We start from the raw sequence: 68,375 nt of genomic DNA, 5'->3' as shown, positions 1-68,375 counted from the left end.
ACCCTCTTGCAGAAGGCCACCAAATTTGTCAGCCACACTGAGACCTTCTTGAAGCCATGCTGCTTGTCACTCAGCACCTCTCTGTTCTCTGCTCATCTTGCCACAGTCTCCAGCAAGATCTTCTCCATGGTCTTGCTGGGCACAGGGGTGACACCATCAGGCCTGTAGTCAAGCTCTCTCTTCCTCTTTAGCCTCCTCACATGGCCATCACCTGCCGCCACCTGCCTGCTGGGCACCCTTTCACCTTACCCCAGGGATGGATGAGGATGGCCAACACTGGGCCCCACGGATACGAGTTCTGGGCTCCACCACTTGAGACTTGCCCCAGCCAGATTTTGGGGCACTCATCAGAAGCCTCTGGGACTAGAGCTTAAGCACTTTGCAGTGCACCACACTGGCCACTTACAGAGCAGGCTGCTGGCCAGCTTCTGTAGCAGCATGCACTGCAGAACCTCTCTCAGCTTTACAGAGGGCAATATCAGCCACAGCTCTCTGTGCCTCCACAAAGCCACTCAGTTCAATGGAGAACACATGGAGGATGGCCAAGGACAGTTTCCCTTCTAGAACCCAGGCTGACAACTCCCCATCCCCTTCTTGGCTTTCAGGAGCCTGGCAGAGCTTGCCAGGAGGAGTTTCTGGAGAACCTGCCCTAGAGACAACGTCAGGCTCACCAGGGTCTAATATCTCAGATCTTCCTACTGAAGCCTCAAACACAGGAGGGCTCTGAGATTTCTCACACTCCTCAAGAACAGCTCCAAGGCACCATGGCCATCCCAAGCTAAGGCACAGTGGCCTCCCAAGGTCAGCAGTCAGCTCCCTCAGCATTCCTGCCCACACCCAGTCCCGCACCACTCCTTCCCACCTCCCTTCATCTTCCTCAGCATCCAGCACTGCTTGTCTGAAAAACAGCCTGGAAATGCTCACCTGGGCTCATAGCCATTGCCCAACCCTTGGCAGGAAGCCCCAGCACCTAGGCCTGGACTCTGCAGCTGCATGCTGCATGCAGCACTCTGGGGACAAACACCAGGCCTACACACAGGCTCAGCTGCACCTGAGCCAGGCTAAGTCACATTTTCTCTGTTCAGCTAGGCTGCCCTTATTCAGAACCTGCTTCTCTTTAGGAGCATGGGGACAGTCTGCAATTGAATCCACATGACTTCCAATGTAAAGGCTCTTGCCGTCCTGGGTCCAAGGAAGGTCCAAGGGAGGCTGTTCCTGGGGCCAGAAGAGGCAGAAGGGAGCAGCCCCCCGCGGCTCAACTTAACCATTCTGCTGCCAGCCCAGCAGCTCTCCCTGCTGATGGATGGAGAAAAGAGAGGGAGGGGGCAGGGAAGAGCACCAAAAAAAGGTAGGTTTGGGCTTTTGGTTGCCTCCCTTGTTGGTTTTTTTTAAAGGCTCTTGCCCTTGTATGGGCAGCGCCAGGGATTATTTTCTGACGTCCCCCTGGGCGGAAGGATCCCTCAGGGCTGAAGTCAGAGGGCTTTATAAGGAGGCTGCCCCGCACCCCAGCACCCAAACAGCCCCAAAAACGGCCAGGATCTGGGTCTGGGCAGCGAGTTCCTTGCAGGAAGACCTGGGGCTGGTCAGAAAAACTCCTAAAGCAGCTTTGTTTGCCAGGAGAGAGAGAAAAAAGCTCTTAAAATCGCTTTATGTTCGAGAGAAAGCTCTGAAATTGTTTAATTTTGGAGAGAAAGCTCTTAAATTGATTTATTTTGGACAAAAAGCTCTTAAAATTGCTTTATTTTGGAGAGAAAGCTCTGAAATTGCTTTATTTTGGAGAGAAAGCTCTGAAATTGCTTTATTTTGGACAAAAAGCTCTTAAAATTGCTTTATTTTGGAGAGAAAGCTCTTAAGATTGCTTTAATTTTGGAGAGAAAGCTCTGAAATTGCTTTATTTTGGAGAGAAAGCTCTGAAATTGCTTTAATTTTCACCAGAACAAGGGGACACAGTCTCAAGCTGTGCCAGGGGAGCTTTAGACTCGAGGTGAGGAAAAAGTTCTTCATTGAGTGAGTCGTTTGTCATTGGAATGTGCTACTCAGGGAGGTGGTGGAGTCCCCATCCCTGGAGGTGTTCAAGGGGAGATTGGACGTGGCACTTGGTGTCATGGTCTAGTTGTGAGGTCTGTTGGAACAGGTTGGACTTGATCCTTGGGGTCTCTTCCAACCTTAGTTACTGTGATACTGTGTGATACTTTTGACCTTCATGGCTGATTGCAAAGGGACTCTTATGCACCAGGCACCTCAAGAGGCCATAATCTGTGTTTGGAATGTGCAGGGTGGCAGAGCTGTTGACCTCACTGCTTACTGCTCTCAGAACAGAAGATTCCACCACTGAGGAACTGCTGTGCCCTGCTGAAAACCACCCAAAGCTTCTCCCTCATCCACCACGTGGGGCACTTGGCATCGAAGGAGACCTGCTCAGGCAGGCAGCACCTGCCTTTCAAACCCCTTGCTGACTGGGCCTCATGGCCCAGTTCTCCACCATGTGCTGTGGGATGGCACTCAAGATCATCTGCTCCATCACCTTCCCTGGCACCAAACTCACACCAACAGCCCTGCAGCGTCCAACATTCTTCTTCTGGCTCTTTGGTGCCATAGGCAGCACCTTGACAAATATCCATTCAGCTGGGCCAAGCAGGACTGCTGGGAAACAATGGAAAGTGTCTTGCTGAGCTCCTCCACCAGCTCCCTCAGTAGCCTTGCCTGCCTCCCTCCAGCCCCACAGACCTGGGTGTGTCTCACTGGAGCTCCTTACTGACCATTTCCCCTTGGAGAAGACAAAGGCACTTCTGCTGTGCAGAAGCAGCAGCAATCCTACTTGGCTTTGCCCTCTCTCATTTGCTCCCTTCAGAAGCTCACAAAGCCCTTGGAGTCCTCCTGGGTTCCCTGCTTTGGCATCCACAGGTCAGGAACTCTTCTCTTGTGGAGCTCCAGCCCAAGCTCTCTGTGCAGCCAGCCTGCCCTACCCCAGGGCCTTCTCTTTCTCCAGGAAGTCTTCAAGAAACCTGTGCACATGGCACTTTGGCACGTGCTTTAATGCCCATGGTGGGGCTAGGGCAATGCTTGCACTTGATGCTCTTAGAGGTCCTCTACAATCCAAACAATTCTCTGATTCTGGCACTCTATGACCTGCTGCTGAGCCACCAAGAGGTCCTGCTTGAAGACTGTCTGGTCAGGCCTGCTCATCCTGGACTCCTGTGCCCTTCAGGACGGCCTCCCAAGATACTTTGTCAAGCAGGTTACTAAACAAGGCCAAGTGTGTCCTCTGACACTCCAAGGTGGCAGAGCTGCTGACCTCACTGCTTACTCCTCTCAGAACAGAAGGCTCCAGCATAGAGGAACTGCTGTGCCCAAGAGGGCCTCCAGGCTCCAGCTCACACCCAGCTCCCTCTTTGCTCACAGACAACAGGGCCAGAGGAGCTGTTGCTGGGCCACAGGAAATGAGACCCCCAGCCACAGGGCAGCCACAAACCACAGCAGCCCAGAGCCACGCCGTGACCTCACTGCTGACACCCCACCTCTGCTGGGCTGGGCTCACCTCTGCTGCCAGCCCTGCCAGCATAAAGCCGGCCCAGCGCCTCTCTCCCTCACAGACGCCTCCTGACGCCTTCTCCTGCGCTCTGCTCCCTCCACCAGGTCAGCCTCCAGCCCCTCACCCTCCTTCTGCTGCCCCAAAGGCCATCTCTCTCACAGCCCTGCGCTCCCTCCACACCCTCTCTCTCTTCCAGGGCCCCTCCACCCCACACCCATGGCCTGCTACGACCGCTGCCGCCCCTGCGGACCCACCCCGCTGGCCAACAGCTGCAACGAGCCCTGCGTCCTTGCAGTGCCAGGACTCCCGCGTCTTCATCCAGCCTTCCCCCGTGCTGGTCACCCTGCCAGGACCCATCCTCACCTCCTTCCCCCAGAGCACCGCCGTCGGATCCTCCTCAGGGGCTGCCCTGGGCACCGAGCTCAACGCCCAGGGACAGCCCATCTCCTCCGGCGCCTTCGGCAACGGCTACGGCTACGGCTTGGCTGGCCTGGGCTATGGCTGCGGCGCCGCAAGAGGCTGCTACCCCTGCTGAGGGCCCTGCACACCCCCCCTGACACCACACACAGCCTGCAACAGCTCCTGCAGCACAAGCCCCTGGCCTGATGCTCGCCATGCTTGCCCCTCACACCGCCTCCCTTCCCCTTGCTGCTCCTGCCTCTGCCCTCTGCTTTGCCCTCAATAAACTTCTCCTGCACACCAGACCCACATGCCTCCTCTCAATTTCTTCTCAAGGCCAGGGCTGCCCTGGCCTTTGCAGTCACTCAAAAAGGTCCACAAGAGCTCTCCTCAGAAATATGCCACCAGCAACACCTCACAGCGGCACCTTGGGAGGGTTTGGATTGTGACACAGCCCCAGCAGCGCCTCACACAAAGGCTCCAACACCACAATATTGCTCTGTGATGCCTCTGCCCAAGTCCCTCAACAGGCTGCCCAGCTGACCGCCAGCCTTGCTGTGGAACCCGCACTTGGTGTAGTGCTGGGTCCTTGGTGGACCATCTGCCTGGCCAGTGTCCTCATTCCACCCAGGTGGATGTCCCCAGGCCATGCTCTTACCTTCCTATGGCATCCTCAACGTACCCCCTGGGGAGCAGCCTCAGGACACAATCCATATGCAGTACGCAAAACAAGCAAAACCAACAAGACAATACCAAGCCAGCCTAAACCTTCTTTAAGTAGGCCCAACAGCCAAGGAGACATATTACCAAACCAAGATTGAAGCCATTGATCAAAAGGAGTAACATCTTTAACAGTTGATTGAGTGTGATCCTCTAGTCAAACAAGATTTATATGAATTGACTGTGATCAGGCAAATTAAAGCAACACTTGCCTTCAAACTCTTCACAGCTATGACCGTGAGCTAAGAGCAAAAAATCAATAGCAGCTCGATCGATTATCATCGATATTCAAAATGCTGCTTCCTCATAGTCTTGATTCTTCTGCACATTAGCTAAAGAATACCTTTAAAAATGAATACCTGTTCACTCCAAACCTTAACTATATTACAGGGAGCTCCTTTGAAACGCCTAGGCACACAACTAAGAAGGTTCGAACCAAAAGAGAATCTGACCATTTGAACTCATCACTGAGTAGGCCTACCTTGCTACAATTACTATGTACTACGTACCTGTAAACACCAAGTGCTTACTATTCGTTATGCTTATTAGGAAAACTTAGCAAAACTCTGAATAACAAACCTCTGAAAGACATTACAACCAGAAATGATAAAATTAGCACTGCTGCTTTAAATCTGAGCAGAGTAGCGCAGCTGAAGCCACTGGGGGAGTGGGGGCGCTGCTGCGGCCGCCGCTACTGTCGGTGCTGCCGGTGTCGGTGGTGCGTCAGCCGGTACCGCCTTGGTCGGAGCCGTCGGTATCCGTGGGGGCCGGCAGGGCTCGCGGGCGGGGTGCGGTCGCAAGAATGCCATAACCGCAAGCCTCCAAGCGCACCGTTGTTTCTAAGGGGCTGTAAAGGAAAGTCGGCGCTGTGTGAATTTCTCAGCATCGGTGTTGTCGTCTTCCGAATCCGAGCCCTCGCTGGCGATATCAGAGGAAGATGTTGATGAATGGGTTGAACACACTGAGGCACAGGTTTCGCTGCCCTTTTTCGGCTTTTTCTCTGCTTGAGGCTGACTTGGAGAAAGATACACAAGAGACTCAGCAAGTGTCTTGTATTATGCTTCTATTTCAGCGCCGGACACAGGTAGAATCATTTCAAAAGGCCTGTGTGTCTTCAGACAGTTTTGGGCAAACCTTTATACAAAAAGTTGCCTATTTGTCATGACAGAGGTATGTCAGTATTTTGCAGAAAAGTCCAGGTGTCCATTATCTAATACAAAAACTATCTTGTCTAGGACTACCAGAAGTAAATGACTAAAAACCCTGCTATTCCTTACCTATGCAGAGGCTGTCTGCCAACTCCTCTCCCCCTCCCTGCATTCCAGCATTCAGCTAACGAGGAAAATTCTTATCTACTTGGTTATTCTGTTAATGAGAATTTTCTGTTCATCAAGGCGAACGCCAGTGGTGGCGGCTGCTAAACGCAGTGTGGTCACCGTACGATGTGCCGGGGGCGGCCCTGGTGATACTCTTCAAACGCAGCGTTCGGCTGCAACTCAGATAGAACTGGGGCTGCATCTCGTCCTGACAAAGTTCCTGTCACTGTGGCAGCCATCCGCTGTTCCAGCTTATATTTCTTAATACAGCTTATGCATTCTCGACACGGCTTTTGCAGCTTGATAGCAGTTTTATCGCCATCTATAACCAAGTCCCACAGTTTGTTCCCATATTCTGTCCAACAAAAACAACTATCTCCACTAGGGAAAAATCTCAAGGCGGATCCATGAGCTACAAGCCCAGGAATTACCTTAGACGATACGTCTGCCTTTCGTTGTTCTGAAAAACAATGAGGCAATGAGGACGCTACCTCTTTTTCCATAATCACCGGTACTCGTCTCCTTCCACGCCGGTCTCCTTAGGGCTCTTCCGTGCCGCAAGCTCCCCTAATTGGTCTGCTCGCTGGCTGCCGTTTTGACCCACCGGTGCGGTCTTGCACTGTCGTCCCCATCGACATGGCTCGTTTCTGAAGGAAACATCTAAATAATTTAAGGGCTTCTTCGCTCTCCTTGGCCGGGGGATTTCCTTAGTGCAGCCCTGAACCTAGAGTCTGCAGCCCTTACCCGGACGGCGAGCAGAATTCCTGCCCAGGCACGGTACGAGCTCCTTACGCCAGCATCAAGTCGTACTTTGCCAGTCGATCGCTGCACAAGCAGGGAATACCCTATTGACGCTTCTCGGGGCTCGCCCTTCACCTCAGTAGCCATAGGGTCTCTGACAGTTCTTCCTTCTGTCCCTGTTAACCCTTTACATCCCTGTTCGAGGCGCCACTTCTGGGTGAATGACAAGGGAAGACTCGTGGCAAATCAATATGATTGATAAGCAAGCTCCAACTTTAGTGTTCGAAAGCACGGCTTATAAAGCATCTCAGCTAACTATGCACAGATGTCATTATTCCATTGGCTAGTAGTCCAGGGTTACATTATAATACCCAGCCTCCTCGCGGTTCCGTCCACGAGCAACTTCACAAGCTCCTTTCTCACAGTTCTTTGTTTCACAGACATTTTGTTTCACATGCTGTTATCTTCTAACACAGCTGAAAGCAAAGCCACAAGGCTATGGTGACATTGCTGCATCAGCACACCAGCTAACTGTGAGCAGTAAACAAGAAGATGCAGTCCGGCCTACACACTTTGTTCAAGCAGCTGTTCCACAGAACCATGTCCCTGTAATTCGAACCATTCCTCAACACCTGCCTTTCAAACCCCTTGCTGACTGGGCCTCATGGCCTTCTTCTCCACCATCTGCTGTGGGATGGCACTCAAGATCATCTGCTCCATCACGTTCCCTGGCACCAAACTCACACCAACAGCCCTGAGGAATCCATCATTCTTCTGGCTCTTTGGTGCCATGGGCAACACCTTGACAAATGTCCATTCAGCTGGGCCAAGCAGGACTGCTGGGAAACAATGGAAAGTGTCTTGCTGAGCTCCTCCACCAGCTCCCTCAGTAGCCTTGCCTGCCTCCCTCCAGCAGCACAGACCTGGGTGTGTCTCACTGGAGCACCTTCCTGACCATTTCCCCTTGGAGAAGAGAAAGGCACTTCTGCTGTGCAGAAGCAGCAGCAATCCTACTTGGCTTTGCCCTCTCTCATTTGCTCCCTTCAGAAGCTCACAAAGCCCTTGGAGTCCTCCTGGGTTCCCTGCTTTGGCATCAACAGGTCAGGAACTCTTCTCTTGAGGAGCTCCAGCCCAAGCTCTCTGTGCAGCCAGCCTACCCTACCCCAATGACTTCTCTTTCTCCAGGAAGTCTTCAAGACACCTGTGCACATGGCACTTTGGCACGTGCTTTAATGCCCATGGTGGAGCTAGGGCAATGCTTGCACTTGATCCTCTTTGAGGTCCTCTCCAATCCAAACAGTTCTCTGATTCTGGCACTCTATGACCTGCTGCTGAGCCACCAAGAGGTCCTGCTTGAAGACTGTCTGGTCAGGCCTGCTCATCCTGGACTCCTGTGCCCTTCAGGACGGCCTCCCAAGATACTTTGTCAAGCAGGTTACTAAACAAGGCCAAGTGTGTCCTCTGCAAGTCCAGGGTGGCAGAGCTGCTGACCTCACTGCTTCCTCCTCTCAGAACAGAAGGCTCCAGCATAGAGGAACTGCTGTGCCCAAGAGGGCCTCCAGGCTCCAGCTCACACCCAGCTCCCTCTTTGCTCACAACCAACAGGGCCAGGGGAGCCGTTGCAGGGCCACCAGGAAATGAGACCCCCGGCCACAAGGCAGCCACAAACCACAGCAGCCCAGGGTCACGCCGTGACCTCACTGCTGACACCCCACCTCTGCTGGGCTGGGCTCACCTCTGCTGCCAGCCCTGCCAGCATAAAGCCTGCCCAGCGCCTCTCTCCCTCACAGACGCCTCCTGACGCCTTCTCCTGCGCTCTGCTCCCACCACCAGGTCAGCCTCCAGCCCCTCACCCTCCTTCTGCTGCCCCAAAGGCCATCTCTCTCATAGCCCCGTGCTCCCTCCACACCCTCTCTCTCTTCCAGGGCCCCTCCACCCCACACCCATGGCCTGCTACGACCGCTGCCGCCCCTGCGGACCCACCCCGCTGGCCAACAGCTGCAACGAGCCCTGCGTCAGGCAGTGCCAGGACTCCCGCGTCTTCATCCAGCCTTCCCCCGTGCTGGTCACCCTGCCAGGACCCATCCTCACCTCCTTCCCCCAGAGCACCGCCGTCGGATCCTCCTCAGGGGCTGCCCTGGGCACCGAGCTCAACGCCCAGGGACAGCCCATCTCCTCCGGCGCCTTCGGCAACGGCTACGGCTACGGCTTGGCTGGCCTGGGCTATGGCTGCGGCGCCGTGAGAGGCTGCTACCCCTGCTGAGGGCGCTGCACACCCCCCCTGACACCACACACAGCCTGCAACAGCTCCTGCAGCACAAGCCCCTGGCCTGATGTTCGCCCTGCTTGCCCCTCACACCGCCTCCCTTCCTGGCCCTTGCTGCTCCTGCCTCTGCCCTCTGCTTTGCCCTCAATAAACTTCTCCTGCACACCAGACCCACATGCCTCCTCTGCCTTTCTTCTCCCAGGCCTCTGCCAGCCTCACAGGGGAAAAGGTCTGAGCTCAAGTGGCCGTGGTGGTGGGTTGGAAAGGGGCCAGAAGTCCTCTCTTCAAAACAAAAGACCCAGCCAGAGCACCAGAGAGTAGCACAAGGAGACTTCCAGAATGTAACTCAAACCATTCTCATTGCCAAATTCAGGCGTGGACACACCAAGGCACTTCTGCCCACACCTCTCTCGCCATCTCTCCCTGGCAACACACTCCTCAAGCACAGAGTCACGAGTTGGAAAGGTCCCTCAGTACAACTCAGTCCAACCTTTAACCAACACTACCAATCCAACTGCAAACCATTGCCCTAAGCACCACAGATAGAACAGAGTTTTGGTGACCCTCATCCCATTGTCCTTAGCCATCGATCCCCCCTGGCCAGAGCCCTCTCTACAATATTCCTACCCTCAAGCACATCAGGCTTCCTGTGGATCTTGGTGTCATCTGCAAGCTTATTGAGTGTGCCCTCCATCCCTTGCCCACATCAGGGATAGAAGATCCTAAAGAGAACAGGCCCCAGCAGAGCCCTGCAGAACAGCACTGCTGAGCAGCCACCAACTGGATTGGCCTCCATCCACCACCACTCTAGGGGCACAGCCATGCTGCCAGTTTGGTGCCCAGGGCAGAGTCTGCAGCTCCCAGCTGTCAGCAGCCACTTTCTGCAGGAGCAGCCTGTGGGGCACACTGGCAAAGAGCTTCCTAAAGCCCTGCTGAAAACCACCCAAAGCTGCTCCCTCATCCACCACGTGGGGCCCTTGGTATGGAAGGAGATCTGCTCAGGCAGGCAGCACCTGCCTTTCAAACCCCTTGCTGACTGGGCCTCATGGCCCAGTTCTCCACCATGACTTGTGGGATGGCACTCAAGATCACCTGCTCCATCACCTTCCCTGGCACCAAACTCACACTGTTATAGATGACTCCTGGTAAAAGGTTTTGGTAACAGTTTTATTGGCACTAAAAGATCTTAAAAAGGTAATAAAAGGTAATAAAAGGCAAGAAAAGCAAAGCAACCGGTTGGGCATGCGAGGGTACAAAACTTCACCCCACAGCACCTTTACAATAGCTTTCTTCATCTTCTATGGTTACATCATCTACAGAAACAAGCTTATGCTAAATAGAAGGCAGGCATATGATAATGAGTCTTCAGAATAGGTGATCAAATCCCTTCTCCCTACATTCTGTGTGGTAGGGGTCAAAGCATCCACTTGCCCGCGTGCTCAGTCGTCCAGGCTTCTTATCTAAAGAAAACAAATTCTCAGCGCTTCTCCTCAGCCTTGGGGTCTCCAATTAGCCAAACACACTGTCTCTGTTTAAGTCTGTAAAATATGCAGCTCCCCCATGGCCCTCAAAACAGGCTCCTGCAAGCTCCTCACCCCCAGTCCCAGAGCACTCGGAATTGTCTAACACAGATCACAGAATCACCAGTATATTCATAGCACACACCAACAGCCCTGCAGCGTCCAACATGCTTCTTCTGGCTCTTTGGTGCCATGGGCAACACCTTGACAAATGTCCATTCAGCTGGGCCAAGCAGGACTGCTGGGAAACAATGGAAAGTGTCTTGCTGAGCTCCTCCACCAGCTCCCTCAGTAGCCTTGCCTGCCTCCCTCCAGCCCCACAGACCTGGGTGTGTCTCACTGAAGCTCCTTCCTGACCATTTCCCCTTGGAGAAGACAAAGGCACTTCTGCTGTGCAGAAGCAGCAGCAATCCTACTTGGCTTTGCCCTCTCTCATTTGCTCCCTTCAGAAGCTCACAAAGCCCTTGGAGTCCTCCTGGGTTCCCTGCTTTGGCATCCACAGGTCAGGAACTCTTCTCTTGTGGAGCTCCAGCCCCAGCTCTCTGTGCAGCCAGCCTGCCCTACCCCAGGGCCTTCTCTTTCTCCAGGAAGTCTTCAAGACACCTGTGCACATGGCACTTTGGCACGTGCTTTAATGCCCATGGTGGGGCTAGGGCAATGCTTGCACTTGATCCTATTAGAGGTCCTCTCCAATCCAAACAATATTCTGATTCTGGCACTCTATGACCTGCTGCTGAGCCACCAAGAGGTCCTGCTTGAAGACTGTCTGGTCAGGCCTGCTCATCCTGGACTCCTGTGTCCTTCAGGACGGTCTCCCAAGATACTTTTGTCAAGCAGGTTACTAAACAAGGCCAAGTGTGTCCTCTGCAAGTCCAAGGTGGCAGAGCTGCTGACCTCACTGCTTACTCCTCTCAGAACAGAAGGCTCCAGCATAGAGGAACTGCTGTGCCCAAGAGGGCCTCCAGGCTCCAGCTCACACACAGCTCCCTCTTTGCTCACAGACAACAGGGCCAGAGGAGCTGTTGCTGGGCCGCAGGAAATGAGACCCCCGGCCACAGGGCAGCCACAAACCACAGCAGCCCAGAGCCACGCCGTGACCTCACTGCTGACACCCCACCTCTGCTGGGCTGGGCTCACCTCTGCTGCCAGCCCTGCCAGCATAAAGCCGGCCCAGCGCCTCTCTCCCTCACAGACGCCTCCTGACGCCTTCTCCTGCGCTCTGCTCCCTCCACCAGGTCAGCCTCCAGCCCCTCACCCTCCTTCTGCTGCCCCAAAGGCCATCTCTCTCACAGCCCTGTGCTCCCTCCACACCCTCTCTCTCTTCCAGGGCCCCTCCACCCCACACCCATGGCCTGCTACGACCGCTGCCGCCCCTGCGGACCCACCCCGCTGGCCAACAGCTGCAACGAGCCCTGCGTCAGGCAGTGCCAGGACTCCCGCGTCTTCATCCAGCCTTCCCCCGTGCTGGTCACCCTGCCAGGACCCATCCTCACCTCCTTCCCCCAGAGCACCGCCGTCGGATCCTCCTCAGGGGCTGCCCTGGGCACCGAGCTCAACGCCCAGGGACAGCCCATCTCCTCCGGCGCCTTCGGCAACGGCTACGGCTACGGCTACGGCTTGGCTGGCCTGGGCTATGGCTGCGGCGCCGTGAGAGGCTGCTACCCCTGCTGAGGGCGCTGCACACCCCCCCTGACACCACACACAGCCTGCAACAGCTCCTGCAGCACGAGCCCCTGGCCTGATGCGCGCCCTGCTTGCCCCTCACACCTCCTCCCTTCCCCTTGCTGCTCCTGCCTCTGCCCTCTGCTTTGCCCTCAATAAACTTCTCCTGCACACCAGACTCACATGCCTCCTCTCAATTTCTTCTCAAGGCCAGGGCTGCCCTGGCCTTTGCAGTCACTCAAAAAGGTCCACAAGAGCTCTCCTCAGAAATATGCCACCAGCAACACCTCACAGCGGCACCTTGGGAGGGTTTGGATTGTGACACAGCCCCAGCAGCACCTCGCACAAAGGCTCCAACACCACAACGTTCCTCTGTGATGCCTCTGCCCAAGTCCCTCAACAGGCTGCCCAGCTGACCGCCAGCCTTGCTGTGGAACCCTCAGTGTGTGTAGTGCTGGGTCCTTGGTGCACCATCTGCCTGGCCAGTGTCCCCATTCCACCCAGCTGGCTGTCCCCAGGCCACGCTCTTACCTTCCTATGGCATCCACAACTCGCCCCCTGGGCAGTAGCCTCAGGACACCATTTCCTCTTCACTGCAGGCTCTGGACTAGCATCCTCCTAGCTGCACGCTCCCTAGACCACCTGTGAGGGGTCTTGTGACCGTTTGAGGCTGTGCCTTTAAGAAAGGGACAGTGCTGGGACACTCTGGCTGAATATTTTGACAAACAAAGATAGGTCTAAATGAATTTCATTGCTAGATTGGCAGACTGTAGCTTTAACTTTTAGTGCAGTTGGAATGTTCCTCAGTTCCACTCTGTTCTCCCTTTCCAGCCTGTCTGCTTCTGAGCAACTAGCCAGAATGCCCTTCAATGCCAGGTGATCATTAATCCCGCATGCGCTTGTGTATTGGGTTGGGGCAGATCCCCTCCCCACCACAGGCAGAAATAACCACTCAGACAAACGGATTGCAAAAAGTGATGGAAAGATTAAATAGGAAAACTATAAAAACAACAATGAAAGTTTTTACAGAGGACCACAAGCACCATGAGAAAAGAGAGAGATCCCAGAACATACCCAAGAACGTCCCATCCCCTCCTGGGTGTACACCCAAAACCCCCAGGGCTCCTTCCTCCCCACTCCCCCAAACCCAGCCTTGGGCCTGTGCAGGCCCGAGGGAGGCAGCTCATGCCATTTTACCTAGGCAGCAGCAGGGAATGAAAGAGGAAGTGAAGACCCCGCATGGACATTTTAAAGGGGAGCAGGGCATTATGGGAATGGAATACCTGGTTCCCTGTGACCACCCCCTGGGCTGGGGCTACCCCTTGGGACCTCCCAGGTGTGGCCTGTGCAGTGGCATCTGGGCCAGCACCCAGATGCTTGTAAATACAGCATTCCTTTGCTTCTCCGACTGAGCTAGCTGTGCTTTCTTTCTCTGTGGGGGAGGGAGAGCTGGGCCTTCTCTCAACCTACCACAGGTCTCCAAGCAACCATCTCTCTGACCTGAGGTCACACAGAAAGCTCCCTCTGTGAGGTCAGCTGCCTGCTCAGGGTGGGCTCCCTGAGGTCCTGAGGACCAGAAGCAGGAGCAGGCCCTTGGCCCTGCTTGGCTGGGCTGCTGAGGCTCCTGTGGGGCGGCGTGGCCAAGAAGGTGGCACTTTGGGCACATTCCCCTCTGCTACCCTTTTACCTCTCTGCCTTCTGAGCCTGGGCACTTAAACCTTGACCTCTGGCCACTGAAGATCTTTGCTCGCCCCCCACTTGCTTATCACCAAGGAAAAGGACCTAGAGATGTTGGTCAATATCCAGCTGGAGATCAGCCAGCTTGTGCTCAGGTTGCCAAGGCAGCCTCCAGCCTCCTGGCTTGGATCAGCAAGAGTGTGAGCAGCAGGAGCAGAAGGTGACCATGCCCCCTGCACTGTGGGGCACTGTGGAGGCCACAGCTCCCATCCTGTGCTCACTTTTCAGGCCTCTCACTCCCAGAAGGACATTGAGGTGCTGCAGCAGGTTCAGAGAAGGGCAATGAAGCTGGTGAGGGGTTTGGAGCACAGGGCTGGTGAGGAGCAGCTGGGGGACCTGGGCTTCTTCAGCCTGGAAAATGGGAGGCTGAGGGAAGAGCTTTGGAGTGTGTGCAAATCTCAGAAAGGCCATTGGAGACTGGTAGAGGTTGGTCTCTTCTCCCAAGGAACAAGGCAGAGGGCAAGAGCAAATGGCCTCAATTTGCACCAGGGGAGCTTTCAGTTGGATATGAGGAAGACTTTCTTAATGGAAAGGCTTGTTGAGCCCTGCACCAGGCTGTCCAGGGCTGGAGGGATGGAGAAGCTGTGCAGGGGTGGTGCTAAGGGACTTGTTTGAGTGGTGGCCTTGGCAGCACGAGGATGCTTCTTCTGAATGCTCCTCAGCAGCAAGCAACCATCCTGTTGGCCAGGTGAGTGGTAGAGAAAGCTCTCCCTGGGCTTGCCTTTAAGGGCATGCCCGTATCTCCATGCCACAGCAAGCCCTGGCTGCTCCCACAACATCGCAACACACTTCAACACCATGTTTGACAAGGAGATGGGAGCTGGCAGCACTCTTGCATCACAGACTCACTTGAGATGGAAAACTCCATCAAAATAACCGAGCCCAAGCTTTAAGCAACACTACCAATCCAACACCAAAGCATGGCCCGAGGCACCAGAGACAGAGCAGAGTTTTGGTGACCCTCATCCCATTGTCATAGCATTGCCAATTTGGTCCCCAGGGCAGAGTCTGCAGCTCCCAGCTGTCAGCAGCCACTTTCTCCAGGAGCAGGCTGTGCGGCACAATGGCAAAGAGCTTCCTAAAGCCCTGCTGAAAACCATCCAACGCTTCTCCCTCATCCACCACGTGGAGCACTTGGTATGGAAGGAGATCTGCTCAGGCAGGCAGCACCTGCCTTTCAAACCCCTTGCTGACTGGGCCTCATGGCCCAGTTCTCCACCATATGCTGTGGGATGGCACTCAAGATCATCTGCTCCATCACCTTCTGTGCCAACCTCACATGGGACAAGGCCACAGCTCAGGAGGCCTGGAGGGTGGCTGGGACAGGGCCACAGGACCTCTCTCAGGAAGAGGTAGCTGCCACTAGCGCAAGACACACAGTCTGGCTGATGGACTCCTCCAGAATGTGCCACAAGCCCACCACGTGCTCCAAGCCTTCAACACAACACCACTCTCCTGCTCATACTTCCAAGGAACTCAGGCTGCTCCAGGGACACTTGCCTGAATCCCTTCCCTCCAGCCCGGCTGAACAAGACCAACTCTCTCAGCCACCTCCTGATCACCATTCCACACTCCTCAGCATTTCAAGGCAGTAGAATAGAATACAATTAACCACCTTGGAAAAGACCTTTGAGATCATTCTCTGCATCCACTCCAGCATGCTCATGTCCTTCCATGGCTGTGGCCACACAGCTGAACACTGCACTGCAGCTCAGCTCTCATGAGAGCTGAGCAAAGATGGAGATTCAACCTGCCCACTCACACAGCCCCTGCCGGATCAGCTCATCTAGGGGCATGCAGTGGACACAGCACCAAAGGCTTTACCAACGCTTCAAGGTGATCACCACCCATGGCTTCATCCTCTTCCACAAAGCTCCTCACTTCAACACCAAAGACATGCAGGGGGTTCAAACACCACTTACTCTTCCTAAGGCCACACCAATCCCTCCCTGTCACCTTCCTGTCCCTTTCAGCTTGGCAGTGCTCGCCTCGACACATCCTTCCACCCCCTGTCCTTCCAGCAAGGTCAGGCTCACCAGGCTCAACTCTCCCACATCCTGCACCTGGATATTTTTCCACTTACTAAGTGCAGGAGCTCTGTGCCATTCTTCAGGAAATGCTGCAGGCACCAGGACCTTCAGGAGCTAAAGGAGAGTGGCCCCCAAGGCCATCAGGCAGTTCAAACAGCGCTGGTGGTCATCTACACTGCCGCAAAGCCAGTAGAGCTTCCTGGGCTGACAGCAAATGAGACCCCCTGGGCACAGGGCAGCCACAAACCACAGCAGCCCAGTGCCACGCCGTGACCTCACTGCTGACACCCCACCTCTGCTGGGCTGGGCTCACCTCTGCTGCCAGCCCTGCCAGCATAAAGCCGGCCCAGCGCCTCTCTCCCTCACAGACGCCTCCTGACGCCTTCTCCTGCGCTCTGCTCCCACCACCAGGTCAGCCTCCAGCCCCTCACCCTCCTTCTCCTGCCCCAAAGGCCATCTCTCTCACAGCCCCGTGCTCCCTCCACACCCTCTCTCTCTTCCAGGGCCCCTCCACCCCACACCCATGGCCTGCTACGACCGCTGCCGCCCCTGCGGACCCACCCCGCTGGCCAACAGCTGCAACGAGCCCTGCGTCAGGCAGTGCCAGGACTCCCGCGTCTTCATCCAGCCTTCCCCTGTGCTGGTCACCCTGCCAGGACCCATCCTCACCTCCTTCCCCCAGAGCACCGCCGTCGGATCCTCCTCAGGGGCTGCCCTGGGCACCGAGCTCAACGCCCAGGGACAGCCCATCTCCTCCGGCGCCTTCGGCAACGGCTACGGCTACGGCTTGGCTGGCCTGGGCTATGGCTGCGGCGCCGCAAGAGGCTGCTACCCCTGCTGAGGGCCCTGCACACCCCCCCTGACACCACACACAGCCTGCAACAGCTCCTGCAGCACAAGCCCCTGGCCTCATGCTCAGCCTGCTTGCCCCTCACACTGCCTCCCTTCCTGGCCCTTGCTGCTCCTGCTCTGCCCTCTGCTTTGCCCTCAATAAACTTCTCCTGCACACCAGACCCAGGTGCCTCCTCTGACTCTCTTCTCCCAGGCCTCTGCCAGCCTCACAGGGGACAATGGCTTGGCTTGGGGGTGGGTGGGAAAAGTGCCAGAAGACCTCTCACATGAAGGAGTGACCAGCATTACCTCTAGACACTCACTCTACCACCTGGACTCTTCCAGAATGTGCCACAAGTTCACCACTTGCTCACAGCCTTCAAGCACTCTCCTGCACACCCTTCCAATGAATTCAGCCTGCTCCAGGGACACTTGGCTGAATCTGCCTCCCACCAGCCAGGCTGGACAAGCCCAACTCTCTCAGCTTGGCCTCATCTTCCTGGCCTCCATTCCAACACCTCCATGTCCTTCCTGGCCTGGGGGCTCCACAGCTCAACCCGACACTGCAGCTGAGCTCTCCTTACAGTTGAGTAACCATGGAGCATCACCTCCCTTGACCTGCTGCTCATGCAGCAGCTCGTCCCTCCAGCCTGTCAGCCACACCACACAGCTTGCTGTCATCCACAGACTTGCTGAGGGTGCCTTGATCCCATGTCACCAACACAGACCTGCTCCCAGGGTGCACCTCTGAGGGACACCACTCGTTACTGGTCTCCACTTGTACATCAAACCTTGGGCCACAACTCTCTGAGTGTGGGCATCCAGACTATTCCTTATCCACCAACCTGTCCCCCCAGCAAGTCCACAGCTCTTCAGTTGAGAGACTTGGCTGTTGTGCAGGACACTGACAAACGCTTTGCACACGTCCAGGTAGGTGACATCAGGTGCTCTGCCCTTACCCACCAACACTCCAACCCTCTTGCAGAAGGCCACCAAATTTGTCAGCCACACTGAGACCTTCTTGAAGCCATGCTGCTTGTCACTCAGCACCTCTCTGTTCTCTGCTCATCTTGCCACAGTCTCCAGCAAGATCTTCTCCATGGTCTTGCTGGGCACAGGGGTGACACCATCAGGCCTGTAGTCAAGCTCTCTCTTCCTCTTTAGCCTCCTCACATGGCCATCACCTGCCGCCACCTGCCTGCTGGGCACCCTTTCACCTTACCCCAGGGATGGATGAGGATGGCCAACACTGGGCCCCACGGATACGAGTTCTGGGCTCCACCACTTGAGACTTGCCCCAGCCAGATTTTGGGGCACTCATCAGAAGCCTCTGGGACTAGAGCTTAAGCACTTTGCAGTGCACCACACTGGCCACTTACAGAGCAGGCTGCTGGCCAGCTTCTGTAGCAGCATGCACTGCAGAACCTCTCTCAGCTTTACAGAGGGCAATATCAGCCACAGCTCTCTGTGCCTCCACAAAGCCACTCAGTTCAATGGAGAACACATGGAGGATGGCCAAGGACAGTTTCCCTTCTAGAACCCAGGCTGACAACTCCCCATCCCCTTCTTGGCTTTCAGGAGCCTGGCAGAGCTTGCCAGGAGGAGTTTCTGGAGAACCTGCCCTAGAGACAACGTCAGGCTCACCAGGGTCTAATATCTCAGATCTTCCTACTGAAGCCTCAAACACAGGAGGGCTCTGAGATTTCTCACACTCCTCAAGAACAGCTCCAAGGCACCATGGCCATCCCAAGCTAAGGCACAGTGGCCTCCCAAGGTCAGCAGTCAGCTCCCTCAGCATTCCTGCCCACACCCAGTCCCGCACCACTCCTTCCCACCTCCCTTCATCTTCCTCAGCATCCAGCACTGCTTGTCTGAAAAACAGCCTGGAAATGCTCACCTGGGCTCATAGCCATTGCCCAACCCTTGGCAGGAAGCCCCAGCACCTAGGCCTGGACTCTGCAACTGCATGCTACATGCAGCACTCTAGGGAGAAACACCAGGCCTACACACAGGCTCAGCTGCACCTGAGCCAGGCTAAGTCACATTTTCTCTGTTCAGCTAGGCTGCCCTTATTCAGAACCTGCTTCTCTTTAGGAGCATGGGGACAGTCTGCAATTGAATCCACATGACTTCCAATGTAAAGGCTCTTGCCGTCCTGGGTCCAAGGAAGGTCCAAGGGAGGCTGTTCCTGGGGCCAGAAGAGGCAGAAGGGAGCAGCCCCCCGCGGCTCAACTTAACCATTCTGCTGCCAGCCCAGCAGCTCTCCCTGCTGATGGATGGAGAAAAGAGAGGGAGGGGGCAGGGAAGAGCACCAAAAAAAGGTAGGTTTGGGCTTTTGGTTGCCTCCCTTGTTGGTTTTTTTTAAAGGCTCTTGCCCTTGTATGGGCAGCGCCAGGGATTATTTTCTGACGTCCCCCTGGGCGGAAGGATCCCTCAGGGCTGAAGTCAGAGGGCTTTATAAGGAGGCTGCCCCGCACCCCAGCACCCAAACAGCCCCAAAAACGGCCAGGATCTGGGTCTGGGCAGCGAGTTCCTTGCAGGAAGACCTGGGGCTGGTCAGAAAAACTCCTAAAGCAGCTTTGTTTGCCAGGAGAGAGAGAAAAAAGCTCTTAAAATCGCTTTATGTTCGAGAGAAAGCTCTGAAATTGTTTAATTTTGGAGAGAAAGCTCTTAAATTGATTTATTTTGGACAAAAAGCTCTTAAAATTGCTTTATTTTGGAGAGAAAGCTCTGAAATTGCTTTATTTTGGAGAGAAAGCTCTGAAATTGCTTTATTTTGGACAAAAAGCTCTTAAAATTGCTTTATTTTGGAGAGAAAGCTCTTAAGATTGCTTTAATTTTGGAGAGAAAGCTCTGAAATTGCTTTATTTTGGAGAGAAAGCTCTGAAATTGCTTTAATTTTCACCAGAACAAGGGGACACAGTCTCAAGCTGTGCCAGGGGAGCTTTAGACTCGAGGTGAGGAAAAAGTTCTTCATTGAGTGAGTCGTTTGTCATTGGAATGTGCTACTCAGGGAGGTGGTGGAGTCCCCATCCCTGGAGGTGTTCAAGGGGAGATTGGACGTGGCACTTGGTGTCATGGTCTAGTTGTGAGGTCTGTTGGAACAGGTTGGACTTGATCCTTGGGGTCTCTTCCAACCTTAGTTACTGTGATACTGTGTGATACTTTTGACCTTCATGGCTGATTGCAAAGGGACTCTTATGCACCAGGCACCTCAAGAGGCCATAATCTGTGTTTGGAATGTGCAGGGTGGCAGAGCTGTTGACCTCACTGCTTACTGCTCTCAGAACAGAAGATTCCACCACTGAGGAACTGCTGTGCCCTGCTGAAAACCACCCAAAGCTTCTCCCTCATCCACCACGTGGGGCACTTGGCATCGAAGGAGACCTGCTCAGGCAGGCAGCACCTGCCTTTCAAACCCCTTGCTGACTGGGCCTCATGGCCCAGTTCTCCACCATGTGCTGTGGGATGGCACTCAAGATCATCTGCTCCATCACCTTCCCTGGCACCAAACTCACACCAACAGCCCTGCAGCGTCCAACATTCTTCTTCTGGCTCTTTGGTGCCATAGGCAGCACCTTGACAAATATCCATTCAGCTGGGCCAAGCAGGACTGCTGGGAAACAATGGAAAGTGTCTTGCTGAGCTCCTCCACCAGCTCCCTCAGTAGCCTTGCCTGCCTCCCTCCAGCCCCACAGACCTGGGTGTGTCTCACTGGAGCTCCTTACTGACCATTTCCCCTTGGAGAAGACAAAGGCACTTCTGCTGTGCAGAAGCAGCAGCAATCCTACTTGGCTTTGCCCTCTCTCATTTGCTCCCTTCAGAAGCTCACAAAGCCCTTGGAGTCCTCCTGGGTTCCCTGCTTTGGCATCCACAGGTCAGGAACTCTTCTCTTGTGGAGCTCCAGCCCAAGCTCTCTGTGCAGCCAGCCTGCCCTACCCCAGGGCCTTCTCTTTCTCCAGGAAGTCTTCAAGAAACCTGTGCACATGGCACTTTGGCACGTGCTTTAATGCCCATGGTGGGGCTAGGGCAATGCTTGCACTTGATGCTCTTAGAGGTCCTCTACAATCCAAACAATTCTCTGATTCTGGCACTCTATGACCTGCTGCTGAGCCACCAAGAGGTCCTGCTTGAAGACTGTCTGGTCAGGCCTGCTCATCCTGGACTCCTGTGCCCTTCAGGACGGCCTCCCAAGATACTTTGTCAAGCAGGTTACTAAACAAGGCCAAGTGTGTCCTCTGCAAGTCCAAGGTGGCAGAGCTGCTGACCTCACTGCTTCCTCCTCTCAGAACAGAAGGCTCCAGCATAGAGGAACTGCTGTGCCCAAGAGGGCCTCCAGGCTCCAGCTCACACCCAGCTCCCTCTTTGCTCACAGACAACAGGGCCAGAGGAGCTGTTGCTGGGCCGTAGGAAATGAGACCCCCAGCCACAGGGCAGCCACAAACCACAGCAGCCCAGTGTCACGCCATGACCTCACTGCTGACACCCCACCTCTGCTGGGCTGGGCTCACCTCTGCTGCCAGCCCTGCCAGCATAAAGCCGGCCCAGCGCCTCTCTCCCTCACAGACGCCTCCTGACGCCTTCTCCTGCGCTCTGCTCCCTCCACCAGGTCAGCCTCCAGCCCCTCACCCTCCTTCTGCTGCCCCAAAGGCCATCTCTCTCACAGCCCTGTGCTCCCTCCACACCCTCTCTCTCTTCCAGGGCCCCTCCACCCCACACCCATGGCCTGCTACGACCGCTGCCGCCCCTGCGGACCCACCCCGCTGGCCAACAGCTGCAACGAGCCCTGCGTCAGGCAGTGCCAGGACTCCCGCGTCTTCATCCAGCCTTCCCCCGTGCTGGTCACCCTGCCAGGACCCATCCTCACCTCCTTCCCCCAGAGCACCGCCGTCGGATCCTCCTCAGGGGCTGCCCTGGGCACCGAGCTCAACGCCCAGGGACAGCCCATCTCCTCCGGCGCCTTCGGCAACGGCTACGGCTACGGCTTGGCTGGCCTGGGCTATGGCTGCGGCGCCGCGAGAGGCTGCTACCCCTGCTGAGGGCCCTGCACACCCCCCCTGACACCACACACAGCCTGCAACAGCTCCTGCAGCACAAGCCCCTGGCCTGATGCTCGCCCTGCTTGCCCCTCACACCTCCTCCCTTCCCCTTGCTGCTCCTGGCTCTGCCATCTGCTTTGCCCTCAATAAACTTCTCCTGCACACCAGACCCACATGCCTCCTCTCAATTTCTTCTCAAGGCCAGGGCTGCCCTGGCCTTTGCAGTCACTCAAAAAGGTCCACAAGTGCTCTCCTGAGATATATGCCACCAGCAACACCTCACAGCGGCACCTTGGGAGGGTTTGGATTGTGACACAACCCTAGCAGCACCTCGCACAAAGGCTCCAACACCACAACGTTCCTCTGTGATGCCTCTGCCCAAGTCCCTCAACAGGCTGCCCAGCTGACCGCTGTGAAACCCTCAGTGTGTGTAGTGCTGGGTCCTTGGTGGACCATCTGCCTGGCCAGTGTCCCCATTCCACCCAGCTGACTGTCCCCAGGCCACGCTCTTACCTTCCTATGGCATCCACAACTCGCCCCCTGGGCAGTAGCCTCAGGACACCATCTCCTCTTCACTGCAGGCTCTGGACTAGCATCCTCCTAGCTGCACGCTCCCTAGACCACCTGTGAGGGGTCTTGTGACCGTTTGAGGCTGTGCCTTTAAGAAAGGGACAGTGCTGGGACACTCTGGCTGAATATTTTGACAAACAAAGATAGGTCTAAATGAATTTCATTGCTAGATTGGCAGACTGTAGCTTTAACTTTTAGTGCAGTTGGAATGTTCCTCAGTTCCACTCTGTTCTCCCTTTCCAGCCTGTCTGCTTCTGAGCAACCAGCCGGAATGCCCTTCAATGCCAGGTGATCATTAATCCCGCATGCGCTTGTGTATTGGGTTGGGGCAGATCCCCTCCCCACCACAGGCAGAAATAACCACTCAGACAAACGGATTGCAAAAAGTGATGGAAAGATTAAATAGGAAAACTATAAAAACAACAATGAAAGTTTTTACAGAGGACCACAAGCACCATGAGAAAAGAGAGAGATCCCAGAACATACCCAAGAACGTCCCATCCCCTCCTGGGTGTATACCCAAAAGCCCCAGGGCTCTTTCCTCCCCACTCCCCCAAACCCAGCCTTGGGCCTGTGCAGGCCCGAGGGAGGCAGCTCATGCCATTTTACCTAGGCAGCAGCAGGGAATGAAAGAGGAAGTGAAGACCCTGCATGGACATTTTAAAGGGGAGCAGGGCATTATGGGAATGGAATACCTGGTTCCCTGTGACCACCCCCTGGGCTGGGGCTACCCCTTGGGACCTCCCAGGTGTGGCCTGTGCAGTGGCATCTGGGCCAGCACCCAGATGCTTGTAAATACAGCATTCCTTAGCTTCTCCGACTGAGCTAGCTGTGCTTTCTTTCTCTGTGGGGGAGGGAGAGCTGGGCCTTCTCTCAACCTACCACAGGTCTCCAAGCAACCATCTCTCTGACCTGAGGTCACACAGAAAGCTCCCTCTGTGAGGTCAGCTGCCTGCTCAGGGTGGGCTCCCTGAGGTCCTGAGGACCAGAAGCAGGAGCAGGCCCTTGGCCCTGCTTGGCTGGGCTGCTGAGGCTCCTGTGGGGCGGCGTGGCCAAGAAGGTGGCACTTTGGGCACATTCCCCTCTGCTACCCTTTTACCTCTCTGCCTTCTGAGCCTGGGCACTTAAACCTTGACCTCTGGCCACTGAAGATCTTTGCTTGCCCCCCACTTGCTTATCACCAAGGAAAAGGACCTAGAGATGTTGGTCAATATCCAGCTGGAGATCAGCCAGCTTGTGCTCAGGTTGTCAAGGCAGCCTCCAGCCTCCTGGCTTGGATCAGCAAGAGTGTGAGCAGCAGGAGCAGAAGGTGACCATGCCCCCTGCACTGTGGGGCACTGTGGAGGCCACAGCTCCCATCCTGTGCTCACTTTTCAGGCCTCTCACTCCCAGAAGGACATTGAGGTGCTGCAGCAGGTTCAGAGAAGGGCAATGAAGCTGGTGAGAGGTTTGGAGCACAGGTCTGGTGAGGAGCATTTGGGGGACCTGGGCTTCTTCAGCCTGGAAAATGGGAGGCTGAGGGAAGAGCTTTGGAGTGTGTGCAAATCTCAGAAAGGCCATTGGAGACTGGTAGAGGTTGGTCTCTTCTCCCAAGGAACAAGGCAGAGGGCAAGAGCAAATGGCCTCAATTTGCACCAGGGGAGCTTTCAGTTGGATATGAGGAAGACTTTCTTAATGGAAAGGCTTGTTGAGCCCTGCACCAGGCTGTCCAGGGCTGGAGGGATGGAGAAGCTGTGCAGGGGTGGTGCTAAGGGACTTGTTTGAGTGGTGGCCTTGGCAGCACGAGGATGCTTCTTCTGAATGCTCCTCAGCAGCAAGCAACCATCCTGTTGGCCAGGTGAGTGGTAGAGAAAGCTCTCCCTGGGCTTGCCTTTAAGGGCATGCCCGTATCTCCATGCCACAGCAAGCCCTGGCTGCTCCCACAACATCGCAACACACTTCAACACCATGTTTGACAAGGAGATGGGAGCTGGCAGCACTCTTGCATCACAGACTCACTTGAGATGGAAAACTCCATCAAAATAACCGAGCCCAAGCTTTAAGCAACACTACCAATCCAACACCAAAGCATGGCCCGAGGCACCAGAGACAGAGCAGAGTTTTGGTGACCCTCATCCCATTGTCATAGCATTGCCAGTTTGGTCCCCAGGGCAGAGTCTGCAGCTCCCAGCTGTCAGCAGCCACTTTCTCCAGGAGCAGGCTGTGGGGCACACTGGCAAAGAGCTTCCTAAAGCCCTACTGAAAACCACCCAACGCTTCTCCCTCATCCACCACGTGGAGCACTTGGTATGGAAGGAGATCTGCTCAGGCAGGCAGCACCTGCCTTTCAAACCCCTTGCTGACTGGGCCTCATGGCCCAGTTCTCCACCATGTGCTGTGGGATGGCACTCAAGATCATCTGCTCCATCACCTTCTGTGCCAACCTCACATGGGACAATGCCACAGCTCAGGAGGCCTGGAGGGTGGCTGGGACAGGGCCACAGGACCTCTCTCTGGAAGAGGTAGCTGCCACTACCGCAAGACACACAGTCTGGCTGAGGGACTCCTCCAGAATGTGCCACAAGCCCACCACGTGCTCCAAGCCTTCAACACAACACCACTCTCCTGCTCATACTTCCAAGGAACTCAGGCTGCTCCAGGGACACTTGGATGAAGCTCTTCCCACCAGCCCGGCTGAACAAGACCAACTCTCTCAGCCACCTCCTGATCATCATTCCACACTCCTCAGCATTTCAAGGCAGTAGAATAGAATACAATTAACCACCTTGGAAAATACCTTTGAGATCATTCTCTGCATCCACTCCAGCATGCTCATGTCCTTCCATGGCTGTGGCCACACAGCTGAACACTGCACTGCAGCTCAGCTCTCATGAGAGCTGAGCAAAGATGGAGATTCAGCCTGCCCACTCACACAGCCCCTGCCAGATCAGCTCGTCTAGGGGCATGCAGTGGACACAGCACCAAAGGCTTTACCAACGCTTCAAGGTGATCACCACCCATGCCTTCCTCCTCTTCCACAAAGATCCTCACTTCAACACCAAAGACATGCAGGGGGTTCAAACACCACTTACTCTTCCTAAGGCCACACCAATCCCTCCCTGTCACCTTCCTGTCCCTTTCAGCTTGGCAGTGCTCGCCTCGACACATCCTTCCACCCCCTGTCCTTCCAGCAAGGTCAGGCTCACCAGGCTCTACTCTACCACATCCTGCACCTGGATATTTTTCCACTTACTAAGTGCAGGAGCTCTGTGCCATTCTTCAGGAAATGCTGCAGGCACCAGGACCTTCAGGAGCTAAAGGAGAGTGGCCCCCAAGGCCATCAGGCAGCTCAAACAGCGCTGGTGGTCATCTACACTGCCGCAAAGCCAGTAGAGCTTCCTGGGCTGACAGCAAATGAGACCCCCTGGGGACAGGGCAGCCACAAACCACAGCAGCCCAGAGCCACGCCGTGACCTCACTGCTGACACCCCACCTCTGCTGGGCTGGGCTCACCTCTGCTGCCAGCCCTGCCAGCATAAAGCCGGCCCAGCGCCTCTCTCCCTCACAGACGCCTCCTGACGCCTTCTCCTGCGCTCTGCTCCCTCCACCAGGTCAGCCTCCAGCCCCTCACCCTCCTTCTCCTGCCCCAAAGGCCATCTCTCTCACAGCCCTGTGCTCCCTCCACACCCTCTCTCTCTTCCAGGGCCCCTCCACCCCACACCCATGGCCTGCTACGACCGCTGCCGCCCCTGCGGACCCACCCCGCTGGCCAACAGCTGCAACGAGCCCTGCGCCTTGCAGTGCCAGGACTCCCGCGTCTTCATCCAGCCTTCCCCCGTGCTGGTCACCCTGCCAGGACCCATCCTCACCTCCTTCCCCCAGAGCACCGCCGTTGGATCCTCCTCAGGGGCTGCCCTGGGCACCGAGCTCAACGCCCAGGGACAGCCCATCTCCTCCGGCGCCTTCGGCAACGGCTACGGCTACGGCTTGGCTGGCCTGGGCTATGGCTGCGGCGCCGCAAGAGGCTGCTACCCCTGCTGAGGGCCCTGCACACCCCCCCTGACACCACACACAGCCTGCAACAGCTCCTGCAGCACAAGCCCCTGGCCTCATGCTCAGCCTGCTTGCCCCTCACACCGCCTCCCTTCCTGGCCCTTGCTGCTCCTGCTCTGCCCTCTGCTTTGCCCTCAATAAACTTCTCCTGCACACCAGACCCAGGTGCCTCCTCTGACTCTCTTCTCCCAGGCCTCTGCCAGCCTCACAGGGGACAATGGCTTGGCTTGGGGGTGGGTGGGAAAAGTGCCAGAAGACCTCTCATCGGAAGGAGTGACCAGCATTACCTCTAGACACTCAGTCTACCACCTGGACTCTTCCAGAATGTGCCACAAGTCCACCACTTGCTCACAGCCTTCAAGCACTCTCCTGCACACCCTTCCAATGAATTCAGCCTGCTCCAGGGACACTTGGCTGAATCTCCTCCCACCAGCCAGGCTGGACAAGCCCAACTCTCTCAGCTTGGCCTCATCTTCCTGGCCTCCATTCCAACACCTCCATGTCCTTCCTAGCCTGGGGGCTCCACAGCTCAACCTCACACTGCAGCTGAGCTCTCCTGACAGTTGAGTAACCATGGAGCATCACCTCCCTTGACCTGCTGCTCATGCAGCAGCTCGTCCCTCCAGCCTGTCAGCCACACCACACAGCTTGCTGTCATCCACTGACTTGCTGAGGGTGCCTTGATCCCATGTCACCAACACAGACCTGCTCCCAGGGTGCACCTCTGAGGGACACCACTCGTTACTGGTCTCCACTTGTACATCAAACCTTGGGCCACAACTCTCTGAGTGTGGGCATCCAGACTATTCCTTATCCACCAACCTGTCCCCCCAGCAAGTCCACAGCTCTTCAGTTGAGAGACTTGGCTGTTGTGCAAGACACTGACAAACGCTTTGCACACGTCCAGGTAGGTGACATCAGGTGCTCTGCCCTTACCCACCAACACTCCAACCCTCTTGCAGAAGGCCACCAAATTTGTCAGCCACACTGAGACCTTCTTGAAGCCATGCTGCTTGTCACTCAGCACCTCTCTCTTCTCTGCTCATCTTGCCACAGTCTCCAGCAAGATCTTCTCCATGGTCTTGCTGGGCACAGGGGTGACACCATCAGGCCTGTAGTCAAGCTCACTCTTCCTCTTTAGCCTCCTCACATGGCCATCACCTGCTGCCACCTGCCTGCTGGGCACCCTTTCACCTTACCCCAGGGATGGATGAGGATGGCCAACACTGGGCCCCACGGATACGAGCTCTGGGCTCCACCACTTGAGACTTGCCCCAGCCAGATTTTGGGGCACTCATCAGAAGCCTCTGGGCCCAGAGCTTAAGCACTTTGCAGTGCACCACACTGGCCACTTACAGAGCAGGCTGCTGGCCAGCTTCTGTAGCAGCATGCACTGCAGAACCTCTCTCAGCTTTACAGAGGGCAATATCAGCCACAGCTCTCTGTGCCTCCACAAAGCCACTCAGTTCAATGGAGAACACATGGAGGATGGCCAAGGACAGTTTCCCTTCTAGAACCCAGGCTGACAACTCCCCATCCCCTTCTTGGCTTCCAGGAGCCTGGCAGAGCTTGCCAGGAGGAGTTTCTGGAGAACCTGCCCTAGAGACAACGTCAGGCTCACCAGGGTCTAATATCTCAGATCTTCCTACTGAAGCCTCAAACACAGGAGGGCTCTGAGATTTCTCACACTCCTCAAGAACAGCTCCAAGGCACCATGGCCATCCCAAGCTAAGGCACAGTGGCCTCCCAAGGTCAGCAGTCAGCTCCCTCAGCATTCCTGCCCCACCCAGTCCCGCACCACTCCTTCCCACCTCCCTTCATCTTCCTCAGCATCCAGCACTGCTTGTCTGACAAACAGCCTGGAAATGCTCACCTGGGCTCATAGCCATTGCCCAACCCTTGGCAGGAAGCCCCAGCACCTAGGCCTGGACTCTGCAACTGCATGCTGCATGCAGCACTCTGGGGACAAACACCAGGCCTACACACAGGCTCAGCTGCACCTGAGCCAGGCTAAGTCACATTTTCTCTGTTCAGCTAGGCTGCCCTTATTCAGAACCTGCTTCTCTTTAGGAGCATGGGGACAGTCTGCAATTGAATCCACATGACTTCCAATGTAAAGGCTCTTGCCGTCCTGGGTCCAAGGAAGGTCCAAGGGAGGCTGTTCCTGGGGCCAGAAGAGGCAGAAGGGAGCAGCCCCCCCGCGGCTCAACTTAACCATTCTGCTGCCAGCCCAGCAGCTCTCCCTGCTGATGGATGGAGAAAAGAGAGGGAGGGGGCAGGGAAGAGCACCAAAAAAAGGTAGGTTTGGGCTTTTGGTTGCCTCCCTTGTTGGTTTTTTTTAAAGGCTCTTGCCCTTGTATGGGCAGCGCCAGGGATTATTTTCTGACGTCCCCCTGGGCGGAAGGATCCCTCAGGGCTGAAGTCAGAGGGCTTTATAAGGAGGCTGCCCCGCACCCCAGCACCCAAACAGCCCCAAAAACGGCCAGGATCTGGGTGTGGGCAGCGAGTTCCTTGCAGGAAGACCTGGGGCTGGTCAGAAAAACTCCTAAAGCAGCTTTGTTTGCCAGGAGAGAGAGAAAAAAGCTCTTAAAATCGCTTTATGTTCGAGAGAAAGCTCTGAAATTGCTTTAATTTTGGAGAGAAAGCTCTGAAATTGCTTTATTTTGGACAAAAAGCTCTTAAAATTGCTTTATTTTGGAGAGAAAGCTCTTAAGATTGCTTTATTTTGGAGAGAAAGCTCTGAAATTGCTTTATTTTGGACAAAAAGCTCTTAAAATTGCTTTATTTTGGAGAGAAAGCTCTTAAGATTGCTTTAATTTTGGAGAGAAAGCTCTGAAATTGCTTTAATTTTCACCAGAACAAGGGGACACAGTCTCAAGCTGTGCCAGGGGAGGTTTAGACTCGAGGTGAGGAAAAAGTTCTTCACTGAGCGAGTCGTTCGTCATTGGAATGTGCTGCCCAGGGAGGTGGTGGAGTCCCCATCCCTGGAGGTGTTCAGGGGGAGATTGGACGTGGCACTTGGTGTCATGGTCTAGTTGTGAGGTCTGTTGGAACAGGTTGGACTTGATGATCCTTGGGGTCTCTTCCAACCTTAGTTACTGTGATACTGTGTGATACTTTTGACCTTCATGTCTGACTTCAAAGGGACTCTTATGCACCAGGCACCTCAAGAGGCCATAATCTGTGTTTAGAATGTGCAGGGTGGCAGAGCTGTTGACCTCACTGCTTACTGCTCTCTGAACAGAAGACTCCACCACTGAGGAACTGCTGTGCCCTGCTGAAAACCACCCAAAGCTTCTCCCTCATCCACCACGTGGGGCACTTGGCATCGAAGGAGACCCGCTCAGGCAGGCAGCACCTGCCTTTCAAACCCCTTGCTGACTGGGCCTCATGGCCCAGTTCTCCACCATGTGCTGTGGGATGGCACTCAAGATCATCTGCTCCATCACCTTCCCTGGCACCAAACTCACACCAACAGCCCTGCAGCGTCCAACATGCTTCTTCTGGCTCTTTGGTGCCATAGGCAGCACCTTGACAAATGTCCATTCAGCTGGGCCAAGCAGGACTGCTGGGAAACAATGGAAAGTGTCTTGGGGAGCTCCTCCACCAGCTCCCTCAGTAGCCTTGCCTGCCTCCCTCCAGCCCCACAGACCTGGGTGTGTCTCACTGGTGCTCCTTACTGACCATTTCCCCTTGGAGAAGACAAAGGCACTTCTGCTGTGCAGAAGCAGCAGCAATCCTACTTGGCTTTGCCCTCTCTCATTTGCTCCCTTCAGAAGCTCACAAAGCCCTTGGAGTCCTCCTGGGTTCCCTGCTTTGGTATCCACAGGTCAGGAACTCTTCTCTTGAGGAGCTCCAGCCCCAGCTCTCTGTGCAGCCAGCCTGCCCTACCCCAGGGCCTTCTCTTTCTCCAGGAAGTCTTCAAGACACCTGTGCACATGGCACTTTGGCACGTGCTTTAATGCCCATGGTGGGGCTAGGGCAATGCTTGCACTTGATCCTCTTAGAGGTCCTCTCCAATCCAAACAAATCTCTGATTCTGGTACTCTATGACCTGCTGCTGAGCCACCAAGAGGTCCTGCTTGAAGACTGTCTGGTCAGGCCTGCTCATCCTGGACTCCTGTGCCCTTCAGGACGGCCTCCCAAGATACTTTGTCAAGCAGGTTACTAAACAAGGCCAAGTGTGTCCTCTGCAAGTCCAAGGTGGCAGAGCTGCTGACCTCACTGCTTACTCCTCTCAGAACAGAAGGCTCCAGCATAGAGGAACTGCTGTGCCCAAGAGGGCCTCCAGGCTCCAGCTCACACCCAGCTCCCTCTTTGCTCACAGACAACAGGGCCAGAGGAGCTGTTGCTGGGCCGCAGGAAATGAGACCCCCAGCCACAAGGCAGCCACAAACCACAGCAGCCCAGGGCCACGCCGTGACCTCACTGCTGACACCCCACCTCTGCTGGGCTGGGCTCACCTCTGCTGCCAGCCCTGCCAGCATAAAGCCGGCCCAGCGCCTCTCTCCCTCACAGACGCCTCCTGACGCCTTCTCCTGCGCTCTGCTCCCTCCACCAGGTCAGCCTCCAGCCCCTCACCCTCCTTCTGCTGCCCCAAAGGCCATCTCTCTCACAGCCCTGCACTCCCTCCACACCCTCTCTCTCTTCCAGGGCTCCTCCACCCCACACCCATGGCCTGCTACGACCGCTGCCGCCCCTGCGGACCCACCCCGCTGGCCAACAGCTGCAACGAGCCCTGCGTCAGGCAGTGCCAGGACTCCCGCGTCTTCATCCAGCCTTCCCCCGTGCTGGTCACCCTGCCAGGACCCATCCTCACCTCCTTCCCCCAGAGCACCGCCGTCGGATCCTCCTCAGGGGCTGCCCTGGGCACCGAGCTCAACGCCCAGGGACAGCCCATCTCCTCCGGCGCCTTCGGCTACGGCTACGGCTACGGCTTGGCTGGCCTGGGCTATGCCTGCGGCGCCGTGAGACGCTTCTACCCCTGCTGAGGGCGCTGCACACCCCCCCTGACACCACACACAGCCTGCAACAGCTCCTGCAGCACAAGCCCCTGGCCTGATGCTCACCCTGCTTGCCCCTCACACCGCCTCCCTTCCCCTGCTGGTTCCTGCCTCTGCCCTCTGCTTTGCCCTCAATAAACCTCTGCACACCAGACCCACATGCCTCCTCTGCCTTTCTTCTCCCAAGCCTCAGCCTCACAGGGGAAAAGGTCTGAGCTCAAGAGGCCATGGGGGTGGGTTGGTAAAGGGCCACAAGCTCTCTCTTAGGTGCTCTGTCCTGAACAACAGCTCCATAGGACAGCACAGCAGGGCTCCTGCTGATTAGGGCCTGATCTCCTCCTTGTTCTCTACATTGCCTTCCATAAAGTTCTCCTGCACACCAGCCTTAGGTGTCTGCTCTGCCTTTCTTTCACCAAACCTCTGCTAGCCTCAGCCAGAACAAAGCCAGACGCTATTACAAGAGGGATCTGGAGGTGCTGGAAGGTGTCCAGAGAAGGGCCACGAGGATGGGCAGAGGGCTGGAGCACCTCTCTTGTGAGGACAGACTGAAGGAGTTGGGGCTGTTAAGTCTGGAGAAGAGAAGGCTCCCAGGTGACCTAATTGTGGCCTTCCAGGATTTGAAGGGGGCTACTAGAAGGCTGGGGAGGGACGCCTCAGGATCTCAGTGATAGGACTAGGGGGAATGGAATGAAGCCGGAGGTGGGGAGATTCAGGCTGGAGGTGAGGAGGAAGTTCTTCCCCATGAGTGTGGTAAAGCCCTGGAATGGGTTGTCCAGGGAGGTGGTTGAGGCCCCAGCCCTGGAGGTGTTTAAGCCCAGGCTGGATGAGGCTCTGGCCAGCCTGATCTAGTGTGGGGTGTACCTGCCCATGGAATGGGGGTTGGAACTAGATGATCCTTGTGGTCCCTTCCAACCCTGACTGATACTATGAGACTATGATACTAAGTTCACAGTCCATTCTGGCTGTCCTCTGATGTAGATGATTCAGAAGTCCCAAACCCAGGAAACAGGAAAACAGAAAACAGTTTGTCTCTCCACAGACAAAGCGAAGAAAAGGAGCAGGGACTCTCAGGTGACTCAGGGCTCTCAAGGTTCTCAGGGGCTCGTACACCGTAGACTCCTCATGGATTCTTCCTTTGGGTGCGATGTATCTGTACAACACTCTGAAATTCAACTCTCTCAGCTCAAGTTAAATTTCTCTGTGGAATACACTGAATTTCACCATTCTCTTGCATTACCCAGCAAGTGTGACCAGGACCTGCAGCTGAGACCACCCCTCGGACAGGTTTCGCCTCTCCTGAGGGAGAAAATACCCAAACAGTTTTACCTAACAGATTCTTTTCTCTAACAACAGGAACTCCATCACCTTCTACTTTCTGTAGCAGACCTGAGTGTGCAGGCCCAGCTCGGTTCACTGAACCTCTGCTGGTCACCAGCCAGGTTGCTTGTGCTAAATGCTTCTCCCAGTTTTTCAAAGCTCCACCTCCCATGTCTGTGAGAGTGGTCTTCAACAAACCGTTGTAGCGTTCAATCTTCCCTGCAGCTGGTGCATAGTAGGGGATGTGGAATATCCACTCCATGCCGTGCTCTTTTGCCCAGCTCTTCACAAGGTTGTTCTTGAAATGAGTTCCGTTGTCTGACTCAATCCTCTCTGGAGTGCCGTGTCTCCACAGGATCTGTCTCTCCAGACCCAGAATGCTGTTGCGTGCAGTTGCATGTGGAACTGCATAAGTTTCCAGCCATCCGGTGTTTGCCTCTACCATAGTAAGCACGAATTGCCTCAATGTCTAACAGCAAGGCAGGAGTTCAGGACCAGGGCTCCTGAGCTGTGGCAATAGGGTCGGGGAGCAGTGTAGTGCCCTGGAAATCCATGAGGAATTAGCTGGGGACCTGCTGAGCCACTTGGACACTCACAAGTCCATGGGACCGGATGGGATCCATCCTAGGGTGCTGAGAGAGCTGACAGATGAGCTGCCAAGCCACTCTCCATCACTTTCCTCCAGTCCTGGCTCACTGGAGAGGTCCCAGATGACTGAAACTGGCCAAGGTGGTCCCCATTCACAAGAAGGGACGGATGGAGGAACCTGGAAGCTCCAGGCCAGTCAGCCTGACCTCAGTGCCAGGGAAAGCAATGGAGCAGATTATCTTGGCAGCAATAACTGCACCTGAAGGATGGCCAAGGGCCCAGGCCCAGCCAGCATGGATTTAGGAAGGGCAGATCCTGCCTCTCCAACCTGATCTCCTTCTATGATCAGGTGACTGCCTGGTGGGTGTGGGGCAGGCTGTGGATGTGGTCTGCCTGGACTGCAGCAAGGCCTTTGACACCGTCCCCCACAGTAAACTGCTGTGTAAGCTGTTAGCTCGTGGCTTGGACAGCAACACTCTGTGCTGGGTTAGGAACTGGCTGGAGGCTGAGCCCAGAGAGTGGTGGTGAATGGGGCCACATCCAACTGGTGGCCAGGCACCAGTGGCGTCCCCCAGGGATCAATGCTGGGCCCCATCCTCTTTAACATCTTTACTGATGGTCTGGATGAGGGGATTGAGACAGTCATCAGCAAATTTGCAGATGACACCAAGTTGGGAGCAGATGTTGGCCAGTTAGAGGGCAGAAGGGCTCTGCAGAGGGACCTCGACCCACTGGACAGATGGGCAGAGGTCAACAGGATGGCATTCAACAAATCCAAGAGCCAGGTGCTGTACTTTGGCCACAACAACCCCATGCAGAGCTACAGGCTGGGGTCAGAGTGGCTGAGAGCTGTCAAACAGAGAGGGACCTGGGGGTGCTGATTGACAGCAGCCTAAACATGAGCCAGCAGTGTGCCCAGGGGGCCAAGAAGGCCAATGGTATCCTGGCCTGCATTAAGAATAGTGTGGCCAGCAGGAGCAGGGAGGTCATTGTGCCCCTGTACTCTGCATTGGTTAGGCCACACCTTGAGTCCTGTGTCCAGTTTTGGGCCCCTCAGTTTAAGAAGGACATTGAGAGACTTGAATGTGTCCAGAGAAGGGCAACAAGGCTGGGGAGAGGCCTTGAGCACAGCCCTGTGAGGAGAGGCTGAGGGAGCTGGGGTTGCTTAGCCTGGAGAAGAGGAGGATCAGAGGTGACATCATTGCCCTCTACAACTACCTGAAGGGTGGTTGTAGCCAGGTGGGGGTTGGTCTCTTCTCCCAGGCAAGCAGCACCAGAACAAGAGGACACAGTCTCAAGCTGTGCCAGAGGAAGTTTAGGCTGGTGGTGAGGAGAAAGTTCTTCACTGAGAGAGTCATTTGCCATTGGAATGTGCTGCCCAGGGAGGTGGTGGAGTCCCCATCCTTGGAGGTGTTCAAGAGGGGATTGGATGTGGCATTTGGTGCCATGGTCTGATCCTCTTAGAGGTCCTTTCCAATCCAAACTATTCGGCAATGGCTACGGCTACAGCTTGGCTGGCCTGCGCTATGGCTGCGGTGCCACAAGAGGCTGCTACCCCTGCTGAGGGCCCTGCACTCCCTCCCTGACACCACTCACAGCCTGCAACAGCTCCTGCAGCACAAGCCCCTGGCCCCATGCTCGCCCAGCTTGCCCCTCACACCACTTCCCTTCCCCTTGCTGCTCCTGCCTCTGCCCTCTGCTTTGCCCTCAATAAACTTCTGCAGACCAGACCCACATGCCTCCTCTGCCTTTCATCTCCCAAGCCTCTGCCAGCCTCACAGGGGAAAAGGTCTGAGCTCAAGGGGCCATGGGGGTGGGTTGGAAAAGGGCCACAAGCTCTCTCTTAGGTGCTCTGTTCAGTTACTTCATTCAGGGCTCGGTAGTCCACTGTCAGACGCCAGTCTCCATTCGGCTTTCGCACAGGCCACACTGGACTGTTGAAAGGTGAATGAGTTTTGCTGATGACTTTCTGACTCTCCAACTGACGAATCAGATTCTGAATGGGCAACAAAGAGTCACGGTTGGTTCTGTATTGTCTGTGATGCACAGTCCGAGAAGCAACCGGCAACTTAATGTCCTGAATCTTGTGTTGTCCCACAACTGCAGATTCATCAGAAAGCTCAGGTCTAGCAGACAGCTTCAGCTTTTGGCCATCAGTTTCGACAGATGCTACTCCCAAAGCCCATTTGTAACCTTTAGGGTCCTTGAAACGCCCTTCTCTCAGAAAATCAATTCCCAAAATACAAGGTGCATCAGGTCCAGTCACAACTGTATGCTGCTTCCACTCTACCAATTAAACTTATATCAACCTCTATCTTAGTTAACTCTTGAGATCCACCAGTGACTCCCAGAGTGGTTATAGGCTCTGATCCCTGATAATTTGATGGCAATATGGTGCACTGAGCTCCTGTGTCAACCAAGACCCTGTACTTCTGAAATGTTGAAGTGCCAGGCCACTGGATGTACACATCCCAATAGATTCTGTTATCTCTATTATCCCTCTCCTCCCCCTGGCAGGAGGCAGGGCAACCCTAGTTATTGGGATTACATTTATATGAGCCGGCAGGGAAGGCGCTGGGCCTGGAGGAGCAAGCAGCTCCTGGAGGATTGAAGGGGAAAAAAGAGGCTGTGTCACCTTGGGAAGGAGGGGAAGGCTTCTCGAGGTATGTTCAAGAGAGTGGTTAGATTATGTAGGAAAAAAATTAGAGAGGCAAAGGCCCAGTTGGAACTGAAGCTGAACCCCTCTGTGAGAGACAATAAAAAGCATTGTTACAAATATATCAACACTAAAGAGAAGGGCAAGAGGAACCTGCACTCCTTATTGGACCTGGAGGGGAACACTGTGACTGAAGACAAGGCAAAGGCTGAGGTCCTGAACACCTTCTTAGCCTCAATGTCTAACAGCAAGGCAGGAGTTCAGGACCAGTGGCTCCTGAGCTGGGCAATAGGGTCGGGGAGCAGTGTAGTGCTCTGGAAATCCATGAGGAATTAGTTGGGGACCTTCTGAGCCACTTGGACACTCACAAGTCCATGGGACCAGATGGGATCCATCCTAGGGTGCTGAGAGAGCTGGCAGATGAGCTGCCAAGCTGCTCTCCATCATTTCTTCCAGTCCTGGCTCACTGGAGAGGTCCCAGGTGACTGAAACTGGCCAAGGTGGTCCCCATCCACAAGAAGGGACGGATGGAGGAACCTGGAAACTCCAGGCCTGGCAGCCTGACCTCAGTGCCAGGGAAAGTGATGGAGCAGATTATCTTGGCAGCAATAACTGCACCTGAAGGATGGCCAAGGGCTCAGGTCCAGCCAGCATGGATTTAGGAAGGGCAGGTCCTGCCTCTCCAACCTGATCTCCTTCCATGCCCAGGTGACTGCCTGGTGGATGTGGGGAGGCTGTGGATGTGCTCTGCCGGGGCTGCAGCAAGGCCTTTGACACCATCCCCCACAGCAAACTGCTGGGGCCAAGCTGTTAGCTTGTGGCTGGGACAGCAGCTCTCTGAGCTGGGTTAGGAACTGGCTGGAGGCTGAGCCCAGAGAGTGGTGGTGAATGGTGCCACAGCCAGCTGGCAGCCAGGCACCAGTGATGTGCCCCAGGGATCTGTGCTGGGCCCCATCCTCTTTATCATCTTCATTGATGATCTGGAGGAGGGCACTGAGTCAGTCATCAGCACATTTGCAGATGACACCAAGTTGGGAGCAGATGTTGGTCAGTTAGAGAGTAGAAAGGCTCTGCAGAGGGACCTCAACCGACTGGACAGATGGGCAGAGGCCAACCAGGATGGCTGGGGTCAGAGTGGCTGAGAGCAGCCAGGCAGAGACGGACCTAGGGGTACTGGGTGACAGCAGCTGAACATCAGCCAGCAGTGTGCCCAGGGAGCCAAGAAAGCCAATATCATCCTGGCCTGCATCAGGAAGAGTGTGGCCAGCAGGAGCAGGGAAGTCATTGGGTCCCTATATGCTGCACCGGTTAGGCCACACCTTGAGTCCTGTGTCCAGTTCTGGGCTCCCCAGTTTAGGAAAGATGTTGAGCTGCTGGAAGGTGTCCAGAGAAGGGCAACAAAGCTGGGGAGGGGTCTGGAGCACAGCCCTGTGAGGAGAGGCTGAGGGAGCTGGGGTTGCTTAGCCTGCAGAAGAGGAGGCTCAGGGGAGACCTTGTGTCCTGCCACACACCCTGCTTGTGCCAGCAAAAGAAGCCCCTGGGGTACACTCAGTCACTATTTGCCCTCCCTGATGAGCATGCCCAGGGTCTGCAAGGCCATTTGCTACCCTGCAGAGACTACATCCCAGTGGGAAAGCCTGAGAAAAACCACCTGAACAACTTGTGTGTCCCCTGCCTCTCATGCACAGAGGTGTGAACCTTCACAGGGAAAAGAGGCAGACTCCAGGTAAGAACTGCAAGGGTTTGGCCAGCAACCAAACTGTTTCACCCCTGCCTTTCTCAGGGGCAGACCCACACCCTGGTGAGGTTCAGGGATCCACAGCAGGAAAGGGCTGGAGAAGTTGGCAGGGAGTGTCTGCAGCTGCACAGGCAAACATGCATCCAGAATCATCTGTCTGAGCCTCATGGCAAGATACAAGGCACAAACATGCAACTGTAGAGGAATATCTTCAGCATGAAGGGGCCAGGCTCTGCTTGGTGGTGCCCAGGGACAGGACAAGGACCAACAGGGACAAGCTGGAAGCCAGGAGGTTCCACCTCCACAGGAGGAGAAACTTCTCTGGTGTGAAGGTGCTGGAGGCCTGGAGCAGGCTGCCCAGAGAGGTTGTGGAGCCTCCTTCTCTGGAGCCTTTCCAGCCCCACCTGGATGTGTTCTGTGTGCCCTGCCCTGGGTGCCCCTGCTCTGGCAGGGGTTGGGCTGGATGAGCTCTGGAGCTCCCTTCCAACCCCTAAGGTTCAGTGCTTCTGTGATTCTGTAACAAAAGCACACCAAGCTTCCCCTCTGTTACTGGAATGTGACTCTTTTCCTCTTTCTGGGGAACCTGCTATGAATTGTCAGTATCTCAGCTGCCATGAGGCAGGGCTCCCACGTGGCACCGTGGCTCCTCTCACCTACAAACACACTCACACACAGATTTCCTCTGCCTCCTCTGCTGATCTGCAGGGCAAGCAGCTCCCAGCAGGTTTGTCCTTTCCCTCAGCCTGGGGGTGATCTCAGTTCATGACAAGGTGTTTCACAACAAGCTCAAGGGCATCTGTGTTGTGGTTTGGGTCTGGTAAACCAAAGTGCAGGTCCCACTCATCACGGCAGAGCAAGCAGGGAGCTCCAGCACAGGACTGTGCAGCTCTGGCAACCTCAGCACCAGGTTGGAGAGGCAGTGACCTGCAGAGGGTTGTGCAACCTGCTGCTACTACACCAGAGTTCATGTTCAGCCCCAGGGCCCAAATGTGGCTCCAAATCTGCACAGGATATGGGCTCCATGAGCACCCACCAGGAGCTCAGCTAGGAAAAGGCTTTGGAGGCTGAGCAGTTGGAGCAGGTTTGCTTTCTCAGCTTCTCCAGGAGACTGGGGGAAAGTGAGCTGGTCTCTGTGTGCTCCACTGTGTGCAAAATGGGGATCCCTGTGCTCAGGGAGGTGCTTTGACCACAGCAAACACAGCAGGAGTGGCATGCAGTGGCACGGGGGCAGTGCTGCACTTTGCCCACACCTCTGGCCTTGCTGTTTCCTCATGGAGCATCTCTCTGACCATGAAGCTGGTGAATACAGGCTGGGAGAGTTGGGGCTGTGCAGCCAGGGGGGCCTTAGAGCTGCATTTCACTATCTGACCATGAACTTGGTGAAAACAGTGTCCTGCCTCAGCACAAGGCCTCTGGTTGTTGCATGGCTCTTCTGTCATTGCTTTCCCCAGCCAAGGAGCACCATCTGCTAGGGAAAGTCCTGGTGGGGCTTTGGACCTTCTTTTGTTTAAAATATAAGCTATGGTTATGTGTCTGGCCCAGAGAGACAGGAAGAGCATTTGGTAGCACAGCACATCTGCACCTTCCCTCTGGACCACCCCCAAGTCATAAACCACAGAACTCACAGCATCACAGTCACAGAATGGCAGGGGTCGGAAGGGAGCTCCAGAGCTCACCCAGCCCAGCCCCCTCCCAGAGCAGGGTCACCCAGGGCAGGGCACATAGGAGCACATCCAGGTGGGGCTGGAAAGGCTCCAGAGAAGGAGGCTCCACAACCTCTCTGGGCAGCCTGCTCCAGGCCTCCAGCACCCTCACATCAGAGAAGTTTCTCCTCCTGTTGAGGTGGAACCTCCTGGCTTCCAGCTTGTCCCTGTTGGTCCTTGTCCTGTCCCTGGGCACCACCAGCCACAGCCTGGCCCCTTCCTCCTGACCCCCAGCCCTCAGCTATTGATAGACATTGATCAGATCCCTCTCAGCCTTCTCCTTTCCACACTAATCAGCCCCAGGGCTCTCAGATGCACAGGCTCCTCCTCGTGCCTCTGTGGGCCTGAGAAGCTTTCCTTGGCTATTTAGATGCAACCCACTGTGAGCAGTCATTAAGTGAGGCACTGTGCTTGATAAATCAGGACTGAGGAGAGTATGGGCCACTGGAGATGTGGGCACAGGACGCAGTGACAGCCAAGTGTTCCCTCAGGACTGGAGCTCATCTAATCAGCTGTAGGCACTTGGAGGCTGATGCATTTTTGCATCCCAATATGCAAGTCTTCACCTGGTCAGGGCCCCACTGCCTCAGGGGCTCTTCATGTGCCTCAATCAGATGGAAACATCTGCCCTGCATATGTCTGGTGGGGTGAGACAGAACACCTTGGTATTGGTTAGGTGCTTCACTGGGTTTGCTCTGGGGGCTCTTCCAGACCTTCCTCACCCAAGAACATCAACATCTGGCAACTCCATTTCTTTCCCAACATTTTCTTCCTGCTCTGGCACAAACTCACTCCAAAAGCAGCAAGCAGCAAGTTCAGTCCTCATCCCCTGACTCCATAAGATGGGTGGTGGGGTGGAGGGCAGCCTCATCCCACCAAAGGACAATCCATGCCCTCTGAGTGTATGAGCATCCTCTCCATGTGCCCATAGAGAAGCAACTACTCTGCACCAGAGATGTCTGAGGCAAGAGAGCAGGAGGCCAGTGACACTAAGCCAAGCCTCCCATGAGCAAGGGCAGCTCTTTGGAAGCTCTGCTCCTCAGGTGGCAAACAGTGAGCAAAGCTGAGGCAGGGGCAGGTCTCATGCTAGCAGTGAAACAGCTTCCTTGCCCTTGGAGAAGCCTTTGTGACCTTGGCAATAAGACACCAAGGGCTGAGGGCTTTGCTGGATGTTAGCATTGATGGGACGCTTTCTCAAGCAGCAGTGCTCTGCACCAGCTGCTGCTCTCAGCAGCCTTATCAAGAGGCTCATAATGGCTTTATCTAATCTAAGGGAGCCTGAACTGGCATTTGGATGTCTGCAGCTTGGAGGTGGCCACCTCCAGCCAGGAGGAATCTGGGAAGGTGTCATAGTTCATCTCAGTGTGGCTTGGTGGAAACCAAGAAGGGCAGAAAGTTCATGGCAGCAGCAGCAGCAGCATCTTTCCCCAGGCCACCCAGCCTTTGGAAGCAGTGCAGCCTGATGGAGAAGACTTTGTACCTCAAGGTTAAAAAGAATCACAGAATCTACCAGGTTGGAAGAGACCTCCAAGATCATCAAGTCCAAACAATCACTCAACCCTAACTAATCAACCAGACCATGGCTCCAAGTGCCTCATCCAGGCTTTTGTAAATACCTCCAGGGATGTGGACCTCACCCCCTCCCTGGGCATCACATTTCAAGGCCAATATCTCTTGCTGGGAAGAACTTCTTTCTAAGATCAAGACTAAACTTCCCCTGGCACAGCCTGAGACTGTGTCCTCTTGTTCTGGTGCTGGGTGTCTGGGAGAAGAGACCAACCCCCACCTGGCTACAGCCTCCCTGCAGGGAGTTGGAGAGAGCAAGAAGGTCTCCTCTGAGCCTCCTCTTCTGCAGGCTAAGCAACCCCAGCTCCCTCAGCCTCTCCTCACAGGGCTGTGCCCCAGACCCCTCCCCAGCTTTGTTGCCCTTCTCTGGACACCTTCCAGCAGTTCAAACTCTCCTAACCTGAGGAGCCCAGAGCTGGACACAGGGCTCAAGGTGTGGCCTAACCAGTGCTGAGCACAGGGCAGAATGACCTCCCTGCTCCTGCTGGCCACACTATTCCTGATGCAGGCCAGGATGCCCTTGGCCTTCTTGTCCACCTGGGCACACTGCTGGCTCATGTTCAGCTGCTGTCACCCTGTACCCCCAGGTCCCTCTCAGCCAGGCTGCTCTCAGCCACTCTGACCCCAGCCTGTAGCTCTGCATGGGGTTGCTGTGGCCAATGTGCAGCACCTGGCACTTGGATGTGTTCAATCTCCTGCCCTTGGCCTCTGCCCATCTGCCCAGCCTGGCAAGGTCCCTCTGCAGAGCCTCTCTACCCTCCAGCAGATCAACTCCTGCCCCCAGCTTGCTGCCATCTGCAGATTCACTGCTGATGGACTCAATGCCCTCATCCACAGCATCAATAAAGATATTGAACAGGCTGGGGCCCAGCACTGATCCCTGGGGGACACCACTGGTGCCTGGCTGCCAGCTGGCTGTGGCACCATTCACCACCACTCTCTGGGCTCAGCCTCCAGCCAGTTCCTAACCCAGTTCAGAGAGCTGCTGTCCCAGCCAGGGGCTGACAGCTTGGCCAGGAGTTTGCTGTGGGGGACGGTGTCAAAGGCATTGCTGAGGTCAGAGCAAGGATGTGTACCTGGGCAGCAGACCAAGGTCCCAGGTACAGCACAGCAGCAATAGGGATGGCTCAGGCAGTGGTATGGGTGGTGATGGAGGGAATTGAAAATCTGGGATCTGCAAGCTTGCAAGCAAGCTTCTTGAAAAATGGCCAGAGGGGCTGGAGTGCCTCTCTGCAAAGCCTTTGACTCAGTCCCCCCCAGCATCCTGCTCTCTAAGCTGGAGAGATGTGGATTTGATGTGTGGACTGTGCACAGGGTAGTGGTCAACAGCTCCATGTCCAGATGGAGATGGGAGCCAAGTGGTTTCCCTCAGGGGTCTGTACTGCACCCAGAGCTGTTTAAAGTCTTCATCACTGACACTGACAGTGAGACTGAGGCACCCTCAGCAAGCCTCCAGATGGCTCCAAGCTGAGTGGTGTGGTTGGTTAAGAGTGAAGGACAGGATGGTGCCATCCAGAGGGACCTGGACAGGCTGCAGAGGTGGCTGAGGGGAACCTCCTGATGTTCAACAAGGACAAGTGCAAGATCCTGCAGATGGGCAGTCCTCAATATCAGTCCAGGCTGGGGGTGATGAGACTGAGAGCAGCCCTGCAGAGAAGGACTTGGGGATATTGGGGGGAGAGAAGCTGGAGAGGAGCCAGCAATGGGCACTGGCAGCACAGGAGGCCAAGGGCAGCCTGGGCTGCATCCAGAGCAGTGTGGCCAGAGCTGGAGAGAGAGGATCCTGCCCCTCTGCTCTGCTCTGCTCTGGGGAGACCTCACCTGCAGGGCTGGGTCCAGCTCTTGGGCCCCCAACACAAGAAGGAGGTGGAGCTGCTGAAGAGGCTCCAGAGGAGACCACAAAGATGATCAGAGGCTGGAAAACCTCTGCTATGGGGACAGGCTGGGAGAGCTGGGGCTGTGCAGCCTGGAGAAGAGAAGGCTCCAGGGAGACCTCAGAGCTGCAGTTCAATATCTGCAGGGCAGCTGCAGGCAGGCTGGGGAGGGACTGGTCAGAAGGGGCTGTGGGGATAGGCCCAGGGGCAGTGGTTTGAACCTGGAGCAGGGCAGAGTTAGGTTGGACATGAGGAGGAAGCTCTGCACAGGGAGGCTGGGGAGACACTGGCACAGGCTGCCCAGGGATGGGGTTGAGGCTCTGTCCCTGGAGACATTCAAGATCAGACTTGATCAGCTCCCCAAAACACTGAGCTGAAGCCAAAGGCTTCAGAGGAGTCACTGGTGGGACAGGTAAGAGTAAGAGAGGACACAGAGGTGAGGTGCATGGGGACAGCACTCCCAGACCTCCACAAGGCTGCCAGGAGCCCCCTTCTGAGCTAGAGCAAAGGGCCTCTCCCCACAGCATTCTCCAGCTGTGAGGTCCTTTTCTAGTCCACAGCTTAAACTGGGTCGATGGAAGGTGACAACAGCCTGCAGCTGTTCCATGGCAGCTACAGAGATGTCGTGGACAAACCCTTCCTGGTTCTGGCAGATGTTGCAGCATCAGGCACAGGGCATAAAGTGCACTTGGGGAGGTTTGGGGTGAGCAGCTCTCCCTCAAGAGGAAGCTGCTGCAGCCCCACCGTGGCTACCCAGGGAGGCAAAGGAGGTAGGTTTTGAGATCTGGCCAAAGCCACAGTCAAGCTGATGTGGTGCTGGTGGTGCTCTTGCTTTGAGCATCAGGTTGAACCAAGGATGTTCAGAGGTCTCTCCCAGCCAGCATTTCCTAGAATTCAGAGAGCTCCACGGGGAGGAGGGAGCTGAGACGTTTGCACATCCATAGCTTTGACTCAGGAGCAAAGAGCAGAAAGCAGAGACCATGTCCTGTTCCCTGATAAGCTGATAAGATCTTCAGCTTTCTTTTCAAAGAAGCTTAAACACAGCAGTCCTGGCTGGGTCCTCACAGGTGGGGCCCTCTGAGGATGATGCCTCTGGGCCCCTCAGTTTAAGAAGGACATTGAGACACTTGAGCATGTCCAGAGCAGGGCAATGAGGCTGGGGAGAGGCCTTGAGCACAGCCCTGCGGGGAGAGGCTGAGGGAGCTGGGGTTGCTTAGCCTGGAGAAGAGGAGGCTCAGGGGAGACCTTATTGCTGTCTGTAGCTACCTGAAGGGTGGTTGTGGCCAGGGGGAGTTGGTCTCTTCTCCCAGGCAACCAGCACCAGAACAAGAGGACACAGTCTCAAGCTGTGCCAGGGGAAGTTTAGGCTGGAGATGAGGAGAAAGTTCTTCACTGAGAGAGTTGTTAGGCATTAGAATGTGCTGCCCAGGGAGGTGGTGGAGTCCCCATCCCTGGCGGTGTTCAAGAGGGGATTGGATGTGGCACTTGGTGCCATGGTCTAGTCATGAGGTCTGTGGTAACAGGTTGGACTTGATGATCTTTGAGGTCTCTTCCAGCCTTGGTGATTCTGTGACACTGTGATGATCCATGCCTTGTGCCTTTCTTCAGGCCAGATCCAGGGGATTTAGGGCATGGATTTAGTTGGAATCAAATGGTCAGGTCATAGATTCATAGAATGGTATAGACTGGAAGGGACCTCATAGAGCATCCAGCTCCAACCCCCTGCCATGGGCAGGGACACCTCCCACCAGCACAGGCTGCTCCAGGCCTCAACCAACCTGGCTTTGAACACCTCCAGGCAGGAGGCAGCCACAGCCTCCCTGGGCAGCCTGTGCCAGAGTCTCCCCAGCCTCACTGACAAGAATCTCTTCCTCATCTCCAGGCTCAATCTGTCCTCTCCCAGCTCAAAGCCATTGTCCCTCAGCCTGGCACTCCCAGCTCTTGTCCAGACTCCCTCCCCAGCTCTCCTGGAGCCCTTCAGGTCCTGGAAGCTGGTCTAAGGTCTCCCTGGAGCCTTCTCTTCTCCAGGCTGAACAGCCCCAACTCTCCCAGCCTGTCCCCACAGGAGAGGTTCTGCAGCCCTCTGATGGTCTTGGTGGCCTCCTCTGGATCCTCTCCAGGTCCTTCTGGTGGTGGGGGCCCAGAGCTGGAGGCAGTGCTGCAGGTGGGGGCTGAGCAGAGCAGAGCAGAGCAGAATTCCCTCCCTCATTGCCTCAGCCTTGTCTTACTGCAAATCAGGAGCATTTTCCTGGCCCTGCAAAGTGATGTTGTGTTTAAGAGCTCCTGTATTCTGCAGGGGAGATGCAGAGTGCTCTGAGCTTTGCTACTGAGATTGTTTATCTCTGCTGTTTGCTCAGCAGGCCTGGCTAGAAAATCATTTCCACAGCATAATTATATTTAGGAAGGGTTTATTCTTTTTCTTCATAGGAACTTCTGCATTTCTTCTCAGTGGAAAGGAAAGGAGCCAGGTCCCAGAGAGGACTTGCAGGAGACACAAAGAAGTTTCATGTTTTTATCATTAGTTAGTTGCATTTTGAAACCTGTCAGCAGTGATCCATAGTGCACTGCACACAGAAGCTGGGAGCACAGGTGTGGAAGTAGGAGAGTGATAACTGGAAAAGGGGAGGATACTTGCAGAAAATAACTTGGGCCTCAAATGGGGTGAAATCTCTCATCAGCTGTCCTTCTCTGCTAAGTACTGCAGCTGGCTCAGGCCAATCCCCAGCACAAATCCAGGCTGGGTGAGGAGTGGCTCCAGAGCAGGCTGCAGGAGAAGGCCTTGGGGGGGGTCAGGTGGTGACAAACTCCCCAGGAGCCAGCACTGGGCCCTGGCAGCCCAGAGCCAGCTGAGTGCTGAGCTGCAGCCAGAGCAGGGAGAGAGCAGCAGCACAGGGAGGGGATTCTGCCCCTCTGCTCTGCCCTGCTCAGCCCCCACCTGCAGCACTGCCTCCAGCTCTGGGGCCCCAGCACAAGAAGGACCTGGAGAGGGTCCAGAGGAGGCCACCAAGATGATCAGAGGCTGGAGAACCTCCCCTGTGGGGCCAGGCTGGGAGAGTAGGGGGTGTGCAGCCTGGAGAAGAGAAAGCTCCAGGGAGACCTCAGAGCAACTTTCCACAGAATCCCAGAAACATCCAGGTTGGAAGAGACCCTCAGGATCACCAAGTCCAACCCAGAACCCTGCTCTACAAGGGTCACCCTAACCCATAGCCCCAAGCACCACATCCAAACCACCTTGAAACACATCCAGACTTGGGGACTCCACCAGCTCCCTGGGCAGCACATTCCAGTCCCTGACCACTCTGCTGGGAAAGCATATTTCCTACTGTCTAAACCTCCCCTGCTGCAGCTGGAGGCCATTGCCTCTTGTTCTGTCACTAATTACCTGTGAACAGAGACCAGCAGCAGCCTCTCCACAACCTCCTTTCAGGGAGCTGCAGAGAGCAGTGAGGTCTCCCCTCAGCCTCCTCTCTTTCACACTAACCATCCCCAGCTCCTTCAGTCTCTCCTCATCAGATTTATTCTCCAGGCCCTTCCCAGCTCCCTTGCCCTGCTCTGCCCTGGCTCCAGCACCTCCACAGCTCTCTTGTACTGAGGTGCCCAGAACTGAAGCCAGCACTCCAGGTGTGGCCTCCCCTGAGCTGAGTCCCAGGGCACAATCCCCTCCCTGCTGCTGCTGGCCACAGCATTGCTGATCCCAGCCAGGAGGCCTTTGGCTTTCTTGGCCAGCTGGGCACACTGCTGGCTCCTGTTCAGCTGCTTGTCCATCAGCACCCCCAGGTCCCTTTCTGCCAGCAGCTTTCCAGCCACACTGCCCCAAGCCTGCAGCATTGCTTGGGGTTGTTGTGCCCCAAGTGCAGGACCTTGGTCTTGTTGAACCTCCTGAGGTTGGCTTGTGCCCACCTCTCCAGCCTGCCCAGGTCCCTCTGGATGGATCCCTTCCCTCCAGCCTGTCTGCTGCCCCACACAGCTTGGTGCCATCAGCAACCCTGCTGAGGCTGCACTCAATGCCACTGTCCCTGGCACCCACAAAGATGTTGAACCAGCCTGGTCCCAGGACTGATCCCTGAGGGACTCTGCTTGTCCCTGGCCTCCCCTGGGACATGGACCCATGGACAGCCACTCTCTGGGTGCAGCCATCAAGCCAGTTCTGTATCCATCTAGTGGTCACCCATCACACCCCTGTGTCAGCAGCCTGGAGCCCAGGCTGTGGTGTGGGACAGTGTGGAAGGCTGTGCTCAGGCCCAGGCAAACAACATCAGCTGCTGCCCCTCAGCTGTTGATGTTGTCACCTGTGCAGAGAAGGCCACCAGGTTGGTCAGGCAGGATGTGCCCTTGCTGAAGCCATGCTGACTGTTCCCAATCACCTCTTCACTATTCTGCTGAGTCAGCAGTGCCTCCAGGAGGATCTGCTCCATGATGTCTCTGGGCACAGAGGTGAGACTGCCTGGCCTGGAGTTCCCTGTTCCTCCTTCTTACCCTGTTTGCAAATGGAGTAATGTTTCCCCTCTTCCAGTCTGTGGGGACTGCCCCAGACTGCCAGGAGCTTTGGAATAGCATAGAGAGGGCTTTAGCAACCTGCTCTGCCAGTTCTCTCAGCACCCCTGGGTGTATCCCGTGGGGTCCCATGGACTTGAACACCTTCAGGCTCTTCAGGTGATCACCAACCTGATCTTCCCTTACCATGGGCAGCTCTTCCTCCCTGTCTCTGCCATTGTCTTCCACGACATCAGGAGTGTGGCTGGAGGCCCTGGCAGTGAAGACTGAGGTAAAGAAGGTATTGAGTACTTCAGCCTTTTCCTCATCACTTGTGACCACTTCACCAGTTTCCTTTCTGAGGGGGCCCACACCTCCCCTAGACTTCTTCTTGCCATTCATATAGCTGCAGAAGTTCTTAGTGTTCCCTTTAACCTCCCTGGCTAGATTCAATTCAAGCTCTGCTTTGGCTTTCCTAACCAGGTCTCTTGCTGCCTGGGCAGCTTCTTTATATCCCCCCTGTTCTAGCTGTCCTTCCCTCCACTGCCTGTAGAGTTTCCTTTTAAGTAATAGTGTGTCCAGCAGCATCACAGTCTCACAGTATCACCAAGGTTGGAAGAGACCTCAGGGATCATCAAGCCCAACCTGTCACCACAGACCTGTAATGGGTTGGGGCAGGTCCCCTCCCCACCACAGGCAGAAATAACGACTCAGACAAACGGATTGCAAAAAAAAAAAGTGATGGAAAGTTTAAATAGGAAAAACAATAACAAACAACAATGAAAGTTTTACAGAGACCCACAAGCACCATGACAAAGAGAGAGATCCCAGAACATACCCAAGAACATCCCATCCCCACCTGGAGGTACACCCAACCCCCCCCCCAGGGCTCTTTCTCCCCCCCCCCCCCAACCCAGCCTTGGGCCTGAGCAGGCCCAAGGGAGGCGGCTCACGCCATATTACCTAGGCAGCAGCAGGGGACGAAAGAGCAAAAGAAGACCCCGCATGGCCTTTTTATAGGGGAGCAGGGCATTATGGGAATGGAATACCTGGTCCCTGTGACCACCCCCTGGGCTGGGCCCACCCCTTGGGACCTCCCAGGTGTGGCCTGCACAGTGGCATCTGGGCCAGCACCCAGCCTAAACCACCACAAGACCTCACGACTAGACCATGGCACCAAGTGCCACATCCAATCCCCTCTTGAACACCTCCAGGGATGGGGACTCCACCACCTCCCTGGGCAGCACATCCCAATGGCGAATGACCCTCTCAGGGAAGAACTTTCTCCTCACCTTGAGCCTAAACCTCCCCTGGCACAGCTTGAGACTGTGTCCTCTTGTTCTGGTGCTGGTTGCCTGGGAGAAGAGACCAACCCCCACCTGGCTACAACCACCTTTCAGGTAGTTGTAGAGGGCAATGAGGTCACCCCTGAGTCTCCTCTTCTCCAGGCTAAACGATCCCAGCTCCCTCAGCCTCTCCTCACAGGGCTGTGCTCAAGGCCTCTCCCCAGCTTTGTTGCCCTTTTCTGGACACATTCAAGTCTCTCAATGTCCTTCTTAAACTGAGGGGCCCAGAGCTGGACACAGGATTCAAGGTGTGGCCTAACCAGTGTTGAGCACAGGGCACAATGACCTCCCTGCTCCTGCTGGCCACACTATTCCTAATGCAGGCCAGGATACCATTGGCCTTCTTGGCCACCTGGGCACACTGCTGGCTCATGTTTAGGCAGCTGTCAATCAGCACCCCCAGGTCCCTCTCTGTTTGGCAGCTCTCAGCCACTCTGACCCCAGCCTGTAGCTCTGCCTGGGGTTGTTGTGGCCAAAGTGCAGTGTGATCAGCTCATCATCCCTCCCCAAGTGGAGCTCCACGGATTCCAGCTGGTTATTGACAGAGGGCAGCACCTCCTCCTCTCCTTCCCTGCCTATCCTTCCTAAAGAGCTTATACCCGTCTATCCCTACATTCCAGTCATGGGAATCATCCCACCAAGTGTCAGTAACAGCCACTATGTCCTGGCATCCCAGCAGCACAATGGCCCTTAATTCATCCTGTTTGTTGCCCAAGCTGTGTGCATTTGCACAGAGGCACTTCAGCTGGGCTGGCCCTGTCCTCCTCTTGTGCCAATTCCCCCTGGTTTCCACAGAATGTCCTGGTGCATCATTCCTGGCTTGCCTCAGGGCAGCAAGTTGAGAGCCCTCACCAGCTCTCCATCCCTCTGCCTCTGGTGAGCTGCCCCTCTGTTTGTCACAGGCCAGCAGGAGACTATTAACCCCTTCCCCCTGTGAATCTAGTTTAAAGCCCTATCAATGAGCCCTGCCAATTCCTGCCCCAGGATCCTTTTCCCCCTCTGGGACAAGTGTGTCCCATAAGTTGTTTTCAGCTCTGGTGCCCTGTAAACCAAGCCATGATTGTAGAACCCAAAGCCCTGTTGATGTCACCAGCCCCGGAGCCATGAATTGACCTGTGGGCTCTTCCTCAATGTTCCCTCATCCACTGCTGATGTTAGAGGGATAGCAGAGAATGCAGCCTGAGCTCCTGATCCCTTTAGCAGTTGCCCTAAGGTTCTGAAGTCTCTTTTAATTGATTATGAGCCTCTCATTGTTGCATTGTCACTACCCACCTGAAAGACCAGCAGTGGGTAGTAGTCTGAAGGACTCACAAGGTTGGGAATTTTCCCTACAATGTCCTTTACTTGGGTACCAGGGAGGCAGCAGACCTCTCTATGGAATGGGTCTGGTCTGCATATTGGGCCCTCTGCTCCCTTCAGTAGGGAGTCTCCTATAACAATGACCCTACAAGGTCTCTTTTCCGGTTTAGTTTTGATGGCTGGCCTGAGGCAACCTGTCACTGGTGCAGCTTCTGACCTTCTTGAGTCCTCATCCTCACCTATGACCTGCTCCTCCTGCAGAGCCTCATCCCTGTCACTGGTGCAGCTTCTGACCTGCTTGAGTCCTCATCCTCACCTATGACCTGCTCCTCCTGCAGAGCCTCATCCCTGTCACTGGTGCAGCTTCTGACCTTCTTGAGTCCTCATCCTCACCTATGACCTGCTCCTCCTGCAGAGCCTCATCCTTGTCACTGGTGCAGCTTCTGACCTGCTTGAGTCCTCATCCTCACCTATGACCTGCTCCTCCTGCAGAGCCTCACACCTGTTCTGTAATTGCACTGTAGGCAGTGTGCTGCTCAAAGTGGCAGGCTTGCTCCATTTGCATTTCTTCCATCGGGCAGAGACCTGTTCCCATTGGCCCTGCTCATGTGGGTTACTACAGGGAGGCTGAGAGGCTAGCTGATGGGAGGGCATCAAACTCCCTGTTCCACTAAGAGTTACCTCCTGTTCTGGTTTTGTAGAGGTCAGATCATGGAAACAGTCAATTTTCCTTTCGCAGTCTCTTATAGCTCTTAGCCTTTCCACCTCTTCTTTTAGTTCGGCCACCATGCTCATCAGAGCCCTGATCTGCTCACACCTAACACAGGAGTTGTTCCTTCCATCCTCCATATCGAGTGCCAGGCTCCAGCACTCACTGCAGCCACCTGCCTGAACATCTGCATGCTTGTGGGTGCTCTCTGTTTGGGTGCCCACTGTTCTTCTACTGCCTTTGTTCAAGTAGTAACCAGCTTTCAGGCACCAGCTTTCAGGCACCAGCTTTCAGGCACCAGCTTTCAGGAACCAGCTTTCAGGCACCAGCTTTCAGGAACCAGCTTTCAGGCACCAGCTTTCAGGCACCAGCTTTCAGGCACCAGCTTTCAGGCACCAGCTTTCAGGAACCAGCTTTCAGGCACCAGCTTTCAGGCACCAGCTTTCAGGCACCAGCTTTCAGGAACTTCTCTCTACATACCACCTTTTTTTTTTCTTTTTTTCCCTGTCAGTGAGCAGGCCTAGCTGAGCACCCAGAGCTGAGCTGGCCTAGCTGAGCACCCAGAGCTGAGCTGGCCTAGCTGAGCACCCGGAGCTGAGCTGGCCTAGCTGAGCACCCAGAGCTGAGCTGGCCTAGCTGAGCACCCGGAGCTGAGCTGGCCTAGCTGAGCACCCGGAGCTGAGCTGGCCTAGCTGAGCACCCGGAGCTGAGCTGGCCTAGCTGAGCACCCAGAGCTGAGCAGGCCTAGCTGAGCACCCGGAGCTGAGCTGGCCTAGCTGAGCACCCGGAGCTGAGCTGGCCTAGCTGAGCACCCAGAGCTGAGCAGGCCTAGCTGAGCACCCGGAGCTGAGCTGGCCTAGCTGAGCACCCGGAGCTGAGCTGGTCACTGCTGCCTCCTCTCTCCTCAGCCAGGCTCTGGGTCTGTTTGGTTGTCGCACGGTTTCCACGGCAGCCCCTCCCCTGCCACGACACTGCGCTCAGGCACATAGGCAACCCGAGCCTGCTGCCCCTCCTCCCCTCCTCCCCCTTATCACCTGAAAAGAAAGGAAAGAAAAGCCAAAACAAGCTCCCAGAGCTGAGCTGGTCTCCACTGCCTCCTCTCCCCGCTGCCACGGGGACTCATCCAGACCTTAGGACCCATCCTGCCCAGGGGCAGTTCCCACCCAATTTCTGGTTCTTTCAAAGTGATTTTGCTGCCCATGGTAACCATTTAAAGTCTGTGGGATAAAATCTGGTGGGCTCCTCCCAGTGCTCTCTTAGGCTCAGGTCTCTGTAGCTCAGTGTCTGTATCTTGTTTCAGGCTGGCACGGGGGTCCCAGGAGGGCTTGGGAGGTCTGCAGTGTCAGGAGAAAACACGGTGCTCCTGCAAGCATCCTTGCACCCATGAGTGCTGAGGGAGCTGCTGATGGTGTTGCTGAGCCACACTCCATCCTTGTTGAATGATCATGGAGAGCAGGAGAGCTACCTGAGGACTGGCAGAGGGCTAGTCTCAATCCAGCCTTCAAAAAGGGTAAAAAGGAAGACCTGGGCAACTGCAGCCTTGTCACCTCACCTCCAGCCCTGGAAAGGTGATGGAGCAGCTAATTCCGGAGGCCATCTCTAACCACATGGAAGAAAAGCAGGTTAGCTGGATTAGGCAGCATGGCTGCACTGAGGGGAAATGCTGCTTGGCTCATCTGATGCCTGCAGCAGAGGGGAGCTGCAGGGGGAGCAGTGAGCATCATCTCCTTGGCTTCAGCAAGGCTCTGGGCACTGGCTCTGCACCATCCATAACCCAGGCAGGGTGGGGTGGGTGACTGGGCTGTGAGCTGGGCTGGAAACTGGCTCAGCAGCACAGCCCAGAGGGTTGTGATCAGTGGTGCAGAGCCCAGATGGAGGCCTGTGGCCAGTGGTGGTCCCCAGGGGTCCCCAGGCTTGTTCAAAATCTACATCCATGACCTGGATGGGGGCACAGAGTGGAGGCTCAGCCAGTGTGCTGAGGACACCAGGCTGGGAGGGGTGGCTGAGACCCCCTCAGACTGTGCTGCCAGCCAGGGAGACCTGGGCAGGCTGAGAGCTGGGCAGAGAGGAACCTCCTGAGGTTCAGTAAGGACAAGGGCAGAGTCCTGCAGCTGGGCAGGAGCCACAGCAGGCACCAGTGCAGAGCAGGGGGGAGCTGCTGGGGAGCAGCTCCAGGGAGAAAGACCTTGGGGTGCTGGTGGGCAGCAAGCTCTGCATGGGACAGCAAGGAGCCCTTGGGGCCAAGAGAGCCAAAGGCATCCTGGGGGGCAGCAAGAAAAGTGAGGCCAGCAGGGCTGGGGAGGTTCTGCTGCCCCTCTGCTCTGCCCTGCTGAGACCACAGCTGCAATGCTGTGTCCAGTTTGGGGCTCCCCAGCTCCAGACAGACAGAGAGCTGCTGGAGAGAGTGCAGGGGAGGCTGTGAGGATGCTGAAGGGAGTGGAAGAGCTCTGCTGTGAAGAGAGGCTGAGAGCCCTGGGGCTGATTAGTGTGGAGAGGAGAAGGCTGAGAGGGATCTGATCAATGTCTGTCACTAGCTGAGGGCTGGGGGTCAGGAGGAAGGGGCCAGGCTCTGGCTGGTGGTGCCCAGGGACAGGACAAGGACCAACAGGGACAAGCTGGAAGCCAGGAGGTTCCACCTCAACAGGAGGAGAAACTTCTCTGGTGTGAAGGTGCTGGAGGCCTGGAGCAGGCTGCCCAGAGAGGTTGTGGAGCCTCCTTCTCTGGAGCCTTTCCAGCCCCCCCTGGATGTGCCCTGCCCTGGGTGCCCTGCTCTGGTAGGGGTCCTATCCCCACAGCTCCTTCTGAACAGTCCCTCCCCAGTCTTTCTGGATGTCTCCTTCAGATAGTGAAATGCAGCTCTAAGGTCTCCCTGGAGCCTTCTCTTCTCCAGGCTGCACAGCCCCAACTCTCCCACCCTGTATTCACCAGATTCATGCTCAGAGAGATGCTCCATGAGTGTGGTGGGTTGAAGTTTCCCCCCAGCATTAACTCACCACAGGTTACAAGCAAGAGCTACACTCTACAATGGAATGCAGTGAATAGATACAAAATATCCAGGAGTTACAATAGTATGCAGATATTTACAATTAGCAAATGACATGGAGACCCCCCTGGGCCCATAAGGAGAGAGCAGGGAAGGTAGCCCACTGCCCCCCCCCCCCCCCCAACCTTTTCTCCCCCTGTACCAGAAGAAAAAGAGGAGTTGAGAGGAAGGAATGTTAGTTCTTATCTTCAAGGCCAGCCAGAAGTGTTGTGGTCTCCCCAGCAAAGCAGAACAGCCAAGCCAGAGAAAAGCAAAGGAATGGGGATGGAAGTGAAATGTGAAAGATTGTTATGGTGCAGCTGCCCCTATCCCACATTTTGTCCAATGAAATTGTTTAGAATAAGCTTTTGTTTTCCTTTTTACACCTAAGAGTGATTTATTTATATTTTTCTACTTTTCTGCTCGAAATCTGGAGCTGAATTTTAAAGGCATAGCCTAAAAGTGCCACAGTGAGGAATACCAGCAAGGCCAGAGGTGTGGGCAAAGTGCAGCACTGCCACCGTGCCACTGCTTGCCACTCCTGCTGTGTTTGCTGTGGTCAAAGCACCTCCCTGAGCACAGGGATCCCCATTTTGCACACAGTGGAGCACACAGAGACCAGCTCACTTTCCCCCAGTCTCCTGGAGAAGCTGAGAAAGCAAACCTGCTCCAACTGCTCAGCCTCCAAAGCCTTTTCCTAGCTGAGCTCCTGGTGGGTGCTCATGGAGCCCATATCCTGTGCAGATTTGGAGCCACATTTGGGCCATGGGGCTGAACATTGTGCTGGGTTACATCCATCCTGTTTGGGGGCTGAAAGAACCCAGCCCCCTGGGTGGACAAAAGAAACTTCATCCAGGTGGGCAGAGAAAGACTTGGTCTTACCCCTCCCAGGAGGAGGGGTCCCCCAGGTCAAAGGAGGTCTGTTCCACTCCCCCTTCCCAGCCAGCCAGCCTATCTAAAGGGGGACACTGCTGCCATTTCCCTTTCTTGCCTCACTGAGTTGAGGCAGCTCAGCTGCTGCTTCCTGCACTGGCCACATGGTCAGGGCCTGTTCTCCACAGCTGCATCCACACTTTCTGAAGGACTGAATCCAATTACATCCAGGGAACACAAGGCCATCCAGCCTTGGCTTTGTATGTTTTCCTCTTTATCCTTACCCCTTACTTTGTGAGCCCTCCCTGTTATTGCTATATAGATATGGTTAAAACATTTACTTTTCCTACTTCCAAACTGATTCCAGACTACTTCTTTTCATAACTTTCCCTCCTCCCTTTTCCCTACCCCCTTTTCTTTTCCCTTTTTTAAAAATCTTTCCTTACTAGGGAAAGGGAGGAGGGAGGTATCTCAATCTGTTATCATTTGAGCTTTTAATCTCCAGTTAAGGCTCAAACCAGCACAAACATGAACTCTGGTGTAGTAGCAGCAGGTTGCACAACCCTCTGCAGGTCACTGCCTCTCCAACCTGGTGCTGAGGTTGCCAGAGCTGCACAGTCCTGTGTTGGAGCTCCCTGCTTGCTCTGCCGTGATGAGTGGGACCTGCACTTTGGTTTACCAGACCCAAACCACAACACAGATGCCCTTGAGCTTGTTGTGAAACACCTTGTCATGAACTGAGATCACCCCCAGGCTGAGGGAAAGGACAAACCTGCTGGGAGCTGCTTGCCCTGCAGATCAGCAGAGGAGGCAGAGGAAATCTGTGTGTGAGTGTGTTTGTAGGTGAGAGGAGCCACGGTGCCACGTGGGAGCCCTGCCTCATGGCAGCTGAGATACTGACAATTCATAGCAGGTTCCCCAGAAAGAGGAAAAGAGTCACATTCCAGTAACAGAGGGGAAGCTTGGTGTGCTTTTGTTACAGAATCACAGAAGCACTGAACCTTAGGGGTTGGAAGGGAGCTCCAGAGCTCATCCAGCCCAACCCCTGCCAGAGCAGGGCACCCAGGGCAGGGCACACAGAACACATCCAGGTGGGGCTGGAAAGGCTCCAGAGAAGGAGGCTCCACAACCTCTCTGGGCAGCCTGCTCCAGGCCTCCAGCACCTTCACACCAGAGAAGTTTCTCCTCCTGTTGAGGTGGAACCTCCTGGCTTCCAGCTTGTCCCTGTTGGTCCTTGTCCTGTCCCTGGGCACCACCAAGCAGAGCCTGGCCCCTTCATGCTGAAGATATTCCTCTACAGTTGCATGTTTGTGCCTTGTTTCTTGCCATGAGGCTCAGACAGATGATTCTGGATGCATGTTTGCCTGTGCAGCTGCAGACCCTCCCTGCCAACTTCTCCAGCCCTTTCCTGCTGTGGATCCCTGAACCTCACCAGGGTGTGGGTCTGCCCCTGAGAAAGGCAGGGGTGAAACAGTTTGGTTGCTGGCCAAACCCTTGCAGTTCTTACCTGGAGTCTGCCTCTTTTCCCTGTGAAGGTTCACACCTCTGTGCATGAGAGGCAGGGGACACACAAGTTGTTCAGGTGGTTTTTCTCAGGCCTTCCCACTGGGATGTAGTCTCTGCAGGGTAGCAAATGGCCTTGCAGACCCTGGGCATGCTCATCACCCATCAGGGACCTGCCTGGTGCTGCGTGGGTCCCTCATAGGTCTGAATGCTTTTATTGATGGATGGTTTTCAGACACAAGGTTGTCCCAGGAAGGGACCCACAAAGGGCATCTTATCCAAGCCCCATGCAGGCAGCAGGGACACATCCAGGCTGATCCTGAATGTCTCCAGGGACAGAGCCTCAACCCCATCCCTGGGCAGCCTGTGCCAGTGTCTCCCCAGCCTCCCTGTGCAGAGCTTCCTCCTCATGTCCAACCTAACTCTGCCCTGCTCCAGGTTCAAACCACTGCCCCTGGGCCTATCCCCACAGCCCCTTCTGAACAGTCCCTCCCCAGCCTGCCTGCAGCTGCCCTGCAGATATTGAACTGCAGCTCTGAGGTCTCCCTGGAGCCTTCTCTTCTCCAGGCTGAACAGCTCCAATTCCTTCAGCCTTTTTTCATATGTGAGGTTCTCCAGCCCTCTGATCATCTTTGTGGCCTCCTCTGGACACTCTCCAGTAGGTTCATGCCCTTCTTGTGCTGGGGGCTCCAGCTGGACACAGCACTGCAGTTGAGGTCTCTCCATAGCAGAGCAGAGGGGCAGGATCCTTTTCTCCATCTCTGGCCACACTGCTTTGGATGCAGCCCAGGCTGCCAGTGGCACAGCAGCAGCAGCTCCAAGGGACACCATAAGCTGTCACCACTTCTCCTCTCCCAGAAGTGTTCTTGAGGGGGCAAGTTCCAAATTCCCCTCTTTCCCCCTCCCCCTTGCAGGGTTTTGGGTGAAAAGGGTGCAAAAGGGGGACAAAGAAGGCATCAGCATGGACCCAGGATTACTCACCTGGGCTCTTCCCCAGGACAGGTGAATAAGTTCTGCACAATTTTCTAAGCTCAGGATGCAATAGGCTGAGCTTTCCTGCCTTTGCTTGTTTGCCATTAGCCATCTTGATTCCAGAGTTATTAAACAATGTCAGTAGATGAGGGATGAGCAACTGACATCCTTGACCTGGACCTGAGCAGAGCCTTCCACACTGTCCCACACCACATCCTGGGCTCCAAGCTGGTGAAGTGTGGGTTCCATGGATGGACTCCTGGGTGGATGGAGAACTCTCTTGATGGCTGCACCCAGAGAGTGGCTGTCCATGGGTCCATGTCCAGGTGGAGGCCAGGGACAAGTGGAGTCCCTCAGGGATCAGCACTGGGACCAGGCTTGCTTAACGTCTTTGTTGGTGCCAGGGACAGTGGCACAGAGGCTGCCTCAGCACCAAGCTGTGTGGTGTGGCTGACACCCTGGAGGGAAGGATCCATCCAGAGGGACCTGGACAGGCTGCAGAGCTGGGCCCAGGACAACCTCAGGAGGATCAACAAGACCAAGGGCAAGGTCCTGCAGCTGGGGCAGGGCAATGCCAGGCACTGATCCAGGCTGGGCAGGGACTGGCTGGAGAACAGCCCTGCAGGAAAGGCCTTAGGGGGGCTGGGGGAGGAGAAGCTCAACAGGAGCCAGCAGGGAGCACTTGCAGCCCAGAGAGCCAAGCAGAGCCTGGGCTGCAGCAAGAGAAGTGTGGCCAGCAGGGCCAGGGAGGGGATTCTGCCCCTCTGCTCCACTCTGCTGAGACCACAGCTGGAGCTCTGGGGCCAGTTCTGGAGCCTCTGTGCCAGGAAGGATCTGGAGGGGCTGGAAGGTGTCCAGAGAAGGGCCACGAGGAGGAGCAGAGGGCTGGAGCTGCTCTGCTGTGAGGACAGACTGAGGGAGTTGGGGTTGTGCAGGCTGGAGAGGAGAAGGCTCCCAGGAGACCTAATTGTGGCCTTCCAGGATCTGCAGGGGGCTGCAAGAAAGCTGGGGAGGGACTTTTGAGGGTGTCAGGGAGGGACAGGACTGGGGGGGATGGAGCAAAACTAGAAGTGGGGAGATTGAGAGTGGCTGTGAGGAAGAAGTTGTTGCCCATGAGGGTGGTGAGAGCCTGGCACAGGCTGCCCAGGGAGGTGGTGGAAGCCTCCTGGCTGGAGGTGTTTGCAGCCAGGCTGGAGGTGGCTGTGAGCAACCTGCTGTGGTGTGAGGTGTCCCTGCCCATGGCAGGGGGTTGGGACTGGATGAGCCTTGGGGCCCCTTCCAACCCTACCCCTTCTGCAATATGTGATGAAATCATAAGCAAGTAGCTTGTTCCTGCTGCAAGCTGCTGTCCTTCACAGCCATCCCTGAGAAGCTTCCTGGCAGCCAAAGTGTTTTCTCCCCACCCCAATGCTGCAAAACCTCTCCATGCAGCAAAGGCTCCGTGGCTGGCAGGCAGAACGTTGGGCTGCACAGCTGCCTCCTGCCTGACTCCACTTTCTTTGTTTGCCACTGTGCCTGTCTCTTGGATTATGAAAACTGCAGTTCTGGAGGCTTTCTGAAACCAGGAGAGCATCAGGGCACCACCTGCTGAGGAACTGGCTATTTTCCTAGCCTCTGGGGGATTTGCCTGCCTCGCTTGTGACCAGGGAACAAGTCCCAACCTCTGATCCCTTAAGCTGTTTGTGAATCCCTTCAGCTGTTTGCTGTTGTTTGTAAGGATTCCTCTTGTGAAGGTATTTTGCCCACTGAATCCCCACACCAGTCAGCAGTTTGTGTGTAGTTTGGAAGCAGGGCTTTGGATGAAGCACTGCTGGAAAAAGCCCTGGCTGGATGGGCCTGAAGTGTGGTGATCAGTGGAGTTAAATCCAGCTGGCAGCTGTTCCTTAAGGCTCAGTGTTGAGACCACTTCAGTTTAACATCTTGATTGATGCCCTTGATGAAGACACAGAGCGTGTGAGCAGTAGGTTCACAGAAGACACCAAGTTGGGTGTCAGTGTTGATCTGCACCAGGGTAGGGAGGCTCCACAGAGGAACTTGGGTAGATTGGATCCATGGCCAACGTTCCCAGGAGGAGCTTCAACCAGGCCAAGTGCCAGGTCCTGCACTTGGGGCACAACAACCCCAAGCAATGCTGCAGGCTTGGGGCAGTGTGGCTGGAAAGCTGCCTGTCAGAAAGGGACCTGGGGGTGCTGATGGACAAGCAGCTGAACAGGAGCCAGCAGTGTGCCCAAGTGGCCAAGAAAGCCAAAGGCCTCCTGGCTGGGATCAGCAATGCTGTGGCCAGCAGCAGCAGGGAGGGGATTGTGCCCTGGGACTCAGCTCAGGGGAGGCCACACCTGGAGTGCTGGCTTCAGTTCTGGGCACCTCAGTACAAGAGAGCTGTGGAGGTGCTGGAGCCAGGGCAGAGCAGGGCAGGGAAGCTGGGAAGGGCCTGGAGAATAAATCTGATGAGGAGAGACTGAAGGAGCTGGGGATGGTTAGTGTGAAAGAGAGGAGGCTGAGGGGAAACCTCACTGCTCTCTGCAGCTCCCTGAAAGGAGGTTGTGGAGAGGCTGCTGCTGGTCTCTGTTCACAGGTAATTAGTGACAGAACAAGAGGCAATGGCCTCCAGCTGCGGCAGGGGAGGTTTAGACAGTAGGAAATATGCTTTCCCAGCAGAGTGGTCAGGGACTGGAATGTGCTGCCCAGGGAGCTGGTGGAGTCCCCAAGCCTGGATGTGTTCAAAGGTGGTTTGGATGTGGTGCTTGGGGCTATGGGTTAGGGTGACCCTTGTAGAGGAGAGTTCTAGGCTGGACTTGGTGATCCTGAGGGTCTCTTCCAACCTGAAATATTTCTGTGATTCTGTGATACTTTCATTCATTGCAGCCTCCTCTTTTATCAATAACCTGCAGCAGTGCTTCAGCCTGGGAGCTGCTTAGGGCATTTGGCTCTCTCCTCTGATAATTAATCTATCTGCACACTTATGTTGCTGCCAGCCGCCACGTTGCTCCCTCCATAAAATGGGCTCTCAGGATTTCCTCTCCTTCATCTCCTGCTGCAAATCAAGGCCTGCACAATGCAGAGCCATTTATCTCTGAACCCTGACCAATTTGATGTTAATGTTTAAACCAATTCATAAAATAATTACATCACTTTACCTCTGCCCAGCCATGGGGCATTATAAAGCAAGGCTCTGCTGCCCAGCACAGCACCTTCTCTTGGCACAGGGAGCACAGGGAGCCCTGCACCATGAGCTTCACTGGCAAGTATGAGCTCCAGTCCCATGAGAATTTTGAGCCTTTCATGAAAGCCTTTGGTAAGTGCCTGCATGTGCCCTGTGCATGCATCTGCCCTCTGCCTGCATCTGCCCTGTGCTGCTTTGCCTCCACAGCTCCCAGTGCTCCCTGGCAGCTCAGCTGTGCTGCTGCTCCAGGCTGAAAAGCTCTCCCAGTTTCTCTGCCCCTGGTCTCTGTCCATCCTTGGGGGATTTCAACTGCATGTGCATGGAGATGTGATCTCAAAGCAGACAAGAGAGCCTCTCTGATGGTGGCTGGAGTTCAGGAGAGGCTGGGTGAGATTTTGTGGCCTGCAAGGAACTGGTCCCAGCAGGCTCTGCAGCTGACAAGCAGTGACAGCAGTGAGAAGCAGTGAGAAGCAGTGAGAGCAGGGACAGCAGGGACAAGCAGTGACAGCAGTGTCAGCAGGGACAAGCAGGGACAGCAGGGACAAGCAGTGACAGCAGGGACAAGCAGTGTCAGCAGGGACAGCAGGGACAAGCAGTGACAGCAAGGACAGCAGTGTCAGCAGTGACAGCAGTGTCAGCAGTGACAGCAGTGTCAGCAGGGACAAGCAGGGACAGCAGGGACAAGCAGTGACAGCAGGGACAGCAGGGACAAGCAGTGACAGCAAGGACAGCAGTGTCAGCAGTGTCAGCAGTGTCAGCAGTGACAGCAGTGTCAGCAGGGACAAGCAGGGACAGCAGGGACAGCAGGGACAGCAGGGACAAGCAGTGACAGCAGGGACAGCAGTGTCAGCAGTGACAGCAGTGTCAGCAGTGACAGCAGTGTCAGCAGGGACAAGCAGGGACAGCAGGGACAGCAGGGACAGCAGGGACAAGCAGTGACAGCAGTGTGAGCACAGTCAGCAGTGACAGCAGGGACAGCAGTGTCAGCAGGGACAGCAGTGTCAGCAGTGACAGAAGTGTCAGCATGGACAGCAGTGTCAGCATGGACAGCAGGGACAGCAGGGACAAGCAGTGACAGCAGGGACAAGCAGTGTCAGCAGGGACAGCAGGGACAAGCAGTGACAGCAAGGACAGCAGTGTCAGCAGTGACAGCAGTGTCAGCAGGGACAAGCAGGGACAGCAGGGACAGCAGGGACAGCAGGGACAAGCAGTGACAGCAGTGTGAGCACAGTCAGCAGTGACAGCAGGGACAGCAGTGTCAGCAGGGACAGCAGTGTCAGCAGTGACAGAAGTGTCAGCATGGACAGCAGTGTCAGCATGGACAGCAGGGACAGCAGGGACAAGCAGTGACAGCAGGGACAGCAGTGACAGCAGGGACAGCAGGGACAGCAGGGACAGCAGTGACAGCAGGGACAGCAGGGACAAGCAGTGTCAGCATGGACAGCAGTGACAGCAGGGACAGCAGTGACAGCAGGGACAAGCAGTGACAGCAGGGACAGCAGGGACAAGCAGTGTCAGCAGGGACAGCAGTGACAGCAGGGACAGCAGTGACAGCAGGGACAGCAGTGACAGCAGGGACAGCAGGGACAAGCAGTATCAGCAGTGTGAGCAGTGTCAGCAGGGACAGCAGTGTCAGCATGGACAGCAGTGACAGCATGGACAGCAGTGACAGCAGGGACAGCAGGGACAAGCAGTATCAGCAGTGTGAGCAGTGTCAGCAGGGACAGCAGTGTCAGCATGGACAGCAGTGACAGCAGGGACAGCAGTGACAGCAGGGACAAGCAGTGACAGCAGGGACAAGCAGTGACAGCAGTGTCAGCAGGGACAAGCAGGGACAGCAGGGACAAGCAGGGACAGCAGGGACAAGCAGGGACAGCAGTGACAGCAGTGAGAAGGCAGCTGGCATGCACGTCCCAAGCTGTGGTAGTTGCAGGCAGTACCTTTCAAGTGAACAGGAAGTGGTAGAATGTAAACCAATCTCTCTTGGGTGTGCAAAGGAAAGTGATGATAGCTCTCAACAATCCATTGGAGAGACAGAGATCTACCATAAGAATTAGTTTGCTCAACTTCCTTTCTCTCTTTCTGTTTCCTCCCTCTGGGACACACTAACTTTGTGCTTCTGCTGGCTTCTGCTGACCTTGGCTGCATTGGTTTGGCTAAGTCTAACAAAATCACTCTCTGCTCTTTTCTCCTGTGCCTTTGTGTCCAGGGGGGTAAGGGGAAACAGGGAGTGGAGAAGCCATCAGGTGGCCTGGATTTGGCCAGGGGATTCTTGTGCTCTCATACATTGCAACTCCCTGTAGATATTCTAAATCCTGTCTCTTTTGCCCAGGTTTGTTGCATTCCATTGCAGATGGTACTTTTGCTTGTAAATACAGCTTGCATTTGCTTCCAGCTGGGCTGGGATGGCAAATTTAATAGGGGGGGGAGGGGATTTTCAACCCACCACACAAGCCAGCAGCACCTTGGTGGCTTGGGGCAGCTGTGGATCTGCTCTGTCAGGCTTGGAGCTTTAAAGGTCAGCAGGAACTCCCTCAGCTCAGCATGGTGCTGCTCAGAGCTGCTGCAAGGCCCTGAATTCCCCCAGCCAGCAGCAAAGTGCTCAGGGTTGCTCCAACGCATTGCCAGCAGTGTCCCTGCCAGGCAGCTGCTTTGTGCTGCCCCTGCACAGCTCTCGGCCAGAGGGGCTCCACCTGGCAGGTCAGCTTCAGCCTTTGGGAGAAGATTTTGGTGACCTAGTTCTGAGGGACCCTAAATCTCACAAAACACCTCCTGGTTCCCTCCTTCTGCCTCAGGTTGTTGCATTTTCTCTGCTGCCCCCCCAGGGAAGGAAGGACAAGTGGGGGGTTAGTTTCTATCTGGTGCTTAGCCAGGGGCATGGCTGCTCTGCATCACCAATGGCTCCATCCAACAGCTCTTGTTCCTGGGCAGGAATTCCTGATGATGTGATCCAAAAGATAAAGGACAGCAAGTTCACTGCAGAGATTGTGCAGAATGGGAAGAAGTTTAAGACTACTACAACCATGGGCTCCAAGGTGATGAAAAACGAATTCACCCTTGGGGAGGAGTTTGACTATGAGCTGATGACAGGAGACAAAATCAAGGTGAGTCACCAGCTCCTCCTCTGCCAGGGCTGGGGGATCTGAAGGACATTAAGTTTCATTTCCAGCCATCTCCTCTGCACTTGAGCACAGGGACTGACCAGAGCAGAGGTGTTAGAGCTGACAGAGGGAAGGGCCCTGGGCAGTTCCCCAGCCTGGCTCTGTCATTCACGGTCTGCAAGCAGGACTTGATGTGATGGGAAGGAGCTAACTGCTGAGACCAAGTCTGCAGGCATGGCAGCCACTGCCCTGCTGCCTACAGGCCCTCAGCTCTCTTAGGAACACTTTCTGGAAAGGAACATGTATGGAGATGGACAGACAGAGGAACAGACCTGGGGCTTGCTGGGTTCTGGATCTGAGTCCTTTCAATGAGCAGTGACAGCTGCCCTCAGGGAGCTGCTGCTGTCTGTAGCCCTTGGAGATGTGCAGCTCCTGGGGGCAGGAGACTCAGCAGATATTCCTGTGCCTGAGAGCTTGCCACCATCACTGACTTTATGAAAGTGCCTTGAACTCTTCCTCACCTTGACCAAGACATCCTGTAGCTCCGTGCTGTTGCTCAGCTCCTTGTCAGCTCAGCCCAAAGAAGGCTGCTGTGGCAGTGTGCAGTAGTTGGGTGGTGAGGAGGAGCCAACATGCCCTGGGCCAACTGTGCCTCTTGCAGCAGGCATGCAGCTGCTCTTGGTCTGGGTGCTGCATGAGGAGCTGCCCCAGAGAGCATGAGGGCTGCACAGAGGGAGCAGCAGTGCCAGGGGGAAGAGCCTTCCTTCTTCTCCTCCAAAATGCTCCAGACAGCTTGCAGGGGAAATGGCAACAACTCAGTACAGAAGAGGAAGGAAGGAGACAATCTGGGGCGTGAGATGTTCTCCAGCAGTAACAGCAATGCTTCTGTCCTCTCCCACCAGGCTGTTTTTAATCTGGAAGGGAACAACAAACTGGTGGGAAACATTAAAGGGATGAAGTATGTCAACGAGCTGAAAGGAGACATCATGACCAGTGTAAGTGTAGAAGGGAAGAGCATGGGGGAATGGTGCAGGCAGCTGCACCCAGGGGGCTGGCCTTAGAAAGCCTACAGAGGTGCTGTGGGTCTTTGGGAGGTGTGGGAGATGAGGCCATGCCTGCAGACAGGATCTCAGCCAAGGTTGGTCACTCAGCCAGGCACTGAAAGCAGTTTTTCATTGTAGTCAGGTCCCCAGAATGCTCTTCCAAAGCCCAGCAGGCTTTGCTGATCAGATCCTCAGGTAAGGAGGGCACATTCTCAGCCACCCAGAGCTGTAGCTGTGTGTCTGGACCTCGCACTTGTAAAGAAGACATCAGCAGACTGCTCCCTCCTGCTTGCTTTGAGGCACTCAAGAAGAAATCCAAAGCTTCACTAATTGAGGTCACAGGAGATAGGGTGGGGAGCAGTGCTGCTTTGATTTGCATGGCAGACCCTGTCTGGAGCCAAGTATCATGAAAAGCTAATCCCCTTCATTTCTCATTCAGGTAGCCACCATGGGTGACATCACCTACAAGAGGGTCATGAAGAGAATCTAGAAGCTGTACACACAGCAGCCACCTCTCTGTGTAAAATGTGTCCATTAAAGTCAACTTTGTACTAAAGGCCTCCTCCTTGCCATCAGCTTCTGTCCCCTTGCTCCAAGGAGATGCAGGGCTGGGCACGTTCCTGCAAGCCCTGCCACAGCCTGGGCAATGAGCTGAGCCAGGGCTGTGCTGCTGCTGGGGAATGGAACTGGGCTAGGCTGCAGCCTTGCAGCCATTGAGTCACCTTCTGGGATGTGCTCCACGCTGCTGAGCACTCTTCCAGAGCCTCCTTCCTCCCTGGGGAGCGGTGCCAGCATCCTGCCAGGCACGTGCCAGTGGTCATGTAGCCACGGCTGCCCTGGCTGGGTGGCTGCAGTGGGCAGGGCAAGGGCTCTGTTCCCTTTGCTTTCACACGTGGCCAACATGAGCACAGGGCAGGGCTAAAGGATGCTTTAGGGGAGGCTGAAGGAAGCCTCAGTGATCCTGCCTGGAAAGCTGCCCTGGGGAAGGCAGCAGCATGGGGGGAGTTCAGGTGTCTCAGCCATCATCTTCACCCTCACACCTCTGCAACAGGCTCCAGCCCCACAGGCTCTGGACACTCCATCCCCATCTCCTCCCCATCCCTTCCCACCAGCAGGAGCTCCTACACAGTCCTCGGGTGCCCTGTGTGCGTTCCTCCCCAAACCATGGCTGCCAACTGCTGAGCAGGACCTGCACAGCTCTGCCAGGGGGAAGGAGAGCTTCTTTCTCCTGGCAGGAGATGGGCACTGGCTGCTCACAGTGTAGGTACAGAAGGAGCACCAAAGTCATCTCCCAGCCTGTTGCTTGCTGCTGAAGGCTGTGTGCAGTTGTGGCTTTCTGCTGCACAGAGGAGAGGAAACTTCTCTTAGCTGCCTTTTCCAAGGCCTGTGCTGGGATGACAACTGGGAATGATCACTGGCAGAAGGCTCCAGGGCTGGTGGGAGGCACCTAGCAGGGATGATGTCCTTACAAATGCTCAAAGCTGATGAGGATGTTAGGGAAGCAAGACAAGGCCTTTCCCACCACCTCCTGCATCCCCAGCACGTGCCACCGATTTGTCCTCAGGTGCAGCTGTCCCCTGACTCCTCTCTCCTCAGGGAAGGCTCTCCTCTGACAGGTCAGCATTGATCCTCTTGCTGAGAGCTGACCAATGTGGATTGCCACAGCAGATGGGCACCCCAGGGACAAACAGCAGGGCCTAGCTCAACAGCACCTACAAAGCAGATGCTGGGCTCCAGTGGACTCAGAGCTGCAGAAACATGGAAGCCAATTGAAGATCTGTCCACAGAGAAACCTTACCAAGGGAATTCCTTCCTTACTTGTTGATTCCAGAATCCTTTGCAAGTGGACCTAGCTGTTTTGCAGCCTGGTTGCCTACTGCTAAAGCAGGAGTCCCTTACTGTGATTGAGAGATGGAACAAAGCTTGATGCAAGCAAAGTGTCTACTTTGTACAAATTCTTTTCTTTACATTGGCTAACCTAATCAAAAGCAGCTTGTGATTGGTTATTAGATATGTCCATGCAACAGTTACAGACTCAGGATTGGCTGCTGAGAAAATGCCAGGGAACACATCCCTTGGCAAGTGTTAGACAAAAGACAAACACACATCTCCTATCTAGGTTCAGACAGAAGACAAAAGACTCTGTTGCAATATTTACCAGCTCCTATTTTCAGGTCCTTGTGTAACTTCCCTGAGTCACAATGGCCATTGGTAATCAGCTTTTATTCTCTCTACACAGCTGCAGTTTGTTCCCAGGGGTTGTGGCCCACAAGAGCTAAAACATTTCCTTCTATCAGCTGAGCATTGCTTGAGGTTCTACTCCCTAAATTCAGTCCTTCATTTCCCCCCTTCTGTTGCATGACAAGAACCTTCTTAAGAAGCGTTGTAAGCATTGCAATATACAAGGTAACAGGCCAATGGCATCCTGGCCTGCATCAGGAACAGTGTGGCCAACAGGAGCAGGGAGGTCATTCTGCCCCTGTACACTGCACTGGTTAGGCTGCACCTTGAGTACTGTGTCCAGTTCTGGGCCACTCAGTTTAGGAAGGAGGTTGACTCACTGGAGCGTGTCCAGAGAAGGGCAACAAAGTTAGTGAGGGGTTTGGAACTCAAGCCCTATGAGGAGAGGCTGAGGGAGCTGGGGTTGCTTAGCCTGGAGAAGAGGAGGCTCAGGGGAGACCTTTTTGCTCTCTACAACTCCCTGAAGGGAGGTTGTAGCCAGGTGGGGGTTGGTCTCTTCTCCCAGGCACCCAGCACCAGAACAAGAGGACACAGTCTCAAGCTGCACCAGGGGAGGTTTAGGCTGGATGTTAGGAAGAATTTCTACATAAAGGGAAGTGATTGCCCATTGGAATGGGCTGTCCAGAGAGGTGGTGGAGTCACCACCACTGGAGGTGTTCAGGAGGAGACTTGATGGGGTGCTTGGTGCCATGGGTTAGTTGATGATAGGTTGGACGCGATGATCTTGAAGGTCTCTTCCAACCTGGTTTATTCTATTATTCTATTATTCTAAAAGTAACAAAAGGAGTAAAGCAACAAAAGCATAAATGATTGTTTTAAGAAGGCTATGAAGGCAGCCAGAAAGCCCCCAGCTACCAAGCAATTTATCTAACCAATCCCAACTTTTATCTTCATGACGTTTTGAAACGCCTTCGTCAAGGATCTGGATACTACGATGGATAGACTCAGAGCGCTCAGGAAGATTCATACAACACAAACCATCAAAATCCTCACAACCATCTCCTGGCGCTAAAAGCAAACAATCAGTCTCTGCCCTACTCTGTAGCGTGGCGCGGCAAACACTGTCGCCATCTATGTCGTAGTTTGGGCTGGGTGCCCTCTGCTCCGGGGGTGTTTCCTGTGTCCAGCAGTCCAGCCCAGTGGGTGGGCACAGGAAATTCTGTATTTCTACCATAATCCCTTGCACCACTATAAATTTTGCGGTGGGGTCTGGCACTGCCTCTTTCCTTCCCTCTCTGAGACTTGGTAACTGGGGGAGAGATCTCCTGGCCATGGGCCTGATTGGGCCCAAGGCCACGGGGGGATGGGCAGGCTCATATCTGGCCAGCTGAGACCAGACTAATAGTAGGGGGGGGGTGGGGGGAAGGAGGAGCCCTGGGGGGTTTTGGGTGCACCCTCAGGTGGGGTTTGGGGTCTTTCTGGGTTTACTTTGGTTTCTTCCTTGTCACCATGTTTCCTTTTGTGCACACTCACTCTTCTCTATTTAAACTCTCCACTACTTTTGCAATCAGTTTGTTTGAGTCGTTATTTCTGCACGTGGTGGGGAGGGGGTTTGCCCCAACCCATTACAATCTAATAAAAGACCTGAGAGTGCACTAGGAGCTGCATTATTCTGTTTTGCAAGCCAACAACCAATTTTATCTAATGTTGATAAGACTTTTGCAGCAGCAACCCACAGTACCAAAACAGAAGTTGTAAAACGCTGGCTAAAAGAGCAAAAATCAATGTTACCATCCCGTTCAGGGGTAAGTGCATGGGTGCTCCGCTTCATCCTATGAGGCCAGCGTCGT

At 55.2% G+C, this 68,375-nt stretch overlaps 7 protein-coding genes across 7 annotated transcripts; all 7 read left to right on the top strand.

Moving 5' to 3' along the window:
* Positions 1-8,626: 8,626 nt before the first annotated feature.
* LOC128898438 (feather beta keratin-like) lies at positions 8,627-8,971 on the top strand. The gene has a single exon (XM_054172257.1). The coding sequence runs from the start codon at positions 8,654-8,656 to the stop codon at positions 8,969-8,971; it is 318 nt and encodes a 105-aa protein (XP_054028232.1). The 5' UTR covers positions 8,627-8,653.
* A 2,843-nt stretch (positions 8,972-11,814) lies between these two features.
* On the top strand, positions 11,815-12,165 carry LOC128898400 (feather beta keratin-like). Its single transcript, XM_054172072.1, has one exon. The coding sequence runs from the start codon at positions 11,842-11,844 to the stop codon at positions 12,163-12,165; it is 324 nt and encodes a 107-aa protein (XP_054028047.1). The 5' UTR covers positions 11,815-11,841.
* Positions 12,166-16,419: 4,254 nt separating this feature from the next.
* LOC128898440 (feather beta keratin-like) lies at positions 16,420-16,764 on the top strand. The gene has a single exon (XM_054172263.1). The coding sequence runs from the start codon at positions 16,447-16,449 to the stop codon at positions 16,762-16,764; it is 318 nt and encodes a 105-aa protein (XP_054028238.1). The 5' UTR covers positions 16,420-16,446.
* A 4,684-nt stretch (positions 16,765-21,448) lies between these two features.
* LOC128898439 (feather beta keratin-like) lies at positions 21,449-21,793 on the top strand. Its single transcript, XM_054172261.1, has one exon. The coding sequence runs from the start codon at positions 21,476-21,478 to the stop codon at positions 21,791-21,793; it is 318 nt and encodes a 105-aa protein (XP_054028236.1). The 5' UTR covers positions 21,449-21,475.
* Positions 21,794-26,044: 4,251 nt separating this feature from the next.
* Positions 26,045-26,383, top strand: LOC128898399 (feather beta keratin-like). Its single transcript, XM_054172071.1, has one exon. The coding sequence runs from the start codon at positions 26,066-26,068 to the stop codon at positions 26,381-26,383; it is 318 nt and encodes a 105-aa protein (XP_054028046.1). The 5' UTR covers positions 26,045-26,065.
* A 4,658-nt stretch (positions 26,384-31,041) lies between these two features.
* On the top strand, positions 31,042-31,386 carry LOC128898446 (feather beta keratin-like). The gene has a single exon (XM_054172277.1). It carries the CDS (start codon positions 31,069-31,071, stop codon positions 31,384-31,386), a length of 318 nt encoding a protein of 105 aa, XP_054028252.1. The 5' UTR covers positions 31,042-31,068.
* A 28,879-nt stretch (positions 31,387-60,265) lies between these two features.
* On the top strand, positions 60,266-64,897 carry LOC104306860 (fatty acid-binding protein, liver). Its single transcript, XM_054172070.1, has 4 exons — positions 60,266-60,332; positions 63,132-63,304; positions 64,204-64,296; positions 64,784-64,897. Exons 1-4 carry the CDS (start codon positions 60,266-60,268, stop codon positions 64,832-64,834), a joined length of 384 nt encoding a protein of 127 aa, XP_054028045.1. The 3' UTR covers positions 64,835-64,897.
* The last annotated feature ends 3,478 nt before the right edge of the window (positions 64,898-68,375 follow it).

This window comes from Dryobates pubescens, chromosome 23 (genome assembly GCF_014839835.1).
Source record: "Dryobates pubescens isolate bDryPub1 chromosome 23, bDryPub1.pri, whole genome shotgun sequence".
NCBI lineage: Eukaryota > Metazoa > Chordata > Aves > Piciformes > Picidae > Dryobates > Dryobates pubescens.
Note: the sequence above shows the minus strand (reverse complement) of the source record. Positions and strands in the feature narration are given on the sequence as shown.

Coding starts and splice junctions, on each gene's coding strand:
- LOC128898439 (XM_054172261.1), top strand. CDS start 21,476: ATGGCCTGCTACGACCGCTGCCGCCCCTGCGGACCCACCCCGCTGGCC.
- LOC128898400 (XM_054172072.1), top strand. CDS start 11,842: ATGGCCTGCTACGACCGCTGCCGCCCCTGCGGACCCACCCCGCTGGCC.
- LOC104306860 (XM_054172070.1), top strand. CDS start 60,266: ATGAGCTTCACTGGCAAGTATGAGCTCCAGTCCCATGAGAATTTTGAG. Junction 60,333..63,131: donor GCCTTTCATGAAAGCCTTTG/GTAAGTGCCTGC, acceptor GTTCCTGGGCAG/GAATTCCTGATGATGTGATC. Junction 63,305..64,203: donor TGACAGGAGACAAAATCAAG/GTGAGTCACCAG, acceptor CTCTCCCACCAG/GCTGTTTTTAATCTGGAAGG.
- LOC128898399 (XM_054172071.1), top strand. CDS start 26,066: ATGGCCTGCTACGACCGCTGCCGCCCCTGCGGACCCACCCCGCTGGCC.
- LOC128898440 (XM_054172263.1), top strand. CDS start 16,447: ATGGCCTGCTACGACCGCTGCCGCCCCTGCGGACCCACCCCGCTGGCC.
- LOC128898438 (XM_054172257.1), top strand. CDS start 8,654: ATGGCCTGCTACGACCGCTGCCGCCCCTGCGGACCCACCCCGCTGGCC.
- LOC128898446 (XM_054172277.1), top strand. CDS start 31,069: ATGGCCTGCTACGACCGCTGCCGCCCCTGCGGACCCACCCCGCTGGCC.